This window comes from Bos javanicus, chromosome 18 (assembly GCF_032452875.1).
Source record: "Bos javanicus breed banteng chromosome 18, ARS-OSU_banteng_1.0, whole genome shotgun sequence".
NCBI classification, from domain to species: domain Eukaryota; kingdom Metazoa; phylum Chordata; class Mammalia; order Artiodactyla; family Bovidae; genus Bos; species Bos javanicus.
In genome coordinates, this window is record NC_083885.1 from 20,196,720 (window position 1) to 20,268,808 (window position 72,089).

General features: G+C 41.3%; 2 long non-coding RNA genes across 4 annotated transcripts; one reads left to right on the top strand and one right to left on the bottom strand.

Annotated features, from left to right (window-relative positions):
• Positions 1 to 17,223: 17,223 nt before the first annotated feature.
• Positions 17,224 to 39,077, bottom strand: LOC133230165 (uncharacterized). 3 transcript variants are annotated; one of them, XR_009730770.1, is made up of 6 exons: positions 38,951 to 39,077; positions 34,272 to 34,325; positions 23,543 to 23,708; positions 21,264 to 21,357; positions 20,812 to 20,884; positions 17,224 to 18,304 (listed from the first exon to the last, which is right to left on the bottom strand). It is a non-coding gene; the product is annotated as an uncharacterized LOC133230165 (long non-coding RNA). The 3 variants fall into 3 exon arrangements; XR_009730771.1 differs by lacking the exon at positions 17,224 to 18,304 and adding an exon at positions 19,836 to 20,341; XR_009730769.1 differs by lacking the exon at positions 17,224 to 18,304 and adding an exon at positions 19,836 to 20,642.
• Positions 39,078 to 39,103: 26 nt separating this feature from the next.
• LOC133230164 (uncharacterized) lies at positions 39,104 to 54,950 on the top strand. The gene is made up of 3 exons (XR_009730768.1): positions 39,104 to 39,276; positions 47,939 to 48,048; positions 54,685 to 54,950. It is a non-coding gene; the product is annotated as an uncharacterized LOC133230164 (long non-coding RNA).
• The last annotated feature ends 17,139 nt before the right edge of the window (positions 54,951 to 72,089 follow it).

A 72,089-nucleotide genomic window follows, 5' to 3' on the forward strand; every position in this document is an offset into this window, starting at 1 on the left:
GAGACTTTAGAAATCAGGTGAGTCTCCTAGTTCTACATGCCATTCATTAAAACTGCTCCCAAGGATCCCAGGCAGATCGCAGGCTTTGATGGGGAACTGAGCCACTGGGCACTTGCCCGCCGCTCATTTTAGTGGTGAAGACAGGGAGTCAGAGAGGAGAAGTGATTGGCTCCATATTTAACAGGGAGATAGTGGAGAACCCTTCCCGGAAGCCAGGCGACCCCACAGCCAGAGCCATGCTCTTTCCACTGTGTCATGTTGTCCCCTCCCTAGTCGCTTCTGGGGTGTGACTCATGGTGAGAGCGAATCCTTGGACTCTGCCCTCCCAGGGCTTCTTTCCAGCAAATGTCAGTTTCCGGTTTTGAGGAATGAAGGGAGAATTCCAAGAAATCAAATGTTTGTAAACTAGAGGACTTTGTGTTGTTTCTAGCTTAACCCCTCACTCACCAGTTCCATTTAAGCAAATAGCAGAGCTAGAACTAATGGAACATTTTGAAGTGAGTCAGCTAGAGTAAGCAAGACAAAAAATCCTTATAGTCATAATATTGGGGGTGGAGAAAGTTCTAAATAGGTCTGGCACATTGAGTTTTGCCTTCTTCTACCTGTGTGGCTGCTGTAACACCTTAGAGGGATTTAAGAAATGACATTCTGTCTTACCCAGCACATTCATGTTGAAAACTGCAGTACATCAAGACTCTTTGCTTACAAGGAATAACAATCAACTGAGACTAGCTCAAGCAGAATGGAGACAGTATTGAACAAATACAAAAGTCTCTTCCAGAACAAGAAATACAAAAGAATCAGGATGTAGCAAATTAGAGACAGAAGTGCTTCCATCTTTTCTTCCAGGGTGCCATGATGTCTTTCTTTTGATTCTCTTTATGACACTTTTTTATTCTTTCCTGTTTCTATCAGGTGGTACTCTCAGTCACAAAGAAGAGAAATTTTAGCTGTATCAGGAGGGCAATATGACCTTACACTTTTTCTTTCCTTTTTTCTTTTATCAAAATATAGTTGATTTACAATGTTGTGCTAGCTTCAGGTGTATGGCACTCTGATTCAGTTTTATGTACGTGTGTGTGTGTATACATATATATATACACACATACTCAGTCATGTTTGACACTTTGCGGCCCTTTGAACTGTAGCCTGCCAGGCTCCTCTGTCCATAGGATTTCCCAGGTGAGAATACTGGAGTGGATTGCCATTTCCTTCTCCAGGGTATCTTCCTGACCCAGGAATCAAACCCACGTCTCCTGCATCTCCCTCACTGCCGGGGGATTCTTTACCCTCTGAGCCATCTAGGAAGCTTACACATATATATGAATCCCTTTTCAGATTCTTTTCCCTTATAGGTTATTATAAAATATTGAGTAAAGTTCTTGGTGCTACACAAGTCGGTCCTTGTTGTTCACCTACTTTATATATAGGAGTGTGTATATGTTAACCCCAAACTCTTAATTTATCTCTCCCCGCTCCACCCACAAATAAGATCAATTTTAGCTGTACTGGGAGGGCACTCTGGTCTTACCATTTTCATCCAGTCCAGGCTATGATTATACTTTGGTCACTTTGGCTTTAAAGCAGTGCCGGTGAGGGGCTGTGGGGTGGGCGGGGGAAGGGGGCGGGGGAGGAAACCTGTAGCTTCTTCCTTTGTGTTCCCCAGGGTTTCATTCTGTACCTCCTCCTCCCATTCTTTCTGGATGCCCAGGAGAGCTGCCCTTGTAGAAGGGGGGAAACTGGGGTGATTGGAACTTTTTGTGTTTCATTTCAAAAGAAAAGTTAATTTTATTATGAGCAGATTATTTTGAAAGTGACAACTTTGCAGCTGGAAACTTCTTTTTTACTCCTTTAATCTTAATAACTACCACTCTTTGGATTGCTTATTATGTGGCAGGCTCTAAGCATTTCCCATATGTTGGCTCATTTAATCCTCATGAAAATCCAATATGGAAAGGCATCTATGGGTCTCCCTTTGCAATTCAGGAAACTGAGGCACAGGGAACTTTTGTCCAAGGTGGAGGTGGGATTTGAACCCTGGCAGCCTAGCTCCAGAGCCTGTGCATTCAACTACTATGCTAAGTAAGCATGCACTTTGCACATGTCGTCTATTAAATCACACAAAAGCCATGAGTGGTCTTCAGAACCATCCTGCAGATGAGGAGGCCAAGGATCGGCAAGGTTAAATGGTTGGTCTCAAGTCACAGTGCTAGCAGTCCAAGAGCTAGTGTTGGCTTTCAAGTCCAGCTGAACACAGAGTCTGAGTTCTTAGACCTTGGACTTCAGCTTCTCACTTAGCACTGACACATAGAAGCTGCAGTCTTAGCTGAAGATGTGTGAGAGAATGAAAAAGAAAAAGGGGAAAAAAAGCTGTTTTGAGGGCTTAAAAAAACCAGAGCAAAAATAATAACCTGAAGCAGTACTCTGGAAAGAGAAGAAGGATTTTTTTTTTTTTAAACCCCGAAAACCTCAAACTCCATTTTGACGTATCTGAAACGGATGCGTCAGAGAGAGAAAATCTGTTAGATATTGAGCCTGCTACAAGTTCCCAACAGCTGAAAAGAGTTGAGCTTCAAACCGATCATTGTCAGAAAAGCAAATACAAATTTGTCCTGGAGCAAAATAACTTTCAGAAAATCAGGAAGAGGTGAGATGGACAGTCAGTTATGAACATAAAACTCTTTGTACCCGACCCAATTAACCCTCACCCAAGGCAACCCTGTGCCTCTAAGCTATTCATTTAAGGGGTTTACGATTTATAGGCAGTCTTTCTCAGGGGAGGTCCCGCCTGGCTCTGATTTCACGTTTCACAGCAGCACATGTGTAATTCTGCTGCATCCAACTATGCTATTAAGCCAAGAACAGAAAAGGCATGTTTCGTAGGACGGAAAGAGACCGGGGAGTCCGAAGTCAACTCTGCTTCCCTGCAAGTGGCTGGGGAGAGCACTGTGAGACCTGCCTGTTTCTAATCCCAGGAGTGGGTCCGAGTGCTGGGGTGCTCCACCCTCTGCTCTCAAATTTTAGTCTTCATATTCAGCAGGTGGTATCTTATGACCTCCAGGTGCAGAAATAAACTCAGGAATGCTACCTTTGAGGAGTCGGGAAGACAAGAGCATCCAAGACTCTTCTTGGAGTTGTTTAGTCGCTCAGTCGTGTCTGACTCTTTTTGACTCCAGAGGGAAGACATTCCTAAGAGTTGGTGAGCAAAGGCCTGGAAGTAAAGCAGCCCGAGGAGCTCAGTCTACAGTAGACATACCTTCACCATGACTATAAGAAATAAATCTGTGAGGGGCACCCCAGCACCTTGAAGAGCTCTGTGGTCATTCTTCTCTGTAAGCCAGTCCTTTACAGTAGAGACTCTGGTCATTGAATTAAGAAGCCTAAGTGTACTGGGAGTAACTAGATTGTCCAGTGAAAGGGCCATGTGGTGACACTCAGTGGCCAAAGGCAAGGTGGGGATGGTTTCCATGATGGACAGTGGAGTCAAAGCCACAAGCAGTGTAGTCAGACTCCCACAGAACAATAGTGTTGGTTAGTTGATCATGGCATTTCTAGAAGTGAAATAGGAGGTCTGCTAAATTCTTTCTTGATCAGAAGACCAGCAGAAAAGTTCTAGGTCAAGTGAACAAATCTAATCTGAACAATAGAAACAGGGATTCATGGTCCTTCCTCGAGACTTGAGCCAGTTTATAGACCCAGAACCCCCTAAATAAAGGGGAGACTGAGCTCCTGGAGGGAGGACCCCAGTACACTGCACAAAATTATTCTGTTAATCGTTCTCCCACCCTTCTCCAAAGGGAGCTATGGTGTCTTACCAGGCTGAGTGTGTACTGGGGAAAAGAAAATAATCAGACCTTTTAGAGACTACTGGATACTGGCTCTGAACTAACGCTAATTCCCAGAGACCCAAAACTTCACTGTGGTCCCTTACTAGAGTAGGGGCTAATGGAAGTCAGGTGATTGATAAAGTTTCAGCTCAGGTCTGTCTCAAAGTGAGCCCATTGGGCTCCTGAATGTATCCTGTGGTCATTTCCCAGCTCCAGAATCCATAATTGAAAAAGATACACTCAGCAGGAAGCAAAATCCCCATACTGGTGCCCTGACCTATGGAGTGAGGTATATTCTGATGAAAAAGGCCAAGTGGAAAGCTAATATGTGTACCTATGGCTGATTCATGTTGATGTTCAACAGAAAACAACAAAATTCTGTAAAGCAATTATCTTTCAATTACAAAATAAATTTTAAAAAAGAACTGCTTCCACTTAGGAAAATAGGAAAGCAAAAGCCATAACATATTCCTGGAGGGACTGCAGAGTCTACTGACACCATCAGTCTTGCAAGATGGCCCTGTTGTGTGGTGATTCCTACCACATCCCCCTTCAACCTGTCTGTTCGGCCTGTGGAACAGACAAGAAGACCAATGGATCTTGGAGAATGACGGGATTAAGTTTAACCAGGGGGTGACTCCAATTGCCAGGGCTGTACCAGATGTAGTTTAATTGCTTGAGCAAGTTAACACGTAACTGGGTACCTGATAGGTCGCTATTAATCTGGCAAATGCCTTTTTCTCTATCCCTGGCTCAAAGACCCACCGAAGCACTTTACTTTCAGCTGGCAAGACCAGAAATACACTTTCACTGTCTTATCTTGAGGGTATATCAACTCTTCAGCCCTGTGTCATAATTCAGTTTGCAGAGATCCTGATAGCCCCTCCCATCACTCTTGTCCATCATATAGATGACATTATGCTGAATGGAGGGAATGCTTCCCTCATAGTTCAGTTGGTAAAGAATCTGCCTGCAATGCAGGAGATTCGAGTTCGATCCCTGGGTCAGTAGGATCCCCTGAAGAAGGAATTGTCAACCTACTCCAGTATTCTTGCCTGGAGTATCCCATGGACAGAGGAGCCTGGCAGGCTACAGTCCATGGGATTGCAAGATTCTGACACAACTTAGGGACTAAATCACAACCACCATGCTGAATGGATCTATGGAGCAAGAGGTAGCAACTACTACTCAAGACTTAGTGATAAGACATTTACATGCTAGTGGATGGGAAATATATCTGACTAAAATTCAGAGGCCTTTTACCTCAGTGTGATGAAATGCCTGCACATACACATATGAATATATATATATATATTTTTTTTTCCTTTTTCATATTCTTTTTCATTATGGTTTATCACAGGATATTGAATACCTTTCCCTGTGCTGTACAGTAGGACCTTGTTGTTTATCCATCTGATATATAATACTTTGCACTGAATGATGCTAGTTTTCAGTGGGGCCCAGAGCAAGACAAGGCTCTGCAAATGTCCAGGCTGATGTGCAGGCTGCTTTTTGGATCATATGATACAGTAGATCCAGTGGTACTTGGAGTGGTAGTAGTAGGTAAGGATGCTGTCTGGAGTGGCAAGCCCCTACAGGTGAATCACAGCACAGTTCCTTAGGATTTTTGGAGCAAAGCCCAGCCATCCTGGGTGGATAACTACTCCTCTTTTGAGAAAAAGCTCTAGGCCTATCACTGGGCCTTGGTAGAGAGTAAACCCACAACTCTGAGTTGCTAGATTGCCAAATGACCTGAGCTGCCACCATGAACTGACCATCTGACCCACAAGCCATAAAATTGGGTGTGCACAGCAGGCCTCCACTCTCAAATGGAAATGGTATATAAGATTGGACCTGAGCTGAAGGCACAAGTGAGTTAGATGAATGGGTGGCCCAAATACCATGGGCTCTGCTCCTGCTACGCTGTCTTCTCTCTCCCAGGCTCCATTGATGTTCTCATGGGGAGTCCCCACCATCAGTGATCAGCTGACAGAGGAAGAGAAACTTAGGTTTGGTTGACAGATGGTTCTGTGAAAGGAAACAGCTAAAGCATCACAGCCTGTTTCTCATACATGCCCGAAGGAAAATCCTCCCAGTGATCAGAACTTTGGGCAGCGTACCTGGTTATTCACTTTGCTTGGAAGAAGAACGGCCAGAGGTACAATTATATACTGAGGCATGGCCGTCATGTGGCCAATGGTTTGGCTGGATGGTCAGGGACTTAGAAGGAGAATGATTGGAAAATCGATGACAAGGAGATTTGGGGGAGAGGTATGTGAATAAATCTCTCTGAATGGGCAAAACCATGAAGACATTTGTGTCATATGTGAATGTTCACCAAAGGGTGACCTCGGCAGAGGAGGATTTTAATAATTGAGTGGATAGGAGGGTGACCTATCCAAGTGTTCGTGCTTGAAGAATCCCAGGGACAGGAGAGCCTGGTGGGCTGCCATCTATGGGGTCACACAGAGTCGGACACAACGGAAGTGACTCAGCAGCAGCAGGAGGGTCACCTATCCTGAAGATACCCGTTGTCAATTCCCCCAGCCACCCCTGTCATCACCCAATGGGCTCACGAACAAAGTGGATGTGGTGGTGGGGATGGAAGTTACCCACGGGCTCAGCGACAGGGGCTTCAGCTCACCAGGGCTGACCTGGCTACAGCCACTGCTGGGTGCAGTGGAGACCAACACTGAGCCCTGATATGAACCCATTCTCCAAGTTGACGAGCAGCTACCTGGTGCCAGGGTAGAAGTGCAGAAACCCAGCCCGTTTCCAGCCTGCTGCCTTGTGGCATCCAGACTTCTGACTTCAATGTCAACTCTTACCTGAGTTTCCAGCCTGCCAGCCTGCCATACATATTTCAGACTTGCCAGCCTCACAATTGCAGAAGTGAATCCCTGAAAATCATTCTCTCTCTCTCTCTCTAGATATATATATATATATATATACACACACACACACATACGTACATATATATGTATATATATAAAGACTTAGCATGCACACATATGTATGTATATACATATTTATATATACATATATCTGTATATGTATATATGTATTTATATGCTGCATGCTTGCTAAGTTGCTTTAGTTATGTCTGACTTTTTGTGACCCTATGGACCGTAGTCCACCAGGCTCCTCTGTCCATGGGATTCTCCAGGCAAGAACACTGGAGTGGGTAGCCATGCCCTCCTCCAGGGGATCTTCCCAACCCCAGGGATCAATCCTACATCTCTCATGTCTCCTGAATTGGCAGGGGGATTCTTTACCACTAGTGCCACATATGTGTGTGTGTGTGTGTGTATCCTTCACATGTATGCTTCGATAAATCTATCAGTTCTCTTTCTTTGGGGAACCCTGACTAAAACAGAGTCTGGAGTTTGGGAACTTGGGGAGAATGCCTTGTGAAAATTGAAGTTATGCTACCAAAGCCAGGGAAATACCAGAATCTGGCAGAAAGGCCTGGACCAAACTCTTATCTAGAAGATTCAGAGGGAGCCTGGTCCTACTGGCTGAGTGATTTTGGACCTCTGGCTTCCAAAACTGTGAGACATACATTTCTGTTGTTCTCAGCCACTCAACCTGTGGTGCTTTGTTAAGGTAGGACCAGGAAGCCATGCGGGTCTTGCTGCATTTCTTAGATGGTAGCTTGAACCAGAGGATTCACAGAGGATATGAAAAGCCATGGATGGATTTCAGGGTGTGTAACAAGTCAGAGCTGGAGGATTCTGGGAAGGCTTGGATGTGGGTAGAAGGAGGGGCATGAGTCTGGGAGAATTATCAGGATTCTGGCACCTCCTCATCTGCCATTTCTGAAACTCTGCCCCTTTCAACCCTATTGTATCCTAAGGATACTGTCTGTCTTCAGCAATATTCTTGATCTTTCTCTGCTCAAAGAACTAGAGTCGTATATGGACTGCATGCAGTTATTTTAAAATATAGGATATTTTGTCCTAATGTGGTGATGGCCAGGGGGGACCTGGGTGAGTGCCCTGGACTCTCTACCTGCTGATAGTCAGGTCCCCTTGAAAGCTCTTGGATATAGCTTCTCCAGCTACAACACCAGGCCTACTGCTCGCACTTGGCTGCTGAGCTGGCCAGAAAATTACTTTCCACATTCACTGTTAAGAACTACAATGAAACACTTGGACATTTCTTTGGATGTGATCATGAAAGTGAAAGTGAAAGTCGCTCAGTTGTGTCCAACTCTTTGTCACCCCATGGACTATACAGTGCATGGAATTCTCCAGGCCAGAATACTGGAGTGGGTAGCCTTTCCCTTCTCCAGGGGATCTTCCCAACCCAGGGATTGAACACAGGTCTCCTGCTTTTCAGGTGGATTTTTTTACCAACTGAGCCACAAGGGAAGCCCAAGAATACTGGAGTGGGTAGCCTATCCCTTCTCCAGTGGATCTTCCCAACCCAGGAATGGAATTAGGGTTTCCTGTATTGCAGGCAGATTCTTTACCAATTGAGCTATAAGGGCAGCCCTTATGTGATCATATAATAGTTTAAATATCAAATGTAAAACTATACAACTTCTTGAAGACAGCATAGGAGAAAGTAGTGTAATCTTGGGTTAAAGAGTTTCTTAATCTATGACACTGAACACATGAAAAATGAGAGAATAACCCATTGAGCTTCAACTATTGAATGGATAAGCAAAATGTTTGGTAAATCTACTTGATGGAACATTACTGAGCAATGAAAAAGGAACAAACTCTGGATGGACACAAAAACATAGTTGCAGCTTAAATGCATTTTGCTCAGAGAAAGGTGTTCAACCCCAGAGGCTACAATATGATTCCATTTAAGGACAGTCTGGCAAGAGCAAAACTTCTACAGAAACTCAAAACTGATCACTGATTGCCAGGAACAAGAAGATGGGTTGAATACAAAGGCTCAGCATGAAAGAATTTTAGAGTGATGGAATTATTCCGTAAGTGCTGGACACACAATTCCATGCATTTGTCAATGTCTGCAGAACTATATGCCACAAAGGGAACATTATTTGTTATAAATTTAAGAAAAAAACACAACGAGGTTGTGGAGAGAACCTGAGAGGGAACAGAGACAAATGAATTAAACTTGGTTGCCAATACATAATAACCACACTGAAGAGAGTGGGGAAGAAAGGAACTAACCTAAGTAACTTTGGAAAAAATAGTGTTCTGACTGGATGCCATAAGGCTAGTGGCAAAAAAACCCTGCATATTTGGACACTGTTCTCTAATTAGTACATTAGTTTTTCCCAGGGGCAGAGTTAGCAATTCTGAAACTACTTTCTATGTATAACAGGGATGGAGAAATAAGAAAATCCATGGTAGATAGTGAGACACGGGTTTCTCACTGTCAGACGAAGAAGTTACATATGAGGAAGTGAAGAAGGCTAGAATAAACCCCATGATGTTGGTTTAGAGTCAGCAGTATCAGTGAAAAAAAAAAAAAACAAAACCCTGGTTTTTAAAATTTGTATGCAGATAGACAGATACAGAAATTAATATAGATAAGTGTGCACAGGGGTTAGTGTACATATACAGATGCCCATATCTTAGCTCTATCTTTTGAGAAGGTATAAAAAACAGTAATATCCCATATCAGTGAGGATTCCTAGTATCTAAAAATCCTTCTCCAGGTAAATGGACAAAAGCTCTTTGGAAAAGAGGCTCGTGGCAGGGTTTGGGCAAGGAACATGTAAGATGAACCTGGAGCATACTGTGGTGCCAGAAACAGTGGATTCGGGAAAAAAAGGAAGAGGTGCGTGTTAAAAGGTCACAAGAGCCAGCTGGAAAAATTCCCAGTGATCAAGGCATTAGGAAAAATGTAAGCTACAAATAAATAATGATTTGATTGTTGTTCTTGTTGTTTAGTTGCTAAGTCGCGTCCAACTCTTTGCAAGCCCATGGACTGTAGCCCACCAGGCCCTTTTGTCCATGGGATTTTCCAGGCAAGAATACTGGAAGGGGCTGCCGTTTCCTGTTCCAGGGCACCTTCCCGACTCAAAGAATCAAACCCAAGTCTCCCACATTGGCAGGTGGATCCTTTACTGCTGAACTACCAGGAAAGCCCCAATGATATGATTGCTGTAACCTAAACAGTGGCCAAGAACCTCCTGCCAATGCGGGAGGCATAAGAGACACGGGTTTGATACCTGGATTGGGAAGATCCCCTGGAGGAGGGCACAGCTACCCACTCCAGTATTCTTGCCTGGGGAATTCCCATGGACAAAGGAGCCTGGTGGGTTACAGTCCATGGCCTTGCAAAGAGTTGGACACGACTGAGTGACTAACATGGACATAGAGCAAATAAAGATATGGGTATAAAGCACAACTCTTCTTTACAGAAGAATTCCAATTAATAAGTAGGAAGAAGAAAGAAAATAGACCATCAGCATCAGCATCACAGTGAAAACTGCTGTAGTTACAGTATTCTTCCCAATCAAGTATAACTCTAAGCTCATCATGGAAAATCATTATACATTCCCAAACTAGGAAGCATTATAGAAAGTAAGTGCCTGGGACTCTTCATAAAGGTTCCAGGTCATAAAAGACAAGGCCAGGCTAAGTAGCTGTCACAAATTGGAGGAGATTAAGAAGATGTAAAAACTAAATGTGATGTGGGATCCTGGACCGAATTGTGGAACAAAAAAGACATTAGTGGGAAAACTTGGAAAACCCAAAAGATGTCTGCAGATGAGTTGAATATTGTACCAATGTTAATTTCTTACATTGACAAATGTATTATGGTTACGTAAGATGTTAATAAAGCATGCTCAGTGAAGGGCATATGGGAACTCTGTACAATCCTTGCAATTCTGCTGTAAGTCTAAACTTAGCTCAAAAGAGAGAGTTTTATTTTCTGAAGCAACTGCTAGTCAATGTACGTTGCTCAAAAAATTGTTCTGAATTTCTACAAAGATTGAATTGCATGTGGTAGCGGCGACAAATATACCCAAATCACACTGTTGCAAATTAAGGGTACAATTAAGAAAAGGGAACTTTTGGGAAATCCTGTAGGTGCAATCAGCTAAAACTCCCCATAGTGAGAACTCAAATATTGTATTCAGAGTGAGAGAGTGAAATGGGTCTTTTGTATACTTTTTCCCATCTGTAAGGTTATATGAGTCATTTGTTGTAGTTTCAAGTAGAATTCACTTGTTTTGCAGCCAACACCTACCACTTTTTTTTTTTTTTTTAATGGATTGAAATCTATTCTAAGGCAGAGGGTGGGGGGCGAATGGTAAACAGTGGAATATAAAATGCAAACCAATTTATGGTTTCCAAAAGGCCTACAGAGGCTGCCAAAAATAAAGTTGGTGGAAAACAGTTTACTAAATCACTAAAGAATAAAAAAGGAGGTTATATTACAAATCCTATAAATATTCTGAGAGTGGTAGGTAAAGCATGTTTAATGCTGATGAACAAAGTTTTAGCATGTATTGGAAAAACAGTTTCTAATATAAAATTACCGACGACTGGAAGTTATCTGCAAAATTTTATACCTAAGTGCTTGCAGATGTAATTTATTTTTCTGACAGCACCGCCTGTGTAATGAAAGTTGCTTTTAATAAAACATGAATGCAGTTAGGTTTTGCCAATTAGGTTCAGAGGAGTTGTAATCAGTCTGATTCAAGTTGATATGTGGCTCCTTAAATTCAGTGCTGACCCATAGAATGGCTTCAGTATTTCTAACGTGTTTGTGAAAGATGAACTCCCAAAGAGCTCTGACTGCTGGGGCAGAAGGGAGGCGGCTCTGGCTAAGTTGGTACAAAACCCTCCCAATGTGACTGTGGAGCTGGTGGCTGTAGCAGATTATGTGCTCTGGGTTGAGTGTTAACACTTCAATTGACATGAACACAAGCTCATTCTCCATTTCATTTGTTTATGAAAACATGGGCAAACATTTAATGTAAGAAAACCTCTAACATCCATATATCAATGATCATTTATAAATCAGTCAGTCAAAAAAATTAATCCCAGTTATTGTGTTTACCTACGTCTTGATATTGCAGGGGATTCAAAGATACATAAAGAGGTATCAGGAGTTTGGGATTAACAGATGCAGCTATTGTAAATAGGATGGATATGCAAGGTCCTAGTGTATAACATAGGGATCTATATTCAATATCTTGTGGTGAAACATAATGGAAAAGAATATGAAAAACATACATATATATATACTTGTATAACTGAATCACTTTGCTGTACTCCAGAAATTAATACAGTTTAAAACATTGTTTTTTTAAAAAAAAAGATATATAAAGACAAATCCTTTCATCTTGAGCAACTTAATAACTTGTCATGAGAAAAAAACCTCAACACTGCACTTTTCTGGTGGAGGATGAGAACATCTGTATTTTGGACTTTTCATGTAGTTTACCGAAATTGTATAGTCAACAAACATGTATTGTGTTTGTATTATTTGCAGAAGAGAAAGTTCAGAGTGGTAGAAACTTGATTGGAGTAAAAGCCAGAAGACTTGTCTTCTACCAGTTGTTCTAATTTTTCCATTTAAAAATAGTGAGAATAATTCTTGCCTTGCCTAACTCCCTATAATGTTTGGAGGACACAATAGAATGGTTTTAAGGCAAAGTGCTTTGGAGTTTTAGATCTACTAGGGAAATGTAAATTAATTGCTAAAAGTCAGAAACAGAGAATCTCTGCCTTTGAAATTTTAGGGTTGGTTGGAAAGTTTGGTTGGGAAGGATGCTTGTTGCCCCCTCTTAGGTTATGGGTTCCATGCTAGGTCACATATTAAAGAATTTAATAGTTGTGATCTCAGGCCTTTTGGGTAGTGCTAGTCATAAAGAACCCACCTGCCAAAGCAGGAGACACAAGAGAGTTCTGGATTTGATCCCTGGGTTGGAAAGATCCCTGGAGGAGGAAGTGGCAACCCATTCCAATATTCTTGCCTGGGGAATCCTATAGACAGAGGAGCCTGGGGGGCTACAGTCCAGAGGATTGCAAATAGTCAAACACAACTGAAGCGAGTTAGCATGCATAGCACAATCTCATATTAATACCTGTCCTGCAAGGGTGAGGAAGTTGAGGCTTGGGATGGTGCAGACACTCAGATAAGATCACTAGTTAAATGCTAGTGCTAGCTTAGTAACAGCTGGGATACACTCTGGTACCATATCCAAAGCCCATCTGGTTCATCCTGCATCTCACCTACTTACTCATAAAGCCAGCTTAACTACGAAGAACCCAGAAGACACTCTGCATGAATGGCGCAGACACGAGTGCCATGGGAAAATTGACCAATTCCCTCCCCAGAGCTGTGGTTCAGGGTGCAATTGGTCAGTTTTTCCTCCCAAGTTCCAGCCTGCATAAGCTCTGTAAGAAAAGCTAGTATTTTCTTGCTATCTGCAGCTTCTACTCCCCAGACAGGAACTGAAACACGCCTAGCGGTCACTCATTCATTCCTACCTCAAGTTTCATCTTTTCTGGACCCCTGGGGCACTTCCAGGTTCTGGCCCTGAAACGGAAATCGACGTGTGAAATAGACACACAAAAGCAGCTTCACAGCTATTTTTGTTTCTGCCAGCTTGCCATAGTCCCATTGCCAGCCTATCTCCTCTTCTCAAGTTACTGGACTTCCAAAGCAGAAGAATAAAACAATGTTTTAATCCTTAATAAAGTGGCTCCAGCTCCCAGTTTGGCACTCAGATAATGCGGGCAAGAAATGGAGGCTAGCCGGCTCCTGGCTAAGCCAGAGAAAGTGTTACTTGCTTAGTTGTGTCCCACTCTTTGTGACCCCATGGACTGTGGCCCTGCCAGCCTCCTCTGTCCATAGAATTCTCCAGACAAGAATACTGGAGCCAGTATCCATTCCCTTCTCCAGGGCTCTTCCCAACCCAGGGACTGAACCCAAGTCTCCCACATTGCAGGCAGATTCTTTACCAACTGAGCCGCCTGGGAAGCCAGAGATGATACCCGTAAATACAGCCTGTTAGGCTGAAGCATCTTAGACTCTCTGGGAGTTAGAATGAAGCATTTTTCTAACTGGAACAGCATTTTGTATTAAATTTATTTTTATAGGTTGAAATTATATGTCTCATTCAGTGCCTTTTAAGAGACAAGTCTGAACAATGTGAAATAATAGGTTATAGAAATATTCAAAATGGCATAAACAGAAGTAGAGCTGGAATTATGTGTAGACAAGATGAAAATTATGATGTTTTTATTCAATGTGGAGTTTGGTATTAATTTTGATTTTTAAAAATATTTCATCAAGCACTATTTTATTAAGATTAATAACACAATGCAACAAATGATTCTTTTATTAATAAGTAATTAATATTACAATAATGCATGAAAGGACTTTTGTATTATTATTTCCATTGCAGAGTGTTTTGGTGTCCCTATTACATTTTGCACCTGAGGCAAGTGTCTCTGGCCTCCACCTAGTTTGTGAGCGAGACACACAAACCAACCCACAGGGAACATGTGGACCTTGGAAGACATCTCATGTCCTTCTTCTGGAGTCAACTCAAAGAGGACCCGGGTGCAGTGGGAGGCTGCCTCTCTTGTCTCCAAAAAACAACCCATGCTCTGCTCTGGTAACCAAAACATGTTCTTCCACAAGTCTACTCTGGATGCAGAAGGAGCATTTCTATTAATTTAGTCTCTACATCTGAGACTATGGAAGCCAGTGCTTTTTTCTTTTTAGGTATAGTTGATTTACAATATTGTGTTAATTTGTGCTATACTTTGTGACCCCATGGACTATAGCCCACCAGGCTGCTCTGTCCATGGATTTTCCAGGCAAGAATATGATAGTGGGTTTCCATTTCCTTCTCCAGCGTATCTTCCCAATCCAGGAATCAAACCTGCATCTCCTGCTCACCAGCCAGATCCTTTACCTCTGAGCCACCTGGGAAGCCAAGGACTCATTCCCTAAATGTATCTCTCCTGGAATGTGAAGTCAAGTGGGCCTTAGAAAGCATCACTACAAACAAAACTAGTGGAGGTGATAGAATTCCAGTTGAGCTATTCCAAATCCTGAAAAATGATGCTGTGAAAGTGCTGCACTCAATATGCCAGCAAATTTGGAAAACTCATCAGTGGCCACAGGACTGGAAAAGGTCAGTTTTCATTCCAATCCCAAAGAAAGGCAATGCCAAAGAATGCTCAAACTACCACACAATTGCACTCATCTCACACACGAGTAAAGTAATGCTCAAAATTCTCCAAGCCAAGCTTCAGCAATACGTGAACTGTGAACTTCCAGATATTCAAACTGGTTTTAGAAAGGCAAAGGAACCAGAGATCAAATTGCCAACATCCGCTGGATCATGGAAAAAGCAAGAGAGTTCCAGAAAAACATCTATTTCTGCTTTATTGACTATGCCAAAGCCTTTGACTGTGTGGATCACAATAAACTGTGGAAAATTCTGAAAGAGATGGGAATACCAGACCACCTGATCTGCCTCTTGAGTAATTTGTATGCAGGTCAGGAAGCAACAGTTAGAACTGGACACGGAACAACAATCTGGTTCCAAATAGGAAAAGGAGTACGTCAAGGCTGTATATTGTCATCCTGCTTATTTAACTTCTATGCAGAGTACCTCATGAGAAACACTGGACTGGAAGAAACACAAGCTGGAATAAAGATTGCCGGGAGAAATATCAATAACCTCAAATAGGCAGATGACACCACCCTTGTGGCAGAAAGTGAAGAGGAACTCAAAAGCCTCTTGATGAAGGTGAAAGTGGAGAGTGAAAAAGTTGGCTTAAAGCTCAACATTCAGAAAACAAAGATCATGGCATCTGGTCCCATCACTTCATGGGAAATAGATGGGGAAACAGTGGAAACAGTGTCAGACTTTATTTTTCTGGGCTCCAGAATCACTGCAGATGGTGACTGCAGCCATGAAATTAAAAGATGCTTACTCCTTGGAAGGAAAGTTATGACCAACCTAGATAGCGTATTCAAAAGCAGAGGCATTACCTTGCCAACAAAGGTTCGTCTAGTCAAGGCTATGGTTTTTCCAGTGGTCATGTATGGATGTGAGAGTTGGACTGTGAAGAAGGCTGAGCGCAGAAGAATTGGTGCTTTTGAACTGTGGTGTTGGAGAAGACTCTTGAGAGTCCCTTGGACTGCAAGGAGATCCAACCAGTCCATTCTGAAGGAGATCAGCCCTGGGATTTCTTTGGAAGGAATGATGCTAAAGCTGAAACTCCAGTACTTTGGCTACCTCATGGGAAGAGTTGACTCATTGGAAAAGACTCTGATGCTGGGAGGGATTGGGGGCAGGAGGAGAAGGGGACAACAGAGGATGAGATGGCTGGATGGCATCACTGACTCGATGGACATGAGTCTGAGTGAACTCCAGGAGTTGGTGATGGACAGGGAGGCCTGGCGTGCTGCGATTCATGGGGTCACAAAGAGTCGGACACGACTGAGCGACTGATCTGATCTGATCTGTTCCCTTATCTTCCCCCTCTGGCCATTACTCTATTTTTCATCTGGATCATTGCAAGAGCCTCTTAAACATTTTCTTGATTTTCAGTGTTATCCTTCTATAGGCAAACTTACACCTTCTTGTAGAAGTAAAAAGCAAAAATAGACTATTTCTCTCTTCTTAAACCTTCTCAGTGACTCCACCACCCATGAGACAAAATATAAAACCTTCAGGTGTCATGCAACGCTGTGCCCTCCCCATCAGACCACCAAGCTATCCACCTCCCAACCCACCCAACCCCCATGAGGCAGCTAAACCAAAATCCCTATAGTTCTAGGAATTTCCCACAAGGCCTCAAACTTCTTTGTTTTGTCCTTTCTGTTTCCCATGTATATTTGTCATCCCATCAAGGTGTTTACTTACATTCCTTATTATATATAGTGGGGTTCCATATTATGTGGACATTAGGTTCTAATATCAGAGTGTGGGGCATCAAGCATTTTTTGAAAGAATTATCCTGAAAAATTCTTCATATCACCCGTAATATAGATGATACATGGTTTGGGGTATGAACAAAGCTGGTAGCTCTCCATGTGGAACAAGGACCTGTTTCTTCTGTTGACCATTGGTCAAAGTAGTCAAGTTATATTTAAAAATTCTAGAGACATTTAATTTGTGAGGGGGCTTAGCTTCCCTAGCGATGAAAAGAGAAAAGTAAAAATGAAAGTGTTAGTCACTCGGTCATATCCAACTCTTTGCAACCCCATGGACTGCAGCCCACAAATCTTCTCATACCCTGGAATTCTCCAGGCAAGAATATTGGAGTGGGTAGTAGCCATTCCCTTCTCCAGGGGATCTTCCCAACCTCGAACAACAAGTGTCCTGCATTACAGGCAGATTCTTTACTGTCTGAGCCACCCGGGAAACTTTCACTTTCACGAAATGAGAGCATTAAATTAAATCGTCACCAGAAATTGCATTCAGTTTAATATTCTACACTAAGAATTAAATACAAATGCCTGGCAGAGAAAATACAGAGATGCTATGTCCAGGGTTCTAGGCAGTTTGGAAGGCTTATTAAAAAATATTTAAGTGTAACAGGATAGAGAGATTTTTACTCACTAGAACTTGATTGATCTGGGAATTCTAAGTAGGCCAGCTTGTAGAGTCTATTCCCCGCCCCCACAAAAAGCAGTTGAAGGAGGGGAACTCAAAGTTATTCTTCTTCGATGTATGCCAGGGAGAGACATGGGTTGGGAATATGGCCTTTTGAAAGGCGCTGAAGCCAGAAAGGAGTGGAGGGGTGGGGTGGGACAGCAAGATGGTGACAGACTTCTTGATACAACACGGAGCCCCTCCATACTTCCTTGGTCTCCAGGAAGATTACCAAACTTATTAGCTATCAGATGATTGGATTTTTAAGGAAAATGACACAGAAGCTACAGTGTGGCATAGGTCTAAACCAAGCTGGCAATTGGAATGAAGCAAAAATTCAGGAAAAACCCTCTTAAAACACCTATGCCTAGAAAATTGCAAGAAATTGAAGAGGGAATAGAAGCTTAGCTAAATTCTGGGTGATTCAGATCAGTCTCCAATACCCCCAGCCCTTTCTGAAACACGCCTCTGAAACAAAGTGGGGCCAGGAGAGTGGGAGCGAGGTCTCGGAAAGCTGTGACTTTCTCTCATCCTGTTGAATTGATTTTCCAGAGTAGTGAGTTTCAATTCCCTCCAGACTACGTCCAAAGGGCGCTTTCTGTTCATGAGAAACTGTAGTGCTGGAGGAAACACAGTTTTAACTCTTTTTTTCCCCCAGAACTGTTACGACATTTTCCATTTGTGAGTTGTGGCTATGTTTCTTTCACGCTGCGTGCAGCTCCTGCTATCTGTAATGTAGCTCTGTCTTCTTGCTTTCTGCTTTCTCCTTAGACAAAGTCTGTAGTCCGGGGTAGGTTCTCCTTGTGGACAGGGTCTCACTTGGAGCTCTGGAGTCCATCAGCCCATCAGTATGTGTATCATATTGATTGAAGGGAGTCTTTCAATCCATCAACATGTGTACCATGCTTATCTTCCATTTTACATTGTGAAAGATACAAAGAAATAGCAGACATAATCCGTGCCCTCATATGTCTATTACTCAGGCAAACTTAATCATATAGAACAATAAGCAGACAGATAATAGATTTTAGGATTTTACAACTGGACAGAACCTTTGAAATTATCTAATACATCACTTGTTTTACAGAAGAATTGGGAAGGTTCTGGGACTTGTCCATAGGACCACATCACAGCAGAAGCAGAATCAGATTCCTCCTCTTCCCTCACCCCCCTCTCCATGCACTCCAGATCTGAGGCTGATTCTGTTAGACCACGGACAACACCTGACTCGTAGTGTGATTCCCTGATCTTATTCATTAAACATTTTTTTAAATTGAGGTATAGTTGATTTACAATGTTGTGTTAATTTCTGCTGTACATCAAAGTGATAAAAATCTGTCTGCCAATGCAGGAGATGCGGGTTCGATCTCTAGGTTGGGAAGATCCCCTGGAGCAGGAAATGGCTACACAGTCCAGTGTAGCATGAAGAATTGCCCAGAGAATCCCATGGACAGAGGAGCCTGGTGGACTGCAGTCCATAGGACCACAAAGAATCAGGCATGACTGAGGACTGAGCACACATGCACACATAGGAATGTATATATTCATTCTTTTTTAAAATATTCTTTTTCCTTATGGTTTATCATATAATACTGAATATAGTTCTCTGTGCTATACAGTAGGATCTTGCTGTTTATCCATTCCATATATAATAGCTTTCATCTGCTAACCCCAACTTCCCACTCCATAATTTTCTCCATCCCCTTTCTCCTTGGCAACCAGTCTATGCTCTATGTCCACAATTCTGTTTCATGCATATGCTCATTTCTATCATATTTTAGATTCCACATATAAGTGATATTATATAGTGTTTGTTTTTCTCTTTCTCACTTACTTCACTTACTATAAAGTCCATCCAGGTTGCTGGAAATGGCATTATTTCATTCCTTCTTATGGCTGAGTAATATTCAATTGTGTATATGTACCATATATGGTACATGTCTTTCAGTATCCTTCATCTGTTGCTGGACATTTGGGTTGGTTGACTTGGCTATTGTAAAGAGTGCTGCTATTCAGCAGAGCCACGGACCAAACTTGAATTTCCACAGATGCTGGGAAGATCATGCATTGACCAACATAAGACATATAACTGTAACTCACCCATCCTGCTCACACATCATTGTTGTTGTTGTCCAGTCACTAAGTCGTGTCAGACTCTTTGCGACCCCATGGACTGTAGCATGCCAGGCTTCACTGTCTTTCACTATCTCCCAGAGTTTGCTCGGATTCATGTCCATTGAGTTGGTGATGAGCTTCCCGCTCATTCCCTTTCCCCTAAAGCTTTTTCCTATTCTTTTCTTTTAAATATATAATCTTCTAGGCCTATCTTTAATTTTCCTATTTTTTGGTTGAGCCACACAGAGAGATCTCTTTCTTCATTAAAAAAATAAAAATAGACTAGCAACTCGATTGATGGCATTGTCCCCAAACCCCGTGTCAGGGATTGCTTGGGGTGGTGCAAATAGCAACAAATTACAGTGTCCACAGGGGCCACCACGCCACCACCCAGCTGCAGGCACTGTGCTCATTTGACCAAGTAACCACACAGTACAGCCAGCTACTCTGGCTTTTCAAGAGAAGTTGGTAATCTGTATTTTGGGGTCAAATCTTCTAATCAAAAAAATACTGACCCATCATTTTAAAGGACAACACAGGACAAACAAAACACATCTATGTGCTGCATCTATGTGATTACTCATCCTCCCTGAGGCCACACTTCCCCACTTTCCTCTGGTGAAATGTAAGCATCTTAGTGCTTGGAGAGAGAGACTGAAAAAAAGACTGTCTGCCCCTCTGAGAAGGGAAAGACGGATGGTCTTTCGACGGAAACAGGAACAGCAGAGAGAAAGGAACACAGTCTTTGAAACAGAGTCATGTTGAAATCTCAGATCTTCCTCCTTGCTCCTGGTTTTGGGCACCAGCAGTCTTCCTCATTGAGTTGGGTTCCCTAGGAAATAGGCCCTGGAACTGTGATCTGTGTGCAGGAGGTGTGAGAGGGAGTGCTCTGAGGAGCACTATGAGGGGGCAGCAGGCAGGCTGGGCAGAGGATGCGGTGACGCCAGTGGCCTGAGTTGACCCCACAGGGAGCTCTGGACAGGGGATGGTCCTAGAGAAATGTCCCCAATTAAGTTAAGGGGTCCAGGCCTTTATACTCTTACACTAAGAAGTCATAGGTGGGGGGCTGCCCCTGGAGAAAGGAAAAGCAGTCCCCTTCCAATTGCTGCAAGGGATAAAAACTCTGTGAGAACCTGCAGAAATGGGATGGGGACGGATGTCAGGGGAGATTCAAGAGGGAAGGGACATATATATATCTAATGCTGGTTTGTGCTGATAAATGGCAAAAACCCATCACAATATTGTAAAGTAATTATCCAAGGTGAGCAGTCAGCACCCTTGGCAGCAAGGAGAATGAATTACCTTCATCTTGAAAAGAGAAGCAGTTCTTGGAGAGACATCTCAGCATCTGCTTCGACCTCCAAGCCTCAGTTTCCTGTTTGATGTGACAGGAATAAATATCCATATTGTCCTTGGACATTATACAGGTAAGATAATGTACTGTAGGCAAAGTGACCAGCACAGGACTGGGCACATAGCCAGCACTTTATAAAATATTAGCAATACCTATGAACACAAAGTCATTTAAATTCAAGGATCAGGAACAGTACAAACAAAGGCTTGGAGAAGAGACAAGAATGACAAGTTTAGGATATTAAGAGAAGCAGAGAGTTAGAGGTGGTGGGTCTAACATGATTGACCAGTGGGAATACAGTGTGGATTAAATGGTTTGAGGCAAGGTGATAGAGATTTCAAATTTAACCAAAAGAACCAGGACTTGTGCAGTACGCATCGAGGGTCAGATATGACTATACCTGTGTGCTCAGCTTGAGACCGTCTTCCTCACGTGGCAGAAGATGACCAATGGGCAGCCGGCTGTCCTGTCTCTATACCTAATGAGGCAAGTGGCTTGGGGTGGACAGAAAGAAAGACTTATTTCAAATGGAAAATAGAAAGATGGTGGTGCTGCTTCCTAGGATGAGACATTGGTTACCCTAGACCTATGGATTGACTTGGAATCTGCTTTTTTATTCAGCGAGGTGGAAAAGTAACTTGAAACTTTGACAATTTGGTTGGGATTCGGACTTCCCTGGTGGCTAAGATGGTATATTGTCTGTCTACAATGCGAGAGACCTGGGTTTGATTCCTGGGTTGGGAAGATTCCCTGGAGAAGGAAATGGCAACCCACTTCAGTCCTCTTGCCTTGAGAATCTCATGGATGGAGGAGCTTGGTGCAGGTTACTGTCCATGGGGTCGCAAAGAGTCGGGCACAACTGAGGGACTTCACTTTCACTTTCTTGGAGGAGATTGCTCTGTTCTATCATGTCTCCAGAAGGGCGTGCATGTCCAGGACACAGAGTTGTTGTCTGCAGCAGAATATATGGAGTTCTAGGGAGAAGCTCAGAGCAGCCTGTTCTATGAAAAGTTCTGGGAGCATCACATATTGGGAAGAAGTCAGTTCAGAGTGAGACTGGGCGTCCACATCCATCTTGTAGCCAGCAAATAAAGGTGTATTTTACTGTTCCCACCCTAGGCTGTTCAGAGCCAACGAGATGGACCATATCCCATTTAACAGTGGCCACAGGTATTTCCTGGCAGAGAGCTCAGGTCCTAGTTATACACGAGCAGGAGATTACACACAGAACTCATTTATATACAGTTGATGAGACCTTGGAATCGCTCAACTGCAGCAATTTCTTCTTTTTCTTAATGCACCTCTTTTAAAATGTCACTTTTGATCTTGGATTGGAAAATGATTGGCTTGGAAGAGCTGATCTGCTTGATTCCCAAAGTACATTTTTAAAATATTAAGGGTATATAACTGTTGAAAACGTTCCTTCTGCAAAACCCAAGTAGCACTCTTTCTGCCAATCTCCACTCCCTTAGAGCAGCCCCTTCCTCTCATAATGAAGAAACCATTTTTTTTACAATGTTCATTATGAAATAAGGAATGGCTTGAATTATCTCACTCTGCAGGGACTTCCATTTCTCTGGAATATTCCACCTAATTAGCTGCCTCTACTGGTCAAGACTCAAGAAGATCGCCAGGGGCAATCTTAATACATTTAAAAAGTGCTTATAGCTCTTCTAACGATATCCTGAGTGAATATTTGGAATATGTCATATGTTTGCTGTTTAGTTGCTCAGTTGTGTCCGATTCTTTGCGACCCATGGCCTGTATGCTGCCAGGCTCCTCTGTCCACGAGATATCCCAGGCAAGAATATGGAATGGGTTGCCATTTCCTTCTCCAAGAGATCTTCCTGACCCAGGGATCAAACCCACATCTCCTGCATTGGCAGGCGGATTCTTTACCACTGAGCCAGCACTTCATGGGGCTTCCTACATGGCAATTTACAGAACCTGCCTGCCAATGCAGGAAATGTAAGAGATGTGAGATTGATCCCTGTGTCAGGAAGATCCCCTGGAGTAGGAAATGACAACTCATTCCAGTATACTTGCCTGGGAGAATCCCATGGACAGAGGAGCGTGTCAGGCTACAGTCCATGGGATCGCAAAGAGTCAGACATGACTGAAGAAACTTAGAACAGCATACTGCACACCACTTTGTATATTTGCTTCAGTAAATAAAATGTGGATGAATAGATTTACTTGATCAAATAAAGAAAATGTTGAAGAGGAACTTTCCAAATTTATTACCTGCAAATTTCTAGGAATGATATTTCAAATTAATACAGATGCACCTGGAAATTTAACCAAGGTGTTTCAGTGTGAAATATTTCCTGTTACCTGTCTGATTTGTATGCGTGTGTGTGTGTCTGAAGTGGACACACTGATGTTTGTGCTGTCTTATAGTCCAGTAAACACAATCGTGAGTATTCTCTGGTTATCCCAAGTGTGCAGATTCAAATGAGGGACAGGAAATTGAGCTTCAGGGAACAGAGCTGTTGCTTTGACAAGCATTAGCCGGCTTGCCAGGGACACAGGAGCAAACGTTCCCACCCCCTTCCCCGGATAGCCTGGAAAGATAACGGGCACATCAGGTAGTTACTTAAGTGGAACAGTTGGTGTAGGGTTACTGGCGTCTTTTCCTTTTAGTGCCCAAGGGCAAAGAGCATTGTTAATGATGCTTACACCGGAAAACAGGTTAAGAGGGTTGACACCAAACTCTTGGCGGTATTACAGTTTAACACTCAGTGTCCTCTGACTCAATGCGGAGATGCCACTTCACACTTTGTAGCTTCTCAGAAAACTGAAATTTAGACGTCTGTAGGCGGGAGGAGTGGAATTGATGAATCATCTGTAGGGAAAAAAAAAAAAAGATGAAATACATCTTTGTTTCTTTGAACTCAGTAATACCCAGTGCCTGAAATGAGAATGTCTTAATTACAGAGATTTCAAAGCAAAACCATAGCCTGCAGAAGGCAAGTGTGTTTTTACTGAGCATATTAACAATACCTTGAGAGTAGGTGCTACCATATTCTGAACACAAAGGATGTTTGTGGAATTCAGTGACAGCAATTCTTGAAAACCCGAATTGTAACGGGCTGTAAAAAGTCTCACAGGACGTGACTCCTATGATCACATGTAACAGATCATTCTTTGCTTATCCATCCTTTATCAAGAAAATGCTATTTCCCCATGGGAGCCAAAACACAGCCTCCAAAAAATACAAAACACATTTACTGAAATGCATGTTTAATTTTAGACAGAAATAAGGAGAACCTTGAGTCTTGTTCTTTTCTACAATGAAGCTCATGCATGCATGCACCTCCAGGCAAGAACACTGGAGTGAGTTGCCATTTCTTCTTCTGGGGGATCTTCCCAACCCAGGGACTGAACCCATGTCTCTGACATCTCCTGCATTGGCAGGCGGGTTCTTTACCACTAATGCCATCTTGGAAGCCCGATTGAGCTCATATGTTGTTTTAAATGTGGTGCGATGGGTAAGACAATGGGTTTTGGAATAAAAGTTCTCTCCTTTCATTTATGTGATCCTGGCATAGTCATGATGTCTCCTTGGCAAAATGGGAGTGATATTGTTTCATTATCTTAAGGAATAAATAATACACAAAAAGCTGTTCACAGTCTAGTGCCTGGCATATAGTAAGTTCTCAGAAAATGTTGACATTCCAAATATTATTATTTTTCAGGTCTACAGGGCATCTTCTAAAAGAAGGAGGGTAAATTTTTTTTTTTTCCATTTGCCTACATTCCTCTGCAGAAGAATCTGAAAGCAGTCTGGAACCTTTAAGAGCATCTGGGCCAATTCATCTTTTTACACCACACACAAAAGACCCCAAAAAACTAAGGGCCAGAGAATTAGGTTCCAAGTCCTGATATCCAAGGCAATAATCTTTCCCCACATTCCTGACAGGTTTAAGTATGGGATACATAAATGTTGTCAGAAAGTGGGGAAGTTAAGCCTTGGTCATTTCAGCTGATAACAGGGGTGAGTGTCAATACTGACTGTTTTACTAAAGTCGTTAGATGGGTCATTGCTTTAAAAGTTGTTTGTTTAGTTTTCTCTGGTGATCCAGTGGTTAAGAATCTGCCGATCCCTGGTCCAGAAAGATCCCACGTGGCACAGGGCGACTAAGCCTGTGCAGCATGACTACTGAGCCCTCCCTCTAGAGGCCTCGGACCTCAACTACTGAAGCCCCTGCACCGGGAGCCTGTGCTCCACAGGAGAAGCCACCAAATGAGAAGCCCACGCGCCACAGCTAGAGAGTTGCCCTCGTGCGCAGCACCGAAGACCTGGCGCAGCCAAAAAAAAAGAAAAGAAAAAAAAGTTGTTTATGCACTGAGTTCAGATTATATATGAGTTTTTAGGTATGTGTGTCTGACTACCTCAGTGGGTGTAATTCATGCAGGATATAAACACTGACAGAGCGGCAGTCTTTGTCTGGATATCACAGTTTTCTTGTTTAAAAAGTAGTAGTAGTAGTGTTAGTTGCTCAGTCGTGCCCAACTCTTAGTGACCATACGGACTCTAGCCCGCTAGGCTCCTCTGTCCATGGGATTCTCCAGACAAGAATACTGCAGTGGGTTGCCATGTCCTCCTCCAGAGGATCTTCCTGACCCAGGGATCAAACCCAGGTCTCCTGAATTGGAGGGACATTCTTTTACCATCTGAGCCTGGCCCCAGATTCTTTTACACTGACGCTTATGGGTGAAGATAGACTCTCACTAAAAAGCTCATGACAAGATAGCAAGAGATATATTTTAAATAAGAGTATATTTTCCATGGAGTTTGTCAAATCTGCTAGCTCTGATCATACAAACCAAGGAATTAAAAATATATATTTGTAAGCAATGTGGGTAGATGTTTCTAAATATGACATTTCTCCCAAAGAGTAGATCGAGAGAACAGAACTGAAACATTGGACACCAGACAAGTTAACTAAAGCTAGTAAACACCAAGACAAGAGGAATAATAAGGTCTGACGCATTCTTGAATTTGAAAGATTTAACTGATGCAGGGCTGATCTAACTGTTGGCATGAACTCGTTCACCTCTGTTAGTTTGCAAGAACACAAAGCATGTTTGTTTTTGTTTTAGTCACTAAATTGTGTCTAATCTTTTGTGACCCCTTCGACTATAGCCCATCAGGATCCTTTGTCCACGGAATTTTCCAGGCAGGTATACAGTGGTTGCCATTTTCTTCTTCAGGGGATCTTTCCGACCCAAGGATCAAACCCAGATCTCCTCTGTTTCCTGCAGTGGCAGGAGGACTCTTTACCACCGAGTCATCTGGGGAAGCCCCAGACATGTTTAGACAGCCTCATTAAAGTTGTCACAAATAGCCACATCCCATATTTGGGTATCCAGAAACAACATCATGAGCAAATCAAGCCACCTCTAAAGTCTCATTATATCTATTTAAGATACATAATCCAAAAGTTCACATGTATCCCAGTGTTTATTGCAGCACTGTTTACAATAGCTGGGATATGGAAACAACTCAAGTGTCCATTGACAGATGAATGGATAATGAAGATGTGGTACATATATACAATGGAATATTACTCACTCATAAAAAGGAATGAAATTGGGTCATTTGTAGAGATGTAGATAGACTTAGAGTCTGTCTTATAGAGTGAAGTAAGTCAGAAAAAGAAAATCAAATATTGTACATTAATGCATGTATATGGAATCTAGAAAAATGGTACAGAGGAAAAATGGTCCGGTTTCAGAACAGGAATAGAGATGCAGATGTAGAGAATGAACGTGTGGACATGGCCCAGGGGAGTGAGGGGGTTGTGGTGGGATGATTGGAAGATTAGATCTGACATAAATACACTGTGCATTCTCAGTTACTTCCACCATGTCTGACTCTTTGCGATCTCATGGACCGTAGCCCGTCAGACTCCTCTGTCCGTGGGATTCTCCAGGCAAGAATGCTGGAGTGGGTTGCCGTGCCTTCTTTCAGGGTATCTTCTTGGCCCAGGGATCAAATTTGAGTCTCTTGCATTGCCTGTATTGCAGGCAGAGTCTGCCCACTGAGTCACCTGGGAAGCCCCATAAATACACTACCATGTGTAAAATAGATAGCTAGTGGGAAGTAGTGGTATAGCACAGGGAGCTCAGCTTGGTGCTCTGTGATGACCTAGATGGGTGGAATGGGGTGGGGGGGATGTCCAAGAGGGAGGTGATACATGTATACATATAGCTGACTCACTTTGTTGTACGAGAAACTAATACAACATTGTAAAGTAATTATACTACAAAAAAGAGAAGCAATTAGCTGCAAGTAAAAATCCCTAGCCATCAAACACTTAATGTCTCAAGAAATTTGTAGATAAACTCTCCAGAGCTGGTTCAGCAGCCAAACCATGTCAGAGCATTGGGTAGGCCTCTATGGAATTCTCTTGAACTGTCTCTTATGGTCTTAAAGATGGCTACCGTGACTCAGTCATCATGGTTGAGTAAGGCAGACTCTAAAGACTGTTTCCTTATAAGCCCCTGTCTTTTTATCTTAGCAGAAATATTTCCCCCTGAAAAGCTAGACTTCTCCTTATGTGGGTCCACTTCCAGCTTCAAGGAAGGCTGTGAAAAAGAGTGATTTGCCAAGCCGAAATGGGATGGCTGTAAGGAGATGGAGCAGTCATGTTTCATTCCATAGAACTGGACTCTAGACAAAATCAGGGTGATGTCAAGAAAGTGAAGATGGGCTCTTGGGTAGAAGCCACCATATTTGTCTTCTTAGTTTTTTCTTGCAGCCTCGGGTCAAGGTGTCAGAGAAGCTTAAAGGCAGAGGCAGGAAAAAGATATTTTTGCAAGTTAACTGCCCATGATGATGGGTGATTCCCAACTAACTAAAATGACAGATTTTCTCCTGTAAGACAAACACTATCCAGCTACTTTTTCAGTTCTCCTTCACCTATAGAGTTTCAGAGGGTGTGTTGAGTTTCAGGACCTCCTTACTGTAAATCACACCAGTGAGCAGTCCTAGTAATGACCACCTTGGAAGTTAATCTATGACTTACAATCCAATATGCTTTCCTCTACACAGCACTGCATAATGGACATGGTTTGGGGGAGAGAACTGAGCTACTATTGAATCTTGGGCAAAAGCTGAATTTCTCCCAAAGGCTTGAGGATTGGCTTCAGAGCAGGATAACTTCCAGTGACTGTACTTAATTACTTTTCTATTTATTTTACTGACATCGATTTTAATCATTACATTAATTATTATTTAATATTAATTATTTAAAATTGGATAATGGTGGGAAAGAAAACTAAAATAAAAATCACTCAGAGATAACTACTCTTACTATGTTAACATTTTTATCCATTTTCACATTGTTGTCATCTAAGTCACTTCAGTCATGTTTGATTCTTTGCCATCCTATGAACTGTAGCCCACCAAACTCCTCTGTCCATGGAATTCTCCCAGCAAGAATACTGGAGTGGGCTGCAAGCTCTCCTCCAGGGGATCTTCCTGGCTCAGGGATCAAACATGTGTCTCATGTCTCCTGCATTGGCAGGCAGGTTCTTTATCACTAGCGCCACCTGGGAAGCTTTCACATTTAAGCACTTAGGTTTCCATATGAATTTATTTAAAATGGGGACCAAGTTGGTAGCTCAGCTGGTAAAGAATCCACCTGCAATGCAAGAGACCCTGGTTTGATTCCTGGGTCAGGAAGATCCCCTAGAGAAGGGATTGCCTACCCACTCCAGTATTCTTACCTGGAGAATTCTCATGGACAGAGGAGCCTGGCAGGCTGCAGTCCGGGGAATCGCAAAGAGTCAGGCAAGACTGAGCACACCACATACATCTTATATTTTTATTTCTGAATTACTGTTGGATATCCTATTATGATAATTATCTCAGTTTAACAAAATGTTCCTAGACAGCTTGATATTTAATGGGTGCTTAAAATTCTCTTTTAAAAATATGACTGAATTAAACATTTTCCTTTCTTATTTTGCAGTGTGTTGGTGCTTTTCTAAGTTTCACTTTTATAATAAGTTACACTGTAAGAATATCTTTACACACAAATTTTTAATTGTAAATTTTATTATTTCTTTAGGATAATCCATTGCAGTAGAATTACTAGGTTAACAGATGTAATATTTTTTATTTGAAGCAGAATATAAATATCACAAATTTCCTTCTTTTAAATTGACATTATGACTTATATATATGATTATATATATATATATATATATATATCAGATATAGAACACTGTCATAAACACTTTAGCATCTCAGTATTGATTACATATTACAAATCACTTTCCAGGAAGTTTGCTCCACTTCACACTTTTTCCATCAGAATATGCCATCATCATTCTCATTAAATGCTTGCCATCACTGACTCCTGAGGTAATAGCTTAAGATTACCTGTCAATTTAGTGAGCAAAAGATTATTTTACGTTGCTTGCCATTGTCTTTCTTAGCTATTTGTATGTCTAGTGTGAATTGTCTTTTCTTACCCTTTGCCATTAAAACTTGGCATGTTGGTGGCATCACAATTTTGTAAGAGTTCTTTAAATTGAGATTGTTAACTCTTTGCCTCGTGTTTATTTAAATACCCATTTTCAGTTTGTCGTTTGACTTTTAATTTTGTTTGTGTTGCCTACTGACAAAAAGTGTAATAATATATTTTCAGATGGATTTAGTCTTTTCTTTCATGTCTTTCGTTTCTTCTATTGCTTTTATGCTCAGGAAGTCCTTGCTCATCTTGAAATAATTTAAGTAATCACCTACAGTTTTCTTTCAGAGGAGAAAATTATTTAAATGATCTCAAGATCGTTTTTTTGAAATAAGTGCTTTGTTTCCCGTTCAACCCTTTTGTCCATGTGTAAATTATTTTAGTAATGGTGTAAAAAGTGGTACTAATGCCCTATGTGGCTGCCTTTGTATAAACTGAACTGTTTCAGGGTTTTCTCTTTTGTTCTTCTGAAACTGGCCATTGTAATTATTTTAGGTTTGTAATATATTTCAATATTTGGTAGGGCAAGTTTTTCTCATTGGTGTTGTTTTCCATAGTTTCCTCCACAGGTCTTGCCTGTTTATTCTTCTAGATGGAAAGATGAAAACCATTATCATTTTTCTCCCCAAAACCCTGGTTGGCAATGAGCCTATGCAAATATTATCTTCTTAGTGAGAAGCAGCATTCATCTAGTTTCATATGCCAAAACCCAGTTTGGCCAAGACAGCACTCACAAAATGCTCCGTGGTGTCCTCTGTTCCAGCCTCTTATGCAATAGGTTGAGCACTAGGTGACTGTTTCTAGCCAATGGACTGTAAGCAAAAATGACCGAAGGTATTTCTAAGACAAGAAAGTTGTAACTTGGAGCCCCTCTCTCTTTCCATTTTGCTGAGTCTTGGAAGCCATATGTTGACATGGCAGCATGATGCCTTAGAGAAACCCTGAATCCTAGGGTCAGTCTTAACCCACAGCAGGCCTTTCCTGAATAAGAAATACACAAAGTTTATTGTTGTGTATCTTTTTTTTTTCCTGTAATTTTATTCTCTTCTTATAAATATCAGACCCTCTCATTTCCATCTCTCTTCCTATTACATTGAAGTATCATCTTGGATTCCCTCTCTCATTCAGACCCTATTTCTACTCCATCATCAAGTCCTGAGCATCAACCTTTGATATTTACTTTAACTCCAGTAATTCTCACCACTTTCATTGCCAAAACCAAGATGAGTGGGCTTGAAAGCAAAGAGTTTTTCACTGCGGGATTACATGAAAGTTTTCCCAGGTGTACATAAAAGAGAGTCCAAAGCAACTGATTTCCCTGTTTTCTTTCTCTGAATGGATCTGCTTGACAAGGATGCTGAGATTATTTAGTCTTGGTACCCCTCCTCTCACATCTTTCCTTCCACAACAAAAAGTTTACTCAGCATCCATTTCTGAGCTTACTGTAACACCTCCCCTGGGGCATGGAAAATCCCTGAGGTTCTTTGGTGAAAGGAACGAAAGGAATGCATCCAAGGACTGGGAACCATCTTTGATGAAGTCAGATTGTCTCCAATTCTCCGTGCTCAACAAAGTAAAGAAAGAACTAACTGAACTGATAGATCCTTGAAGCATGTTTTGAAGATCGATCAGCTTGTCATATTTTGGTATGTAACTCAGAGGTAGTTCAAACCAATGACAGATTTGCTACAATAAAACTCTTTTCATTTCTATTTACATATTTTTGTGAATACTTTTCTTAGCACTCATATCAATAAAAATAAGAATTGAGATAGAATTGATGTTGAACTCTGTCTCGTTCTAGCAGCAAGTAAAAACCATTCAAGGGGGAAAAAAAAACCCATTAACCACCCGAAGAGATGCTTTTTTAATAAAGTTTAGTTTTTTATATCTAATCATTATTCAATAGCATTTGAAATGTGTTTATATTGTTGTAATCAATTGTGTGTTAGTAATTAATAGTTGATGGTATTATAATCAATTGTGTAATACGTTTGTGTTATTGTAATCAGTTGTGTATTATTATAATTAATTGTGCATTAGAATTTCTAATAATTCAATCAGAAAAATCACTAGTTAGAGGTTTTATGACCATAGGAATTGAAAAAATAAATCCCAATATTCACATGCATTTTTGATGTAGAGAATATGCTAGAATAATCAATAGAAGAATTTCAAATATTAAAATATATTACATCAGGATAAAAATTGCAGGGAAATGTAATGGAAATCAAAATAAAAATATGAGTTAAAAGATAAAGATAGAATAAAATATTTGTCATAGAAAAGCTTGTTAATGTGCTTTTAAAATGAATGCACACAGTAAATGGTGTTTAAGCTTTGGAATTTAGTTTCAACTGAATATCTTGAAAAGAGTAATATATTTAAAGTTTTATTTTAAATGGTCAATATTTATAATGAGCAGAAATTACCTTTTTGGTAACTATTTAATACTTAGGTTGAAAAATTTCAGATGTCAACTTAAAAATGTGGGGCTGTATTCATAATTTTTCAAAATCTTATTAGAGTGAACCAGAGAAAAATGTTTGAAGACTATCGCCCTATAAGAAACAGATGAACCTATTTCCATGGCAGGAATAGAGACACAGAGGTACAGAACAGACTTGTGGACACAGTCAGGGAAGGAGAGGTTGGGGCTAATTGAAAAAGTAGCCTTGATGTACATCCCCCACCATGTGTAAAACAGAGAGCTAGTGGGAAGCTGCTATACAGCACAGGGAGCTCAGCTCAGTGCTCGGTGATGACCCAGAGGGGTGGGATGGGAGGTGGAGGAGAGCGGGGCTCAAGAGGGAGGAATACATGTACACGTGATTCACTTCATTGTGCAGCAGAAACGAGCACATTATAAAGCAATCATACCCCAATGGGAAAAAAAAGAAACAACTCTTGTCTGTTACATGTGCTTCTACAGTTGCCCCTCGTGGTTCCCTCTGCTTCTGTGCTCACCCTTCCCATGCCCAGTTTTTCAACTTTCAATTCTCTGCTCAGCTCCCAGAGTGTGTTTTTTTTTTTCCTTAAAGCTGAATCAGATGATGTTACTCTTCCACTCACAAACTCTCCAATGTCTTCCCATCAAATACAAACTTCTCACGGTCTACAAAGCCCTTGGTAGGTTGGCATCTCTTATCTTTGACTCCCTTCTCCTTATTCACTGGGCTCCAGTCATTTTGGACTATCTGGTCCTGGTACAGGCCAAGCTCTTTTTGCTCTCTGCCTATGAACTTGCTCTCCCATCAGCTTTAAGTCCTGTTTCTTTCCATCACTTAGCTGACACTCAGAAAGATTGTCTCTAATAATTTTATTACTTCTAATACAGTCATAACTGTAGCAACCTGCTTTGCAGGAGTGAAATCTGACAGCATCTGCCCCAGAGCCCTGGGCCCAGGCCACACTGTGTATCTTTCACTTTCTGCTTCAGGCCTGACAGCAGGAACCCACTTTGCACGGACATGAGTGCAACACTTATTCCTCAGCGTGATCTTTGACCTGTGGGGGTTAGGAGCACAGATCCCCTCCTCAGTCCCTCACCAGATAAGGCTGAGGAAGATTCTAGAAGCTCCTCAGAGGCTCCTAGGGGATCCAGTCCACAGCCTCATATCAGCATTCCTTCTTTTTCTGTGTTGTTCTTTCCAATCCCTTGCCGAGGTTCTCTGAACTCAAGACCCACAATAAATTAGCTGTGCACAAGACCTGTCTCAGGCTCCTTGGATGAGCCTAAGGCACTCAACAAATGTTGACTAATTGATAGATCTGTATATGAAAGTGAGGGCTTGCCATTTGCTGCAACAGAGTCATTCACAGTCGCCCCCTAATTCTGGCGTGTGATGGTGTCATGATTAAACACTATTAAAATAGTTCCAAATTACAAACGAAAAAAACAGGCCTTCTGGAATTGTTCCACAGGTTGGATTCTCAGCTTTTTCAGCAGAATGCCCTTCTCCTGCCATTTAGCTCCATCAATTCCAGGCATTGATTTCTCACTTTCCTAACCAACTAAATCCTCCCATTCATCCAAAACATCCCTTACTGGTGGAAAATCCACCAGGCCAGCAATAGAAACTAAGTATCACCTCCAGCATCAGTTTCAATAGGTTGCTCTTGGCAGCCTGGAGACCTGGATGGAGGGACGTGGGGCTGTGTGTGGACTCGGAAAAGCTGTCTGACTGCTTAGCCATGTCAGGTCAACGAGGACCTGGGAGAGGGGGTGGTGACAGTCCTGCCCCGTGATTGCCCTCCATACACAAGGCTGTCTGCTGAATTCCTTAACTGTCTTTCATGCTTCTTATAAACACTCTCCTTGAAAGCAGAGTTTAAGATTATTTTTATCAAATCATATATTTTGAGTTCACTAAGGACAACTTTAGACCTACTCTGTCCTAGCATTTTGCCTTTTACCACTATCATTTCAACATCTGCCTGCCCCCCAGCTCTCTCTTGCCATCTCAACCAGGGTTTTTTTTTTTTTTTTTGTCATCCTCCAAAACAGCCTGCTGAGCTTAAAGAATTACAGTATTTGGTCCAAATAACCCAGGAAGACGCCACATGCATTTATGTGTTGTAAAAACAGAGGCTCCTAGAATAGCATGTTTAGAAATTAGAGATGGCAGACATCTACAGGTCACTGGTGGTCCTGTACAGGTTGGTTCAACGCCTGGTACTTTTACAGAATTTCTTTCAATATTTCCTATTTTACTAGATAACTATTTTACTAGAAAACTCCATTCACATCTTCTATGCAAACATATTTGGAAGGTCCTGGCCTCATTTGAGCTTATGTCAGTTCCTTGTCTTGACTTTAGTTCTCAGAACATTTTCAAGAGCATTGCCAAGTTACTCCTTTTGAACAACAACGAAAATAACACTTTAATGTGTTATTTAAAGTATTTAATGTGAATACTTACCCAGAAGGTGGTTCACCAAGGCAGTTTACAACACACCGAAAAGTTGGAAACCATCTGAATGTTTAAAAACAAAGGAGTGATTAAATAAGCTTTTGTACATCCATGACATACAATACTAAGCTGCCATTACGAATGAAGTAGATGCAAATTTATCAATTGTAAGTAATGACAATAAAGACTCAAAAGTGACAAAAGGATATTACAAAATAGTATGTCTTCTCAGCCCTGAATTTTGTAAGAAATGGTTGCTGAATGCTGAGATTATGAATGTCCTTGGCTTTTCTTTTTCTCTTATCTACACTTTCTAATTTGTCTATACTGAACACGTAGTGTCTTGTTATAAACAGAAAAAAAAATCATTTTAACAAGAAAAAAAAAAGACCTTAGTCATTTTTTTTCTTTAATTTTAATGCCTGGTTAAGAGTGGTCAAACTCCTTGAGTTCATTCAAAGACAGCCACTGAGATAGGAACTTTACAAATCAATATTTACCTTCCTGCTCACCACAGCGTGTGCTAATTGATAACTCCACTGAAGAATTTTCTGGAGTTGAATTGCCAAAGCCCCAGTAGGAGTCTTGCCTGTTTCAGTAAAAATGTCTTCCAGTTTTGTTAATTCTAGTTACATATTCTGTGTTCTGACTCTTTCAAGCTCTGGCAGGTTTGTGCCCCATTTAAGCGTCTGATATCCAGGTGCAGACCAGGTAAATACCTGTCCCCAAAGCTCTGCAAAGGCAGGGCTGTAGTCCTCAGGCTGCTGGCAAACCCAATCCCTCACTTCGTGGACAGAGGAGAAAGCTTCCCCTCTGAGGTTACCCCCATGGGGTTGAAGGATCTCTCCTGTGTTCCCCTGAGCTTTTGTTTATATCCCTTCAAACAAAGGCTCAGAAAGCCACCCTGGCAAAAAGGTGTGTCCAGCCGTGAGCATTTCTCCAAGGACTGCTGTGCTGTGTGTAATGTAATTCTTTCCCCTGGCCCTCACACCCTCTTTCTAAAAACCCGACTGATTACAAGTGTTGTTAAAAGTTACTGAACTAGAAAACAAACCACACTGGTTGTTTGTCACTAATTACAGATGGTACTGTGTTGGGAACAATTGTTCTGGTACCTCCATGTTTCTCTGACCCTCCATCAAAAAGTGGGCTGTTTCTCTTTGGCCATTCATAAGAAAAGATTACTGACAATCTAGAAACTTCTATCTGCTTTCTTTTCCATCCCGAACTAATATGAAACCATTTCTCAAGTATCAGCTTTTCAACAAAAGTCTTCAGCGGATGACCTTGCGTCATGAAAAGCAATGCAGCAAGTTGGATCCTGAGATGTGCGCTCTCTCCTGATCATATTCCAGGGAAGGATATTGTCTAGGGATGATTTGAGGGGAGGATAGAAGAGGTCAGTGTTGTTCAGAATGCTCCCGTTTGGAGCAGGAGCCCATAAGTTAACACCATTGATTTCCTCCTTGTCATTTTCCTGTGTGTGTTTCATGGTTAAGCAGCTTAGCAGGCTCTACCCTCTGGGTCTGCTGCCATCTTCAGAAAATCAGAATGAATTGTCTGGAGAAAACAAGCTGGATAGACATAATTCATGGTACGACTCTCCTGAGATGAGTCAGAAGGTATTTTTATTTTGTAACCACTCGAAAGAACCTGCATTATCAACAGCACAAAAATGCCGCTCACGTGCTCCATGTAGACCAACCTTATTTGACATGTTCATCAACCTCCAAGCCTTTAAGATGCCAGGCCACCCTTTCCGTGGCAGTCATCAACCTCAGGTGATCGCTAAAAGAAGCAGAGAGAGAGGAAGGAAAAGTCCTGTAATCCTCCCACTAAGGCTGGAAGAGACGTGGAAAATGGGAGAACACCTGGTCTCGTGCTTGCTCTGTGTTTGTTGTGGAAACAATCTGTTCATATTTAATGAGAAATGACATAAGAAAGCGTTTGTGGTTATCACTCTAGCTACTTGATCTCAAGAGTTGGACTTTCTCAGGTCTGAATGTAACTTCAGGATTTTAGAAGCAAGTGTACTGTGTAAAAGAAAATCGAGCTTACTGAGATAAAGATTGCCCACAGAACTGGGCCTGTGACCATCGTACCAGGGACATCTTGTCGTTGTGCCAAACCTCCATCTTTTCAGAACACTCCATTCTTGCCAAAGGGCCAACATCTTATAAAATGCTTTAAAAACATTGTATTTTAACAACGCCGAGCAGCAAAATGGTTTGCTTTTAATGGCCATCTGTACAAAGTCTCTTTTTATTTAGGAAAATCTATTTTAAATTAAATATCATAAGCCCACGAGCCATAGCAAACAATATTTTTGACCATATGCTCCGAATTAATATGCCAAACATTGCAACCTCTATTTTCTTCATAGAAAGGGGCCCCACCCTGATGTGGGGATGGGGAGCCTGGAGGGTAGGAATTTTCAATAAGGGCCCGAGGATAGGATGATGGCAAGGAACCAGCACCAGCCTTCCCAGCTTTATCCTTCTTCTGAATTATCTCAACACAGACCCACTTCCCTTTTAAGAAAGAAATTCCCTTCGGTCCATTTTTCTCCCTTGTCTGGAAACCTCATACCCAGGAATCCTAGCAATGCTGGCCACAGTTTAGATGACTTGGTAAAGTTGCTATAATTCCTTTCATCTGTTGCTTGCTTCATTCCTGGGTGATAGGGTTTGAAAACCAGTTCCTTTCATCAGGTGTTGGGCAGAAATGGAAACTCGGGGCTGAGGTCCTAGTGTGGGCTACTTCGCCCACTGCCCCCAGGGGGACCTCCCAACTTGCCCTCCTCCAAATTCCTTCTGTAACTCTTCTATGCATGACGGTCAAAGAGTAACAAGGCTTCCTTGGGAGCCTGAGCCCCATGGCCACCAAGAACGCGACGAGTTGTTTGGTCCTTGACAAGGTAGGGAAATTAAGAGGATTCATGTAGAAGGGGGCTAGCTGCCTTTTGTCTTTGCAAAGGGAGCATCTGATTGTTTGGGGACTGGTTTCCTGGGAGCTATGGTGCCCTAAACCCAAGCATGAAAATCTGATCCTTTATAAGATCCTAGGGCTGGGCTGCACGTGGCTGGCACCTCTTCTGCAGGGGTGGTCACACCAGGAGTTACTTCAGGCACTGGAATCGTTTTTTGTGTGGAGACTTAAAAATCCTCCAGCATGAGATTTGACTTTTTTGTTCCTGCTGCCCATGTTCCCTCCTTCCAGTAACTCCTTCCCCCTGTGTCCCTTTCTCCCATCTTACCCTGTTTCCTCTGTTTTTTACCTGCTTTTCTTTCCCCTCACTTTTTTGAGTCTCTATCTATACAACTTTGGGTGTTACTATAATTATTCTCAATATCAAGAATTATTGGTGACATTTTGATACCCACCAGGCACCATCAAATTTATAAGCGTCATTGCCAAACCTTACCAGGGGGACTTGGGGGTCCTCACCCCCTTGTTAGAGAAAATGGATTCTGAGTGAGGTCAGGTGAAATGCCTGAGATTACACATACCATAGTAGGAGGTTCTGTGGAGTTCCAAAGTCCGTATTCTTTCTTCCACCCTTTAATGATAGTCACATTCCATGTTTGATCTCTTTCTTTGTAAAATGAGTTTTATGGCTCCATAACATTATTGGGTCTTTCTAACTGGGCTGTGTATTCATCCATGCATATCCCCCTTAGCGCTCTCCCTGTACTCTGTCTTCTAAGTTATAAATCATCTCCTGAGCCACACAGCAGATGTGTTAGGAGGACAAGCTTTGGAGGAAGACAGAGCCGGGTCAAGTTCCAGGTCAGCAGTAAATAGAGGTTGCTGAGTTTTGATTTCATTTTCCCTTAAATGGGGTATTGTGTGTGTGGAGGTGGGGAGTTGCTTAAAAATAGGACTTCCGTCTTACTGTTGATATGCAGATGACTGAGACATTAGGAGTTACATAACTTGCCCAGGCGTGGTACAAGATTAGTACTAATTTACTCCCTCTCAACCTCATCTTGAGACCTGCACCCCTTCACACTCCAGCCTCACCAACTGTTCTCCTTCCTTTCAAGGGCCCGGGCTCTTCCTTGAACACGTGTTTAGGCCATTGTTAGCGCTCACTTGACGTTTGCCTTTCTATCATTTTCCACGGTTATATGCAAGTAGTTACAAGCAAAAGGAACAAAGTTTGGTTAATTTAGGTAAGAATAAATTCCTCAAAAGGATATTCCTCAAAAGTCTGCAAAATTAAAAAGAACCCAACATCCAGGCCATGGGAAAAAGGAAAATCAGGACGGCTGTTTCAGTCTTTGTTGTTGTTGAGTCACCAAGTCGTGTCCGACTCTTTTGCAACCCCTTGGACTATAGCCCACCAGGCTCCTCTTCCATGGGATTCTCCAGGCAAGGATCCTGGAGTGGGTTGCCATTTCCTTCTCTAGGGGATCTTTACAACCCAAGGATCGAACCTACGGCTCCCACATTGGCAGGAGGATTTTTACCACTGAGCCACCAGGGAAGCTTCATTGCCAGGTAATAAAGTGTCCCCAAACTCAATGGCATGAAACAAGAACAGTCCTTTATTTCACTTATGAATCTTCAGCTTGGACAGGTAAACCCCTCCATCCTGTGGGGTATCACCTGGCATGGCCCAGATGGGAGCTGGAGGTCCCACTTTCAATATGGCTCAGTCACATGGCTGGTAGCTGAGAGCATACCTGAACAGGGGAGCTGGGAGCCTTGGTTTCTTCTCACAGGCTTTTGAGGTTCTTTACAGTATGCCTAGGATTTTGTTACTAGCTTCATTGTGATGAGCCTGGAACACAGAGGGTTCTGGAAGGCAAGTAGCTAGGTTCCATGGTAGCTAGGTTCCAAGGATCCCAAGAAAGCCAGCTGAATGTTATATTGCCTTTTGGGATGTAGCATCAGAAATCTCAGAGCATGATTTCCACTCATCATAAGGCCACTCACTCAGGTTAAGGGAGGGAGAATGGCCCTACATCTCAAATGGAGCAGGATCAAATTCGCATTGTAAGAAGAGCAGGTAGGAGTGGAGATACTACTGCAGTAATCTCTGGAAAACAAAATGTGTCTCAGCTTCTCTGGGGAAGTTTCACAGTTCTGTGTACTGTCATCAGTGAGCTCAGCATCTATTGCTAGTGTTCTTTTGTGTCTGATTTAAACTCAGCTTCTAAGAGGGAGAGTCTGATTGGCCTGAACTGTGTCATGTGGCTTCCCATGGTCTTTAGATCGGAAGGTGTGATGGGGATGCCCTCTGGGATCACAGGACATGAGAGAGGTCAGTTCTGCAAAGGAAGAAGTACTGAGTAGGTCAGAACAACTTATGTCCACTCCCCCTACTTAATGCTCAGTTTAAAGGTCACTTCTGAAGGAGGCTGTCCCTGAATCTCTTCTTATTCAAGAATGCATCTCTGCCTTGAGCTATCTCATATAAAATCTTCATTAGTTTGCTAGAGCTACTGTAACAAAGTACCACAGACGAGTGGCTTCAGCTACAAACATGGATTGTCCCACAGTTCTGGGGACTAGAAATCTAAGATCAAGGTCACTCAGGTTGGTTTCTACTGAGAAAGAATCTGTACCGTGCCTCTCCTCTAGCTTCTGGACGTTGGGTGGCAAACTTTGAAGTTTTAGATGCATCATCTAAACTGTGAAGCTTGTAGATGCATCATCCTGATCTCCAACTTCATGTTCACCTGGCATTACCCCTAATCTCGTGTCTGTTAAAATTCCTCTTAAAATAAGAACACCCGCCATATTGGATAAGAGGGACATTTTACTTCAGTATGATCGCATCCTAATTATAACTTCAGAGCTTCAGTGACTTTAAAAGGTCACATTCTCGGGGCTTCAGAATGAAGCTAGGACTTCAACATGTGAATTTCGGAGGGATGTAATCCAACCAATAGCAAATTTATATCGAGAGAAGCAAAGCAAATAATTTTTCAAACACACATAAACATGTATTTATCCATGGCAAATAGATGGGGAAACAGTGGAAACAGTGTCGGACTTTATTTTTCTGGGCTCCAAAATCACTGCAGATGGTGACTGCAGCCATGAAATTAAAAGACGCTTACTCCTTGGAAGAAAAGTTATGACCAACCTAGATAGCATATTGAAAAGCAGAGACATTACTTTGCCAACAAAGGTCCATCTAGTCAAGGCTATGGTTTTTCCAGTGGTCATGTATGGATGTGAGAGTTGGACTGTGAAGAAAGCTGAGCACTGAAGAATTGATGCTTTTGACTTGTGGTGTTGGAGAAGACTCTTGAGAGTCCTTTGGACTGCAAGGAGATCCAACCAGTCCATTCTAAAGGAGATCAGCCCCGGGATTTCTTTGGAGGGAATTATGCTGAAGCTGAAACTCCAGTACTTTGGCCACCTCATGCGAAGAGTTGACTCATTGGAAAAGACTCTGATGCTGGGAGGGATTGGGGGCAGGAGGAGAAGGGGACGACAGAGGATGAGATGGCTGGATGGCATCACTGACTCGATGGACATGAGTCTGGGTGAACTCCGGGAGTTGGTGATGGACAGGGAGGCCTGGCGTGCTGCGATTCATGGGGTCGCAAAGAGTCAGACACGACTGAGCAACTGAACTGAACTGAACAGAACCTAGTCAGGTTTAAACCTTTTCCCATATTTGTTTCATATTTTTTGTGAGGAAACAAAACGTTATGGAGTTGAAGTCGCTGAGTATCCCTCCCCAGTTCCATCCCCCTCTCTCCCTCCCCAGAAGTCAACATCATGAGGAATTTGTATGCATCATTTCTATGGATGTTTTAACATCTGAAAAGGACCTAATATGAGAGAATCCAATATGCAATATTTTGAAATTTTTAAAAACTTTAAATGATTTCAGTCTCTTTGTGCCCTGTTAAGATTTATTGATGTGAATACATATAGCCTTCATTCATTTTTATCTACTGTATAACATTCTATTCTATGAATGTAAAATAATATATTCATACATAAAGGCCATTTAGGTTGTTTCCACAAATTACACTGAAACAAACCCTCTTGGACTGGTCTCCATGAGCATCCAAGTAGGAGTTTCTCTAGAGTGCCTGTACATCTTCAACTTTTCTAAATTTTGCCAAGTTGCACTTCAAAATGGTGATCCCATTTTATACCCCTACTGATGATATCTGAGAGTTGCCAGGCTCTCTCTCTCCACTGACACTTGATATCATCAGAGATTAGAACATTTGTCAAATGTATAATGGTTTTAATTTGATTTGTCTTTCCCTGATAATTCTGGAGGTTGAACAGCTTTTCATGTATTTTCTGACCATCTATATTTCAACCTGTTTATCATTAATCTTATCCAGTCAACATTCTTTGCTCTTTAGACTTTCTGGATAGGAAAGGTGCATTGACAATATCATCTCATTCTCTCTTATGCCCATTCTCTCCTCTAGTGTCCACAGTTCTTCCCCCTTTTTTCCTCAGATCTCACCTCAGAGTCTTACCTAGTATTTCCCAAAGTATATTTCTCAGGATTTAAATCCTTGAAATAGCTCACAACAAAAGGGATCTGTGATCAATTAAGTTTGGGGGAAAATTGCATGCTATACACTGTACATTTGGCATGTTAAAGGCCCTGAAAGGTCCTGCTGAGAGAAACCTGTTAAACTTTCTCACACCCAATGCTTCTCGTTTAAGTACGGGGTCTTCTTTTGAGTAAAACTTATGATCATCTTGTAAAACTAGTATTTTCTTGAATAAACACCCTTGGATTATTGCAAAATTTTGATTAATTTCCAGAGCTCTAAAAAAGCTGGTTTAGTCAATTTTCTCTATGTTACTTTTTTGCCCCATTGCTTTTATAGAAGAGCAGATTTCTGGATTCCTACCTTTTTGGAAGTCTCGCCTTTGAGAAAAAATATGTTCAGACACACTTGGACTAATGCTCACTTCTCCTTTCTGTGATACCATCCATCAAAACTACATTTCTTTATTCTTCTCTTCTCAAATCTCTTTCCATTCAGGGTCTCTCTTCAATCATTTTGGGCCTCCAGGTAGCTTCCTAGTGTCCACACAAAATGACTGTAATTATGCAGAAAAGTAATACATGGTTTTCTCTTTTCTAATTGTATTATAAAGTTCAATATTTAAAATTTTTTTATTAAGTTTATTTACTTTTTTTAAAGTTCAATACTTTTTAACACACTGGTTGTATATTCCCAGTGTTTGTTAATAAGTGAGCTATTGGACTTCAGGAAACATTTTCCTGTAGAAACAACTTTTTACAACAGAGTTGATCAAACTTTTATGTGCACGTAGAATCACCTGGGGGCCTGGTTAAATAGCAGATTCTGATTCAGTAAGCCTGGGAGGGAGGGGGCCTGTGGGTCTGCATTTCTAAGTGGAATACCCATGGATCACAATTTGGGTAGCCAAATTCTATAAGGCTGTTCACCATGCAAGTATTTCCTCTATGGGAAAATGCACTAGGTTCTTCTTCTTTTTTTAATTTATATATTTGGCTATGCTCGGTCTTCGTTGCTGCAAGAGATTTCTCTAGTTGTGGTGAGTGGGGGCTACTTTCTGGTAGCGGTTCATGGGCTTCTCACTGCAGTGGCTTCTCTTCTTGTGGCGCACTGGCTCTAGGGCACACGGGCACAGTGGGTGGCACAGGTGCTTCGTTAACCCGCAGCAGGTGGGACCTTCCCAGACCAGGAATCAAACCCATGTTTCCTACACTGGTAGGTGGATTCTTTACCTCTGAGCCACCAGGGAAGCCCTGCACTAAGTTCTAATGTGGGGACAATGTGTTCCTGAAATACCAGTTACAGGGACAATACATGGGGGAAAAAAGCTTCAGATTGCCATCAAAACTACAGGTCATCCATGACAGAGGTTAAGAAGACTTGTATGGGTTGCTGTGTGAACCAATATTTGGGTGGTCTTAATGCAAGAATTGCAGTATTTGTAGCTGATTTTCACATTCACGTGAATGTGCTTCTTGGGAATCATTCCATCCAGCAAGGCCCAGCTCTGTGGTGAAATAAGCAGTATCTTGTGCACACCAATGTTCTCAGACCCTCTGGCATGGTGCTAAGAGGAGCTGAAAGTGGGCTGAAGGTTTGATTTCCCAGATTGGGATATCTGATGCCCTGGTGGTCCAGTGGCTAAGATTTCACCTGCTAGTGTAGGACACACGGGTTTGATCCCTGGTCCAGGGGGATCCCACGTGCCGCAGAGCAACCAAGCCCGTGCGGTGCAACTACCGAGACAGCGCGCTGCAGCCACTGCAATTCCAATCCTCTAGAGCCCGTGCTCCACAAGAGAAGCCACCACAATGAGAAGCCCTCGCACTGCAACTAGAGAGGGCCCCACTCGCCACAACTAGCAGTTAAGACCTAGCACAGTCAAAAAAGTGAAATAGGGTAGTAGGCTCTCCACTGACCTTAGAATAAACCCCCAAGCCCTGTTCATGGGCTGCCACATCCTCTCTGACCCCTGCCTGTCTCTTTGACCTTCTCCTCTACCAGCCCCTCCTTTGTTTGTGGCATTTGGACCCCCTGGGCTTTCTCTGTGCTCCTCAAATATCTTAAACTTTCACCTTTAAAAAGATCCCACTGGTTATTTGTCCTTGCTGTTTCAAGTCCCTAGGGAGATAATGTCCCAGATCTTCACCATGTTGGCTCTCAGCTCAGATGTCCTCTCTCCAGGGAAGCATTTCATGACCTGTCCATCTGCCATTGATTGACTATCCTCATTCTGTTCATTGCACTACTACTAACATAAAATATCATACATATGCATAGAGTGGAAGCTATGTCCTCTTACCAGATTCCTATGCCTGGCTGGGGTGCCTACTCCCTAACTGCTGTGAGTTTTGACTGCTATTGGCCCACTCTGCACCCTTCTCTCAAGGCTCACTCTTTGTCAACAGGAGTCACCCAGCCCAAGGATGTAGAGGACACTATGACAGTAGACACTGACCCTACATGACAGCTTGCAATCAGTGACCAACTCGTTGTTGTTCAGTTGCTAAGTCGTGTCTGATTGTTTGCGACCCCGTGGACTGTAGATTGCCAGGCTCCTCTGTCAAAGGGATTTCCCAGGCAAGAATATTGGAATGGGTTGCCATTTCCTTTCCCAAGGCATCTTCTCAACTCAGGGATCAAATCTGTGTCTCTTGTGTTAGCAGGCTGATTCTTTACCACTGAGCCACCTGGGAAGCCCACACCCAAAACCCCAGGCCTGGTGCAGTGCCTCAGAGGGTGGTCACTCTTGGGGCTATGCAAGCTCTAAGCTTTCCCAGGACCATGTTGAGGCTGGACTCAGCTTTGCTCACCTTCATCTCCTTGCCTCTTCTGGCCTCTATACCTCCTTATTAACTTCCTGTAAGTCTCTTCTATGGTGTCTTAAATAAATCTTCATAAAAAGATGTCCTTTTCTTTATAGGGGACTGGAATGCAAGAGTAGGAAGTCAAGAAACACCTTGGGTAACAGGCAAATTAGGCCTTGGAATATGGAATGAAGCAGGGCAAAGGCTAATAGAGTGTTGCCAAGAGAATGCACTGAGCAAACACCCTCTTCCACCAACACAAGAGAGGACTCTACACATGGGCATCACCAGATGGTCAACACTGAAATCAGATTGATTATATACTTTGCAGCTAAAGATGGAGAAGCTCTATACAGTCAGCAAAAACAAGACCAGGAGCTGACTGTGGCTCAGATCATGAACTCCTTATTGCCAAATTCAGACTTAAATTGAAGAAAGTAGGGAAAACCACTAGACCATTCAGGTATGACCTAAATCAAATCCTTATGATTATACAGTGGAAGTGAGAAATAGATTTAAGGGACTAGATCTGATAGACAGAGTGCCTGATGAACTATGGACGGAGCTTCATGACATTGTACAGGAGATAGGGATCAAACCATCCCCATGGAAAAGAAATGCAAAAAAGCAAAATGGCTGTCTGGGGAGGCCTTACAAATAGCTGTGAAAAGAAGAGAAGCGAAAAGCAAAGGAGAAAAGGAAAGATAAAAACATCTGAATGCAGAGTTCCAAAGAATAGCAAGGAGAGATAAGAAAGCCTTCCTCAGCCATCAGTGCAAAGAAATAGAGGAAAACAACAGAATGGGAAAGACTAGAGATCTCTTCAAGAAAATTAGAGATACCAAGGGGACATTTCATGCAAAGATGGGCTCAATAAAGGATAGAAATGGTATGGACCTAACAGAAACAGAAGATATTAAGAGAAGTGGCAAGAATACACAGAAGAACTGTACAAAAAAGATCTTCATGACCAAGATAATCACAATGGTGTGTTCATTCACCTAGAGCCAGCCATCCTGGAATGTGAAGTCAAGTGGGCCTTAGAGAGCATCACTACGAACAAAGCTAGTGGAGGTGATGGGATTCCAGTGGAGCTATTTGAAATTCTAAAAGATGATGCTGTGAAAGTGCTGCACTCAATATGCCAGCAAATTTGGAAAACTCAGCAGTGGCCACAGGACTGGAAAAGGTCAGTTTTTATTCCAATCCCAAAGAAAGGCAATGCCAAAGAATGTTCAAACTACCGCTCAATTGCACTCATCTCACATGCTAGTAAAGTAATGCTCAAAATTCTCCAAGCCAGGCTTCAGCAATACGTGAACCGTGAACTTCCATATGTTCAAGCTGGTTTTAGAAAAGGCAGAGGAATCAGAGATCAAATTGCCAACATCCGCTGGATCATGGAAAAAGCAAGATAGTTCCAGAAAAACATCTATTTCTGCTTTATTGACTATGCCAAAGCCTTTGACTGTGTGGATCACAATAAACTGTGGAAAATTCTGAAAGAGATGGGAATACCAGACCACCTGATCTGCCTCTTGAGAAACCTGTATGCAGGTCAGGAAGCAACAGTTAAAACTGGACATGGAACAACAGACTGGTTCCAAATAGGAAAAGGAGTATGTCAAGGCTGTATATTGTCACCCCTGCTTATTTAATTTATATGATTTAATTTATATGCAGAGTACATCATGAGAAACCCTGGGCTGGAAGAAGCATAAGCTGGAATCAAGACTGTCGAGAGAAATATCACTAACCTCAGATATGCAGAAGACACCACCCTTGTGGCAGAAAGTGAAGAGGAACTAAAAAGCCTCTTGATGAAAGTGAAAGAGGAGAGTGAAAAAGTTGGCTTAAAGCTCAACATTCAGAAAACGAAGATCATGGTATCCGGTCCCATCACTTCATGGGAAATAGATGGGGAAACAGTGGAAACAGTGTCAGACTTTATTTTTTGGGGGTCCCAAATCACTGCAGATGGTGATTGCAGCCATGAAATTAAAAGATGCTTACTCCTTGGAAGGAAAGTTATGACCAACCTAGACAGCATATTCAAAAGCAGATATACTACTTTGCCAACAAAGGTCCGTCTAGTCAAGGCTATGGTTTTTCCAGTGGTCATGTATGGATGTGAGAGTTGGACTGTGAAGAAGGCTGAATGCCGAAGAATTGATGCTTTTGAACTGTGGTGTTGGAGAAGACTCTTGAGAATCCCTTGGACTGCAAGGAGATCCAACCAGTCCATTCTGAAGGAGATCAGTCCTGGGTGTTCATTGGAAGGACTGATGCTAAAGCTGAAACTCCAATACTTCGGCCACCTCATGCGAAGAGTTGACTCATTGGAAAAGACTCTGATACTGGGAGGGATTGGGGGCAGGAGGAGAAGGGGACGACAGAGGATGAGATGGCTGGATGGCATCACGGACTTAATGGACATGAGTTTGAGTGAACTCTGGGAGTTGGTGTTGGACAGGGAGGCCTGGCGTGCTGCAATTCTTGGGCTTGCAAAGAGTCGGATACAACTCAGTGACTGGATTGAATTGAACTGAAGAATCCTCGTCTCAGACCTTATTGCTAGAGAACTCAACTTGGACAATCTGTTTTCCCCACTAGAGTCTAAACTCTAACCCTCCTCCCTCCATAGGAGGAGAAACTCAGTTTATTTTATTCACCCACATTCTCAGCACAATGCCTATTTCCTAATAGATGCTCAATAAAGAATCACTGAATAAATGCTGAATGAGTAAATCTGGTTTTCCATAATCAGCTTCAGAGTAACCCTAACATTAGGGTTACAATCCACCCATCCACCCAACTCCACAAAAGGATATACTGGGCCGTATTAGAAACACGTGAATATGCCTTCCCGTGAAGTGCACTGCAAATTTGCTTCTCTTATTTTTATCCTTATGAAATGTGAACCCATAAAAAGCTGGGGGTGGGGTGGAGATGTCAAATCCCACCCCACAATACGCCTCCTTCAAGTATCTGATTACACAAAGTCCTCAAAGAATATGATTAATGTAACTAAGCCATATTCACACTCTGACATTCTTCCCAGCCAAACACATATTTTAACCTCACCCAGTCCCTTTCAACAAATAAGCTGTTTTGAAAATGATTTCCAGGGCGATGTCTGTTGCCATAGGAATGACATTAAATGAAAAGGACAGAAAATATAGAGGGTGATAAACTGCTTGCTTGGATGACACACTTGACTTGGAAGCCTGTGTTCAAATGAGGCATACATGCCAAGATTTTTATGAAAGACAAAATTAAAATGTATCACTATCAAGCTGTAACTGACAAGGTATTGTGTGGTGGGCTGTTAACATACTGCTCCATATATTCATTGTTTGTCATTTTACTGGCCCTGACAAAGGTCTCTCGGTGCTGTAAATCACACCATTAAATCTGCCACGAGCAACAGAGGCTGTTGGAAAGAAGAGAAAGAAAACGTGGTGATGAATCTCGGTTTCTGATACACGCCGGGTGAGCGATCCTGTCTTCCAAGGAGACTTCTCCCTTTGGGCTGACACTTTTATAAGTGTCAGATTGTTGGCTTTTGACCCCTTGAAAAGAGAAAAAAAAAGAAAAAGAACAGAGAAAGCTTGGTCCCTCCCCCTACTCTGTTTCCAATTGCATCTAATTCTGCTGTTTAAGAAACATGCCCAGAAACTACTCCCCACCCCAGCCCAATGTATGCTTTTTGGGGGTGCAAGATCTCAGAGACTCTGGGGTGCCCTGTGGCTGGCGCTCTGCTAGAGCTGGCTTTTGTTGGTTACATGGGGGTGTGCTTGGCTTGTTGCTGTTTAGTCGGTTAAGTCATGTCCGACTCTTTTGCGACCCCATGGACTGTAGCCCACCAGGTTTCTCTGTCCATGGGATTTCCCAGGCAAGAAAACTGGAGTGGATTGCCATTTCCTTTTCAGGGCAATCTTCCTGAACCAGGGATTGAATCTGTATCTCCTGCATTGGCAGGCGGATTCTTTACCACCGAAGACCATGCATGGGTTACCACGAGACTTTTCTCTACACTGGTTAAGACGTGTTTGTCCTGGAACTGGTAAATTTATAGTTTCTTCACACCTGCAGCTGCAGACCAAATGTGATGTGTGACACCAGTGACTGCAGAACAAGATATCAAGCAACTTGGTACTGTCTCTTGGCTTCGCTGAGCCTCAGAAGTCTTGACTTCTTGACCTGCCCCTTTCTCTTCTTTCCAGATGCTGATGACACAGAAACATTGCCTAGAAGCTGGCCAGTCTGAGTGCTAGGGTCTGGGGAAAGTTGAAAAGTAAATCAAGATCTAAGTTGGAATCATAACTTCAAGGCAATGAGATGTGTGATTGGGCAAGTTACTAAATCTCTGTGGACCATAGTTTTCCTCATCTGTTTAGAAAAAGGGGGTGTTGGATTTCAATTACTTCTAAATTGTCTTCCAGGTCCAGTTTAGGGACCTGGAAGACAATTAAGGGACCAAGAGAGGCTGTCTGGGCCATTTGACTGCCTCTGGCAAAGGCTTGTCTGTATTATCCAGAATACATCTCAATCAGGGGAGAGTCTAAATGAAGGACAATCAGGCAATGTGGTATTCTCGAAGGGGAAAAAAGGATAAGAAAAAATACTACCTCCAGCATCTAAACTTGGGAGTGGGAAGATGAGAATTCAATCACGGGTTTGGAGTGGGAACAGTGTTTTCAAGATTCATTAACTATGACAGAGCTCCCTGCCAGTACTTCTCTGTAATATCTGCATTTATTTTTATAACACAAATGGATATTTTAGAGTTTAAAAGATCAGACAGCTTTCATCTACACACTTTGGTGCAGAATATTTTTTCCCAAAATCTTCTCTGCTAAGAACCACCTTTATGCTGTTTGAGGATCACCTTGTACAAAAATTAAGAGGGTTTTTAACATTTTTGAAACATATAATTTTTGTTTTGTTCAGAATTCTGTACATACAGGCTTCAGATTGAGCAACCTATATATTGAGTTTGTAATAATCCTATAATTATAGATTTGAGAGAATGTTAAAATTGCTTATAATTGGGAAAAGTCTGACCGGTGAACCGTGCCATCCTTTCATCGACTCCCTGTTATAAGCAAGCCCCACCCTAGCCTTCAAACTGCTTGGAGAAGCTCTTTTAAGATGCTCTTGTGATAAGAATAGACAAATAGCAAAGTGTGAAGTTTATATTTGGAGTTTATCCCTAGGCCTTGGTTCTGTTTCTGTAGTTAATACTGATTTGCCACTTTTCCAACGGAGTTAATCAGTGCTGGCTACTTAAGAGACCAGGTTCTAGAATCTGCCGTAGTTGAAGTCACAGCTCTATCGTTTCCTTGCTGTGTGACTTTGGGGGAGTCATTTCACCTTTCTGAGGTTTATTTTTCTCATCTCTAAGATATGGTTATTATGATTCAATGAGATAAAGCATGCTATACTTGATTTACTACGTAACAGGGGCATGATGAATTTAAATACCATTAGTTACTATTATTATTCACTGTAATTCTAGAAAATTCATGCAATGTTTCAAAACTTTGATCTGTTCCACCTATAAAAAAATAATGATACATATGCTGTCAGTTTTACAAGACTGATATTAAGTCAGCTGTAAAAACAGGACTCAAAGCAATTTGACATTTATGAAGTATAGATTAAAATAAAGAAGTAATGATTATTTTGATTTTATTTGGTCTTGTGTTCCAGACCAAGAAATCTTCAAGTGAGATAGAATGACAGCTTTAGTTATCACCAGATTCCTTGAAATTTTTTGAACATCATCAGATCAGATCAGTTCAGTCGCTCAGTCGTGTCTGACTCTTTGTGACCCCATGAATCACAGCACGCCAGGCCTCCCTGTCCATCACCAACTCCCGGAGTTCACTCAGACTCACGTCATAAAGTACTAAGAGAAAAAAAATAAGTTACATCTAATATCCACAGCATTGGTCAATTAACAAAAGCTTGAATCTATGGTCTTTTTCCTTGTCAATTGTGGACAATTTTGTACTGAAAAGTTAAAAGAGATCTTGTATGTTAGTAGGAAAAGACCCAGATGTGTGACGTTTCTAATCCTTATGCAAATTAAAACTATTAATATTTTCCCACGCTTAAGAAAGCTCCATCAAGAAAGATTATCTAAACCTATTTCACAGCATTGAAATATTCAAATATATTTAGAAAAATAGAGGATTCAAATTTATTTTCTATTTTAAAAAGTCAAATTCATATCTATTTAGACCTTTTTAAAAAACCAATAAGAGATGAACATGTCAAAAGAAAAAAAAGTGTGCAAAAGGATATATATTGGGTTGGCAAAAAGTTTTGAATGAACTCTTTAGCCAACTCAATAATAAGCCAAAGGAAATACACGTAACGGATATACTCACAGATAGTCAAAGAAATAAAAGTGAACATGGGGATGCAATTTTTTTCTCTTACCATTTTGGCAGAGTAGAGTGAGTGATGAGGCTGTCCAGGTCCGTGAGAGTTGACGGGAATAAGAATCTCATATGGTCTATCACTAGTGCAGTTACCTCTGGGTGGTGACATTAAAGATGATCTTGATATCATTCTTTGAACTCGGATATTCTCCAAAGATTTTTAAAAGATTCTCTGTGATAACCTAGAGGGGTGGGGTGAAGGGAGTGGGAGACAGTTCCAAGAGGAAGGGGATATATGTGCACTTATGGCTGATTCACATTGTTGTATGGCAAAACCAACACAATGTTGTTAAGCAATTATCCTCCAATTAAAAATGCAACTTAAAAAAAAATAACTACTAACCAGCAAAAAAAAAAATGTTATGGTATTTTTCATTCATATATAAAATACAATTAACATATAACAAAATAAAGAGAAATATATATGCTTGTAAAAAAAAAGATGCATTTATTTTATGGTGAGGAAAAAAATCATAAAATTATTTTAATTTTCAAAAAGCATCCTAAAATGTATTTGATAATATTATATAAGTAGAATATTGATTCATAATTTTGTTTTCTAGCTTTTCAATGGCCTACTTCCTGTGCGGAGTTTTAGTTGAGTTAGAGATGTTTGGATGAATGTAGAGTCCTCATTCATCTCATACTGTCCCATTTCTCACTGTGGTTGGTTCTTTAATATCCTAAAATTTATAAGCCTCCATAGAGTTACTTTCATGTTAATTTACTTAGAATTTCCTTGAAGATGAAGTTATGTCCATCAACAGAATTAATTAAGTACCAAGAACAATTTTGCCTTATTTATATTTTAAGGAAAAATAGAGTCAAAATGTAAAAAGTTCCTATTGGGAAAAGGCTGGGTCACATACTTAATTTCAGGGGCAGAAAAGACTAGGGGAAAATTCAGTTATGAATTGGAGGCTGATTCAGTTATGATAATCTCTCCATTTGGTGGTTTAACTTCATGCACATTAATTTTCTATTCACATATAGCCCAGTTGACATAGATGCAGGAGTAAAACAGGAGGGGGCTGTTCCATGTGGTCATTCAAGGGCCCAGGCTGATGGAGGCTATACCATCTTTATCACGAGGAATCCAAGGATGTCCACAACCAGGCATGAGGAGAGGGCAGAAGACCTCTCAGGCAGTTTCATGGGCCAAGCTTAGCAATGGCCATTCTGCCTGCACTCCCCAGTTATTGGAGTATTTGTCTCCTGACCACACCCCACTACAAGAGAGGGGTACTGATCATTGTAGTTTGTCCATGTGCCAGGAAGAAAGGGAATTAAGTGTGATGAACAGCAAACCACTCTGCCCCATCTCTAATATCTGGTATGTTTCATCAGGCTATTCAAGGCATTTGTGACGGTCCGAGGACTCAAATCAGTTTTCCTTCCCACTAGGGGTTTCAGACGTTTTCTCCCAGTTTTTGATCATTCCCTCTCTCCTCTTCCCTGATTGGCCCTGATCTGGTGTCACTGTTCACAGACATTTATTTCGTGAATGCATGCCCTAAACCTTTTCTCCCAACTTGCCCTGTCATTTTGGATACCTTCTATCTGAGTAGCAATGTCACAACAGTAGCTCCTCTTTGTAAAATACTTTCACGTGCTGCCTTTAGACACATGATGTGCTGTTCCAGGAGGACATCAGGACAAACCTAAAAAACAAGTAATAATACCTTCATGAATGAGGACCTAGGCATAGAGGTATATGATACATCAGTGACTGATCCCATAAAATTCACAAAGGGCAGAACTAGTAAATGAACTTCAACCTTTCTAATTCCAAATAACTTCTACTCTGCAACACTGCCTCCCAGCCCCTACTCTCAATTCTAGTTTCTGGAGATTACCTCTTTTCTCCACGATTTTCCTTGTTCTGCTTAGCTGTCTTTACACCTGCATTGACTCTAATACCTACCTGTAACTTTTCAGCTGAAAGATCTCTGAAGGCCAAATGCCTTAGTGCTTCACAAGGTGCCTTGTTCAGTCATTTTTGTAACCTCTGGCTTCTCTCCTGTCAGTGTGCGTGACTCAATTCTACAAAGGTTTATAGTGATCCTGCTGTAATGGTTAACAGCGTTGACTGAGTGCGTACGGTGTGCCAGGACTCTGCTTCATGTTTCACATGAATCGTCTAAAATGATCCTTCAAATCACCTGGTGAGGGTGGGGGGTTGAGGAGGTGTGTAGGTAGCCACTATTCTCAACTCCATTTTACAGGTGGAAAAACTGAGATTCATGGGAGTTTCTTGCCCAAGTTTGTCCATCACAAGCCAATTTTAGAATCCAGGCCTTTCATCTTCAAAGCCACTGATCCTGGCGGTTTTCCATCTTCTGTGGGGTGTGGCTAATGTTAGGGTAGGAGAATTATCCACCTGGATCAGAAGTGCACACTGGTCTTAGCAATTCATAAAACACACATTTATACTTGTACAGAAATACTTGTCCCCCCCTACCCCACCCAGGACATCAAGCAAACCCTGCTTAGGAGGGATTCAGATATAGCATCACATGGCCTCTTGTTTTCATATGTAGTCAGATACTCAAATCAGTTCAAACTTCTTTTCGTGGAAAACTATTTTCTGTATAGTATAATTTTCCATAGTTCTCAATGCAGTGGTGAAATTGGATCTGCCCATCACCTGCATTTATTTTCTTTTCCCAGGCAATTTTGAAAGAGGAGTAAAAGATCTTTTTTTTTTCTTTTAATGTTAATCTTCAAAATTCTTCTGGGGCATATAATCCTGAAGTCAGCTTAACTGCAACCAATACTGAGTTTTCATTTTTTCACAAGCAAACAAAAACAACCAGCAGAAAGATAATTGACCAGTGTAAATTCCTTTCTGCTGATCCCTTTTATATAAAAACATATTTTTTTGATCTTTTGTTTTTAGTCGTATGAAGTATTGAGAGCTACATTTTGAAGAGAAGTAGGTTTTCTATACAACATAAGGAAATTACATAGAATGGGGTTTGGGAGTGCCATTCTATTTTTACTCATCTGTAATACATTTGCTGTATTTTTTTGGCCTGTGCTTAAAGAAGGCAGCACACAAGGCTATTCTAAGGAAGTACATCTAAATATAAGAGCAAACTTAATTGCTTAATTTCTTTAAAAAAGGAAGCTGTCAAATGAGCACATTACTAAAGCAACTTCCGAATTATCACATTTTAAAGGTGTCTCGATAGCTTGGGTAACTTCTGGCATAAATATTACATAGATATTTCTCATCAATTTAAATCAGCCAGTTTGATAGGATGCAAAATCCCATGAGCTTTCATTTTTGTCTTCGTATTGACTGAAAAAGTGAAATATAATTAGAAGCTCTGAAATCAGGCAGCTCTCTTACCTATATTCTGTATAAAATTTCATTTAAAAGCACAAAAGCTTTGAAAGCATCTTCTTACAATCATCAATGGCCATTTGTTGCAAGACTTAAGCAGAATCTTGACCCAAATGTCAAGATTTTTATCCCTTTATTTTTTAGTGTTCTTGTTGAACAGAGATCAGTGGAGAGTTGTTAGGAAACACGCTAAAGGAAACAAATGCTAAGCAGGCATTTTTGCTAGAAAAATCTCTCCTATTAGAAAAGTCCCTCCAGTCAGAGGAACTTCACGTGAAACATCCCTCTGCTCACGGAGTCTAACAGCAGAATCCTTCTTTCTCACAGGTGATTTCTCTCCCAGCTCCAAATGAGAGACCTTTCTGTGCTCTGCCAAGACCTGTCATCTGGGAACTCTGCTACCTAGATCTACAAGAAAATCAGAGCGTCTTGATTTGATCAACAAACGTGTTATATTTCTTACCTGGTAGATAGGCTTTGGGGCTTAAACATTCTGTAGGTAAGGTTTCAAGGAATAGACCCAAACATAGCAGTGAATCCAAAAAGCCAGGAGGATCAAGATGGTACTGAAAATAAAAATGTAAGAAAGTAAACCTCCTGAGTGTGTAGTTGTTAATCCTACATGGTTGCTGATGATCACTTGCGACAAACCTATTCTTTCCTACTCTAGACACTCCTCAAGGGTCTCTCTTAACAGTGGGGACTTGCCAAAGGAAATCTGAATGGGCTGACACTTGCTCTGTAGAAGTCACCAGATAGAAATTAGAATCAGGGAAAAAGGCGAGATGGTTGATGGTCTGGCAACACGTTTCCTGGTGACAATGTATCCTGAAACTAGTAATTTTAGTATGTGAAAGGAATTCAGCCAAGCTCCAACCTGAAAGACAGCCGTGAATGTTCTCAGCGAGAATCTCAGCAGGGCTACAGTTCCTTGTATTTTAGACCTGGGAATGATCCCCCTGAAATCTTGCCTTCTTTGTCGTCTAATTGGCTGCATCGGTAAATTGCTGGTGGTGAACTTTAAAGGTTATAGAGCAGGAATAGGCTGCAGCTTTACAGGAAGGCAGGTGTGAGGCCATTAAACATGCACTGAATCCCAGTGCTTTTAATCCCACTGACCAATTACTTGAACTTTAACTTGGAGCAAGTAACAGAAAACTGGGTTCCTAGTGTGTCCATGTGTATGTTTTAAATACATATGTGTTGCATATACTATAATTGATCATGAAACATTATTCATATATTTTCTTTCCTCTTTTTCACTTTTTCCTTTGACTTGCTTAAAATTGCTGATATGATTCTACCTTAAAATACTGGAAAATGCTTTTAAAATAACTTCTTAGAGAAGGTTAGTAAGAACTCAAGATTGGATGGAGATTTATACCAGATGAGGCATTTTCACTTCTAGAAATTCAATGTTTTTATATCAAGGATTCATGTGATCCTTTTACTTGAATTAGTTGCTCTAGAAGTATCTGCTTTTCTTTCTACCTCCCTTTAGTTTTAATGCTTCCATGAAAATATATAGAATTTATAAAAACATTCACAACAGAAATCCAATAATCAGTGTTCATTATCTAGTACATATTTAGCATTGTTTAGAAGATAAGGATTCCCTGTAAATAACAGAAGGAACTTTGCTCTCAGTTTGGAGGAGATATATATATATATATATATGTTGAAAATTAATTAGAAATAAGTACAATACAGTATATTATCAATTACCAAGATGAATAAAACACACGTTCAGTACTCTGTGATGTGCAGACTAGATAATTCTGGTAAGCTTTTTAGAGGAGAAGAAATTCAAAAGAAACCTAGCATGATGATGTTTGAACAGAAAGTATGAGATAAGCAGGAATGCCCTTCCTGAAAGGGTAAATAACTCAAGAAATGGAATCCCCTGAAATTTCCTTTTTGTCAGCAAAGGGAGAAGTTTACTTTTTAAAGTCAATTTTAGGAACAAACGAGGCACTGTGGCTTTTTCACCATGGAAAGAAAAAATAAAGGTAGTTGGTTCATTTCTCTCATCAGTAGGGCTGTCTTGTGTTGTAAATCTTGGTTAAAATTTTAGGGTAGGGAAGTATGTGATTTGGAGACCTGTGAATTTCCTGTAAAATAACTATTGAAAAGATAGAGAAGGAAGTCTATAGAAACCTGAAGTTGGCTGGAATTCCCTAAAGGATGTCTTGTTTGCCCCTCAGGTCTAAACTGGAGGCCAAAATAAGACTGGATAGTATGCCCAGTAGAAATCAAGGGGACCCAGCTGAACCCATACCAGTAGATAAAAATATGTCTCTTATAAGAAGGACTGAGGTGTCTAATTAATGCACCATTTCTTCCTCAGCAGTTCAGTTAAAAGAAAGGCCAACAAGAGAGGAAATGCTAGTAGAATATTATAAGCCTTCCTGGCCTTTTAAAGGAAACCAGAGGTAGCTGGATTGTAACAGCAAGCCTGGAAATTGTGGGAAAGCTTGGTTGGTGACTTTAGTCACTAAGTTGTACCCAACTCTTGGGACCCATGGATGGCAGCCCACCAGGCTTCTCTGTCCATGGGATTTCCCCAGGCAAGAATACTGGAGTGGAACATGAGTCAGTTGGTCCTGAGATATGAGTGAGCACCATTCCAAGGGATGGGCGATGGCCTCCGTTGCCCTCAGCTGATCAAAAGGGAGTTGGGTTCAGATCCCTGAATCCAGAGTGGCAGAGATGGGAGCCCCAAGGCATCCAGTGCAGTAATGCAACCAATCCCAGAGAAGCTGGTGGGAGCCCTGGAGAGAGTTCTCTTTTCTTTGTGAAGGGCAGGGCACCCTGGAACAAAATACTTAGGAATAAATCTACCTAAAGAAACAGAAGACCTGTATATAGAAAACTATAAAACATTGATGAAAGAAATCAAAGATGACACAAGTAGATGGAGAAATATACCATGTTCATGGATTGGAAGAATCAATATAGTGAAAAGGAGTATACTACCCAAAGCAATCTATAGATTCAATGCAATTCCTATCAAGCTACCAATGGTATTTTTCACAGAACTAGAACGAATAATGTCACAATTTGTATGGAAATACAAAAAAACCTTCAAATACCCAAGCAATTTTGAGAAAGAAGAATGGAACTGGAGGAATCAACCTGCCTGACTTCAGACTATACTACAAAGCTGCAGTCATCAAGACAGTATGGTACTGGCACAAAGACAGAAATATAGATCAATGGAACAAAATAGAAAGCCCATACATAAATCCACGCACCTATGGACACCTTATCTTTGACAAAGGAGGAAAGAATATACAATGGAGAAAAGACAATCTCTTCAACAAGTGGTGCTGGGGAAACTGGTCAGCCACTTGTAAAAGAATGAAACTAGAACACTTTGTTTTATAACACCATACACAAACATAAACTCAAAATGGATTAAAAATCTAAATGAAAGACCAGAAACTATAAAATTCCTAGAGGAAAACATAGGCAAAAGACTTTCTGACATAAAACAAAGCAGGATCCTCTGTGACCCACCTCCCAGAGTAATGGAAATAAAAGCAAAACTAAACAAGTGGGACCTAATTAAACTTAAAATCTTTTGCACAATGAAGGAAACTATAAGCAAGGTGAAAAGACAGCCTTCAGAATGGGAGAAAATAACAGCAAACAAAGCAACTGACAAAGAATTAATCTCAAAAATATACAAACAACTCACGCAGCTCAATACCAGAAAAATAAATGACCCAATCAAAAAAATGGGCCCAAGAACTAAACAAACATTTCTCCAAATAAGACATACAGATGGCTAACAAACGCATGCTTAACATGCTTAACAGAGAAATGCAAATCAAAACCTCTATGAGGTACCATCTCATGCTAGTCAGAATGGCTGCTATCAAAGTCTACAAACAATAAATGCTGGAGAGAGTGCAAAGAAAAGGGAACCCTCTTACACTGTTGGTGGGAATGCAAACTAGTACATCCACTATGGAGAACAGTGTGGAGATTCCTTAAAAAACTGGAAATAGAACTGCCACACGACCCAGCAATTCCACTGCTGGGCACACAATCTGAGAAAACCAGAATCGAAAGAGACATGTGTATCCCAATGTTCATCGCAGCACTGTTTACAATGGTTACGACATGGAAGCAACCTAGATGTCCATCAGCAGATGAATGGATAAGAAAGCTGTGGTACATATACACAATGGAGTATTACTCAGATATTAAAAAGAATGCATGTGAATCAGTTCTAATGAGGTGGATGAAACTGGAGCCTATTATACAGAGTGAAGTAATTCAGAAAGAAAAACACCAATACAGTATATTAATGCATATATATGGAATTTAGAAAGATGGTAATGATGACCCTATATGCGAGACAGCAAAAGAGAAACAGGTACAAAGAACAGAATTTTGGACTCTGTGGGAGAAGGTGAGGGTTGGATGATTTGAGAGAATAGCATTGAAACATGTATATTATCATATGTGAAATAGATTGCCAGGGCTGGTGCACTGGGATGACCCTTAGGGATGGGATAGGGAGGGAGGTGGGAGGGGGGTTCAGGATGGGAAACACATGTACACCCATGGCTGATTCATGTCAATGTATGGCAAAAATCACTACAATATTGTAAAGTAATTAGCCTCCAATTAAAATAAATTCCCTGGAGAAGGAAATGGCAACCCACTCCAGTATTTTTGCCTGGAGAATCTCATGGACGGAGGAGCCTGGTAGGCTGCAGTCCACGGGGTTGCAAAGAGTCAGACATGACTAAATGATTTCACTTTCACTTCACTTCACTTAAAATAAATTAGTTAATTAAAAAAAATAAAAAGAATACTGGAATGGGTTGCCATTTCCTTCTCCAGGGAATTTTCCTGACCCAGGGTTTGAATCCACATCTCTGAAAGCTTACAACCAATTTTATGATGATCTTTTCTCTAAAAAAATAAACCTCCATCTACAAATAGAGTGTTTGGCGATAAGAGCTTCTGTTTTGCCCTGGAATAACATCCAAGGTTTGGGCTTCCCTGCAGCCCTCCCCAACCCCGACCCCATCTTCTAGAGTTTCTGTGTGGCTGGATCATTAAAGGGCAACAATGTTTCATCAATCACTGGGTCAGAAGGCATGGATTTTGGACTTTTTGAACATGACTCTGAATGGAAGACATTTATTGAATTTTTTGGTTTAGTTTGTTTGCGTGGTGGGTTATTGAATCTGATATCAAAAGGACAAGAGTAGGAGGAATCAATCTAAAAAAAAAATAATAACAAACAGGAACTGGGAGTTACCTAGCCAATGCTCACTAAACTTTGAACCAAAATTACTTAGAGCAAATTCAATTAAGATAGGAACTCCCCTACCTAGGAGAGAAGAAAGCTCTATTGTAGGATTCCATCATGAAACAACTGTGTGATAACCAACAAATTATTTTCAGTCAAAAATAAAGATCACCATTTAAACACCACTTTAATTTCATCTACCCTACAAAATCTTGTCATGAGAAGAACCCCAGAGGTGACCTAAAATTTAAGATGATTTTAAGTTTTTTAAAAAATAGATGTTTATTTGTCTGTGTCTGGTCTTAGTTGCAGCATGTGGGCTCTTAGTTATGTCATGCAGAATCTTTTGTTGCAGTGCACAGGCTCACTAGTAGAGGTGCATAGGCTTAGTTGCTCTGTGGCATGTGGGATCTTAGTTCCTCAACCAGAGATCAAACTTGTGTTCCCTGTATTGCAAGGTGGACACTTAACCTCTGGACCACCAGGGAAGTCCCTTAAGGTAAGTTTAGAAGCTAATATTTTAACCAGAGGCTTAAAGCCTGGCTTTATTTCTATCTCAAAGTACAACAATCAAAAATTTTTTTAAATATAATCCCTATACAACCTTGACAGATATATTTTGTTTTTAGTTCAGTAATTATTGTTTTAAATTCTTAAGTGTTTACTATATGCCATTATAAGACCTGAAGGCAGCATTATATAATTTCCTACTCATTTCCTCCTACCTTGGGGAAAAAACTTTAATCCTTTTTATAGAGGGATGCTGAGAAAGAACAGGTAAACCAGGTAGCCAGATCTCAGCAAATAACCCTAGAGAAGGAGGACAACCCAGGTCCACTTGATTCTTGAATGAGTACTGTTAATCATGACCATATCCTGCCCAGATTTTTGATTTAGAATTTTTTCTGGTTTAGAATTGAAAAAAATAAAATACTCCTTCTAAAGTCAAGGAATAAGGAAGATGCATAAAAATTTCAGAGAATGTGTACTCAGATAATATGAAGTTTGTGATAAAATGAAACAAAAAGAAACTTTCAAGAAATATTTGATTTTTCCAAATGATAGTGAAATGCTGATAACATCTGCACATCTAAATAGTTGGAGTGATCAATTTGTCATCAGTTTCATTGCAAGATTTGTTTGAATGGAAATGTGTTCATAATCAAAGGTAATGATTCCCCATGATTGGGAATGAGCTGGTCTAGAAAAATAAATTTTCTACATGGTTGACACTGACCCATCTAAGTATTAAACCTAATCACTTATGAAAGAAATACCTCTAAAACATACTCTATATTATCCTTGACTCCTGAATAATGTTATACTAAGTATTACTTTAGTTTTCTGATGATCTGTGGTCTTAATTAAGAACATCAGTTCTTATCCTGGCTGTAACTTAACTGAGGTGCACTCTGAGGCAATTGAGGTGCATCAGATCACTGCCCCTGTAGAACCTGGCCCTTTATCACTATGGTATTTATTTCTTATGTTTGCTTCTTCGTAATTTCCTTGTTTTCCTTTCTACCTTTCCCTTTTGTTCATCTTCCGATTCTACTCTTGCTTTTTCTACTTTTCTTTCTTTCTCCTTCCCATTCTTTGTTTGTTTGTTTGTTTTAATCTATTAAAAAAACATGTACTAGGAATATAAATTGGTGTATCCACTGTGGGTGAGTTTCCCTGATAACTCATTGGTAAAGAACCTACCTGCCAATTCAGGGGATGTGGGTTCAATCCCTGATTCAGGAAGATCCTCTGGAATAGGAAATGGCAACCCACTCCAGTATTCTTGCCTGGGAAATCCCATGAACAGAAGGGCCTGGGGGGCTACAGTCCATTGGGTTGCATGCAGTCGTGAAATGCTGGGCTGGATGAACCACAGCTTAGAATCAAGATTGCCAGGAGAAATAACAACCTTGGGTATGTAGACGATACCATTCTAATGGCAGATTGTAAACAGGAACTAAAGAACATCTTGATAAGGTTAAAAGAGGAGAGTGAAAAAGCTGGGTTGAAATTCAGCATTCAAAAAATTAAGTTCATGGCATACCATCTCATCACTTCCTGGCAAATAGAAGGGATAAAAATGGAAGTAGAAACAGATTTTATTTACTTGGACTCTGAAATCACTTCAGCCATGAAATTAAGAGTCTTGCACCTTGGAAGGAAAACTGTGACAAACCTAGACAGCATATCAAAAAGCAGAGACGTCACGTTGCTGACAAAAGTCCATATAGTCAAAGCTATGGTTTTTCCAGTAGTCATGTACAGTTGTGAGAGTTGGATCATAAAGAAAGCTGAGTGCTGAAGATGTGATGCTTTTGAATTGTGGTGCTGTCGAAGACTCTTGAAAGACCCTTGGATGGATTGCAAGGAGATCAAACCAGTCAATCCTAAAGGAAATCAACTGTGAATACTCCTTGGAAGGATTGATGCTGAAGATGAAGCTCCAGTACTTTGGCCACCTGATGTGAAGAGCTGACTCAATGGAAAAGACCGTGATGCTGGGAAAGACTGAAGGCAAAAGGAGAAGGGGTGGCAGGGATGAGATGGTTGGATGGCATCATTGACTCAATGGAAATGAGTCTGAACAAACTCTTGGAGATAATGAAGGACAAGGAAGCCAGGAATGATGTAATCCATAGGGTCACAAAGAGTAGGACACAGCTGAGCGACTAAACAAAAGTCTTCAGCTGTCAATTGTCACTTGTTATAGCTGCCCATGTGCCTCCAGAGTTAGTGCCTTCACGTTCTGATGTACTGTTTTCACCATGCTTCATATGTAATATTGCCTAAAATGAGAATAAATAGCCTCTAAGTGAAAGCCTGAGAGACCAAGGGATCTATGAATTTTATGAGGCTTTATAGGATTTTATGAGACTCAGTAATTTAAGATGACTTTTAGCATTGGGCACAATACTGAAACCAGCACCACAGGGTGAAAAGAATGTAAAATTTTTCTCTCTTGTTTATCACCCATATGACCTTGGCTAAATCACTTTGCTTCCCCAGACTTTGATATTATCATCTGCAAACTGGGAATGTGGGGAGGATTCAATGATGAACATCAATTTCCTAGTCTAATGCCTGGAATTTTAAGTATTAAGTAATTTTACTATTTTGAGAGGGAAGAATTTTTTGTTTTCTTTTTATACAATTAGATTTTCAAAACTTACCTTGTTTTAATTTTTGGAATGATGAGACACAAGACATGGCTCATTGTGGAAAATCTGAAAACTACAGGCTGGTATAAAGAGAATGTGAGAAATTTTCTTGCAATATTTTTCTACACACATATACTTTTGTCACATATACAAAATATATTGTTCGTTCAACCTCATTTTATAGATTTTTTTTCAAAAGCAAATTTTAAATATATCTGAGGTGAAATGCATAAATATTTCCAATTGTTAATGGTGTGCTGGTAAACTAGGTCTCAAAAAATAAATTAAAAGCTCTGGTTTGTAGCATTTGCCAATTAATATGGTTTAACTACTCTTATTATAGATATTAAGATGCCACCAGTTTAATGACTAGGTATTAAATTTCTGAATATTTACCAAATTCCATATGAGCATAATGCTACTGATTATCTCTATATATTTAAAGTAAGGTCTTAGAGTCTTTTCCTTGTAGCTATTTATTATTTTAGTACCTTGCATGGAAAATCCTTTAATAATGACTTTATATGCCTTTGATATGGATTACCACTTTTAGAGTCTATTACATGCTTATACTTAACTAGAATCTGTTTCTAGATTTTCTGTTCTGATTTTTTCATTTATCTGTTTCTCTTGCAATTCTAGACCATTTAAATTATTTTGGCCTTAGAATCTACTGAGCTCTTTGAAGATAATGATTATATGTTTTTATCACCATAACCACTGGCTCAAGAGAGATTTCTTATATATGGTAGTTTCTCAGAAAATATGTGTTCTTGTTGGTATATTTTACTTCCTGGAAAGATAAGTCCTTCAAGGAGGCCCTAATTTTCTAAGGTATGAATTAAGAGCTTACTGGATCCAGATGCTTAGTAACAGTTCTCTAGAATTTTGTATTAAAAAGAAGTCTTTGGACACATGTATGGCAATGCCAAAGAATGCTCAAACTACCGCACAATTGCACTCATCTCACACGCTAGTAAAGTAATGCTCAAAATTCTCCAAGCCAGGCTTCAGCAATACATGAACCGTGAACTTCCTGATGTTCAAGCTGGTTTTAGAAAAGGCAGAGGAACCAGAGATCAAATTGCCAACATTTGCTGGATCATGGAAAAAGCAAGAGAGTTCCAGAAAAACATCTATTTCTGCTTTATTGACTATGCCAAAGCCTTTGACTGTGTGGATCACAATAAACTGTGGAAAATTCTGAAAGAGATGGGAATACCAGACCACCTGATCTGCCTCTTGAGAAATCTGTATGCAGGTCAGGAAGCAACAGTTAGAACTGGACATGGAACAATAGACTGGTTCCAAATAGGAAAAGGAGTACGTCAAGGCTGTATATTGTCACCCTGTTTATTTAACTTATATGCAGAGTACATCATGAGAAACGCTGGACTGGAAGAAACACAAGCTGGAATCAAGATTCCCGGGAGAAATATCAATAACCTCAGATATGCAGATGACACCACCCTTATGGCAGAAAGTGAAGAGGAACTAAAAAGCCTCTTGATGAAAGTGAAAGTGGAGAGTGAAAAAGTTGGCTTAAAGCTCAACATTCAGAAAACGAAGATCATGGCATCCAGTCCCATCACTTCATGGGAAATAGATGGGGAAACAGTGGAAACAGTGTCAGACTTTATTTTTGGGGCTCCAAAATCACTGCAGATGGTGACTGCAGCCATGAAATTAAAAGACGCTTACTCCTTGGAAGGAAAGTTATGACCAACCTAGATAGCATATTGAAAAGCAGAGACATTACTTTGCCAACAAAGGTTCGCCTAGTCAAGGCTATGGTTTTTCCAGTGGTCATGTATGGATGTGAGAGTCGGACTGTGAAGAAGGCTGGGCGCCGAAGAATTGATGCCTTTGAACTGTGGTGTTGGAGAAGACTCTTGAGAGTCCCTTGGACTGCAAGGAGATCCAACCAGTCCATTCTGAAGGAGATGAGCCCTGGGATTTCTTTGGAAGGAATGATGCTGAAGCTGAAACTCCAGTACTTTGGCCACCTCATGGGAAGAGTTGACTCACTGGAAAAGACTCTGATGCTGGGAGGGATTGGGGGCAGGAGGAGAAGGGGACAACAGAGGATGAGGTGGCTGGATGGCATCACTGACTCGATGGACGTGAGTCTGGGTGAACTCCGGGAGTTGGTGATGGACAGGGAGGCCTGGCGTGCTGCGATTCATGGGGTGCAAAGAGTCGGACATGACTGAGTGACTGATCTGATCTGATCTGATCTGATTGTATATATTGCTGTGCAATAAGCTACTGTAAAATATGGAGGCTTGATCTATTAATTCCCATGATTCCATGGATGATTCCTCTCCTTGTTGCCTGGACTCACTCATGAGGCTGCATGAAGCTGAAAGATCAGTGTGGGGCTAGGCTCAAATAAGAAAGATATGAGAGTTGAACCACTCTCTCCATGTGTTTTTTTATCTTCAGTAAAGCTGGACCAGACTGTCTCACATGGTGGGAACAACATTTCAAGAGGGTAAGCCTTGATTGCAATACCTGTGATTGCTTATCAATCCTCTGCTTGCAACATTTTTGCTGATGTCCAATGGGCCAGAAGGAGAAGGAAATGGCAACCCACTCCAGTATTCTTGTCTGGAGAATCCCAGGGACAGAGGAGCCTGGTGGGCTGCTGTCTATGGGGTTACACAGTTGGACACGACTGAAGCGACTTAGCAGCAGCAGCAGCAGCATTGGCCAAAGCAGGTCACCGGCCAAAATCAGTGTTCATGTGAGAGGAAGCTATGTGAGGATGTGGGTACTGGGAGATGTAAACCATTGATTGCTTCACGCATGGGGGCATTAGACTATCAATCTACGACAACGTTTCTCCTTTTCCCATCTAGTCTGGTCATATGGTTGGCCTCCATGTAGTATAAATGGAATAAGTATCCAAAGAGCTGATTATAGATATTATTTTTTTAGATGAATCAATACTTATTATATTCTTGGCATATATTATGTTATGTACATGTGCTATTTACATACCATTTCCCAAAGGACTAAAGGATGGTTGCAATAAAAAACAGATACAATTTTAAGCATTAGAAATGTTCGAAATCCTTGAAAGCTAAGTTTGTTGTTTTAATTAAATATTCAATTTAACATGGAGCTTCCTAGGAATCAAGGCAAAAGTGTAGAAACACAGTAGGTCAATTGTTCTTCATTACTTACTAAAAGAAAGCACATTGTCTTTATGAGTGATCATTTTTTCTTGTCTCTAAATACACAGAGTATCATAGAGAATGGGGTATTCCACAGAGCATAGCTGAGTTTGAAGAAGCATTATTTTGGTAATAAACACCAATGGACTTTTTAAAAAATAATTTATATTGGAGTATAATTGATAACAATGTTGTGTTAGTTTCACGTGTACAGCAGAGTGATTCACCTATACCAAAAAATGCATAAAAGTTTCCAGTTATAAAAAGAACAAAACAAAGCAACAAAGGTCTATCATTAAAGTGAGCTTCAGTGAAGATGTTTCTGACATGGGATTAAACTTTAGGAGAAAGGAAGGTTTCTGGTATGTTTACATAGGACAGATTTAGAGCTCTGAACACTCAAAGTTATCAATGTAACCTTTGACCATGGGGGACACCATCAGAGACACCTGGGCTGTATGCATCCACTGTGGGACCCCAATCCTTCCTGTCCACTCATTCTAGAATGTTCTGCCAAAACCTTTCATAGTTTTCTATTCTTCCCTCATTCGGGTCTCTACTCAAATGCCCCCTCATCAGAATTCTTCCCTGACCACACAGTTGACCACTCAATGTCTCCTCTAGCCTGCTCCCTGCAGATATCACCGGCCATTCCTTCACCCTGCTTTGTTTTTCTGCATCTTTGGTTGTTTCCTCGATAGCCAGCCCTGCAAGTGGGTACTGCAGTATTGCAAAGACTACAGCACATGGGCCCACAGGGATGTTTCTCTGGATGGAGACTTAACAGGAGTTGTGCTGGACTCTGGTTGATGACATTTATGAAGACTGGATGCATGAAATTCACAACAAGAAGAAACTGAGTCCACATCTCTCTTGCACAGAGTAGCTATTGCCTGTATTGACTGGGTCTGTTTGAGCCGAGGCACAAGGAGTGAGGTTGGTAAAACAGGGGCTATGTTTCCAGGAGCTATGGATCCCTTCCAAACTCTGTCACTCACCAACTGTGTGCTTTTGGCTTACTTCAGCCCCACATTTTCTCAGAGGGGAAACAGGGATAATGACCTCGCTCTTTCACATGGTTGTGATGCTTCAGTAATGTAACTTCCAAAGTGCTTAGCACAAGGACTGGCCCACATTGTGGATTTTCTCTTTCTCGCTGCATATAATATGAAAGAGGCTGGAGCTGACAAAGGAGAGACCTAGCTGTTTTTCTTTCTGAAGGTAATTTATTGGACTATCCCAGGGATGTTTATTTTCTTAATTAGAGGTCACGAGACTCGAAGACCACTAATGAAGGACTTGGTGGCTGGGGAGCCAAGGGCTTTCCCCACTTCTTCCGAGTTTCTTCTTAGACTTAAAAAAAAAAAAAAGGTCCCCTGTAAATTTTATGACTGCAGTGTCAAAAGTCTTCTATCCAAAACGCAGTAAATATTCTAATGAAGTCTGGAAAGAAAGCCATTTGTAATGGCTTGAGGCAGAGTATTAAGATAGCCTGTTTCTCGTTAGTCAGTCATTAGAGAGATCTAACATGCATGGGAAATGGTTTCCTGTTGTAAGTGCTTTAAAACCAAGTTTTAGGAAACCCCGTTTCCTGCCGGCTCATTTGGAGACAGCAATGTGCCAACTGGTCAGACTTTTCAGATGGCCAAATGGTTGCCTCCTCAGCTGCAATTGAGTTCAGCTGAAGCAGCCTCTGCGAGTGGGCTTCTTGTCTTGGGGGTCCTAGCAAGAAGTAGGAAGGTTCACAGGGGGAAGACATCTGGACCAGGCACCACTGGGGGCATTTTTCCTCCAGTTTTAAGTGCTTTAGACCTGAGTGATTCCCAGCATGAATCAAAAACAGGAGGAGAATCTTCCAGCCTAGAGCCTTGGTTGCATGGGTCTAGATCTGACAGATGGAGCTCATGGGGAAATGGTGGATAAACTCCCCTGTTTGGGAGGGGTAGGATGGCTGATGGGAGAGGGAATTCTTTTGACTACCTGATGTGTTGTGCATTAAAATGGGATTTTCTTAAACAAGGAAGTTCCAGAGACTTCAATTAGGATGTAGATGAAAGTATTTGCTAATCAAATCCATTTGCTTCTTTTGTGTGTAAGATGAGGGTCAATACTGTAAGTGGAAGCAGGAAATGGATGGATTGAGGAAGACCACACATTTCCTCACCTCCAGGAGACAACCTCTGTAACAACTGTCCAAATCTCAAATCAAAAAGGGAAATCCTTAGCCTCTAACCATTGCTGCTTTACCCAGGAGAGGACTCCAAATATACATCTAGGCACACCCTGCCATTCTCTGAGAGGGCACAGCCAGACCTAAGCCTAATATATATACTTTCTTAACTAATTGTCAGAACCATGCAGTGAGAAAGTACTTTTGTGAAAAAGTTGGCTTAAAGCTCAACATTTAGAAAATGAAGATCATGGCATCCGGTCCCATCACTTCATGTGAAATAGTTGGGGAAACAGTGGAAACAGTGTCAGACTTTATTTTACTGGGCTCCAAAATCACTACAGATGGTGACTGCAGCCATGAAATTAAAAGACGCTTACTCCTTGGAAGGAAAGTTATGACCAACCTAGATAGCATATTGAAAAGCAGAGACATTACTTTGCCAACAAAGGTCCGTCTAGTCAAGGCTATGGTTTTTCCAGCAGTCATGTATGGATGTGAGAGTTGGACTGTGAAGAACGCTGAATGCCGAAGAATTGATGCTTTTGAACTGTGGTGCTGGAGAAGACTCTTGAGAATCCCTTGGACTGCAAGGAGATCCAACTAGTCCATTCTGAAGGAGATCAGCCCTGGGATTTCTTTGGAAGGAATGATGCTAAAGCTGAAACTCCAGTACTTTGGCCACCTCATGCGAAGAGTTGACTCATTGGAAAAGACTCTGATGCTGGGAGGGATTAGGGGCAAGAGGAGAAGGGGACGACAGAGGATGAGATGGCTGGATGGCATCACCGACTCGATGGACGTGAGTCTGAGTGAACTCCGGGAGTTAGTGATGGACAGGGAGGCCTGGCGTGCTGCAGTTCATGGGGTCGCAAAGAGTCAGACACGACTGAGGGACTGAACTGAACTGATGGGCCTCCCTGGTGGCTCAGTGTTAAAGAGTCCGCCTGCCAATGCAGCACACATGAGTTCTATCCCTGGGTCAGGAAGACCCTCTGGAGAAGGAAGTGGCAACTCACTCCAGTATTCTTGCCTGGGAAATCCCATGAACAGAGGGGCCTGGTGAGCTACAGTCTATGGAGGTTGCAAAGAGTCAGACACAACTGAGGAATGTACTATGATAATTTACTATGTAAATTTACTAATTTACTATGATAATTATGTACTATAATTCACAAAATTTACTATGATAAATTTTGCGGGGGGGGGGAGTGGATTTTTCACTCCTTGCTTCCTCCATACTCTTGCCATAGCTTCATTTGGGGTAGAATTTATCCCTTGACTTTGGGCTTGGCCACATCCTTCTGCAGTGGTAAAGAATCCACCTGTCAATGCAGGAGACACAAGAGTTTGATCCTTGGTTCAGAAAGATCCCCTGGAGAAGGAAATGACAACCACTCCAGTGTTCTTGCTTGGGAAATCCCATAGACAGAGGAGCCTGGCAGGCTACAGTCCACAGGGTCACAAAGAGTTGGACATGACTGAGCGACTTAGAACACACACATCCTTGCTTTGGTGAAGTATAGACAAATGGAAGTACCAGCCTGAGCCTAGGTCTTTAGAGGTCATCCGGGTTTCCTCCTGCCCTCTTGCATTTCTGCCATCACCTTCAGAAGAATCACCTAGTCTGCTGGTCCCAGAAAGATGTTGAAAGACACATACAAAGAGCAGAACCACCCATACTAACCCACAGACCACAGTGAGACACAGTCACTACAGTTGACCCTCAGACACATGAAAATAAATAATTGCTGTTTTAAGTCCTGTATTTGGGGCTGTTTGTTACAGCACAAGAGCTAACTGATACTTCTCCATTTTACAAATAAAATATGACTCAGAGATCTTAGTGGTAATTTTTCCAAGGCACAGATCTTACAGCTGGTTGAGTCAAGAATCAAACCTAGAGACAGTCAATTCTTAACCATTAGGCTAAACTTCCCAGAGACCCTCCTGCCCCCCCTCAGCCTATGGATAGGTTAGCAATTTCCAGTGTCTCATGGTTTGTTTTATGACTGGAACAACTGAGGGCTGGAATTGATTTGCCAACCAGGTTCTTACAGGCAGGGAGAGGCAGAGACACATAGAGAATCCATCTTATCCACTGTCTTGAGACCTAATGACCTAAGGCTCCCCTTATCAGCCTCTTTCTCCTAGACCCTGGCCTTTTTTCCACCTTTCCACATAAGCTGATTCTCAAGTGATGAGTACTTTCATTTTAACAAGGGAAACATGATTTTTATCTGTATTCATAATCCAAAGTAACCAAATTTTAATAGTTGAATCTCAGGTTAGTTGTTTAAGCAGTTGGGATGAAAGGTTCGGTCTGCCTAGAAACACCTTACACCAAAATCTCCAAGTAGCCACTGGGGAGGCAGGCCCTTGGCAGGAAGATGACTTCAAGAGAGCATCACAGATGGAGGGAGCCTTGGCCAGGGATCAGGAGATGTTTGCTGAGGTATGTGCTGCTCATTCACTCTGTGAACTTGAAAGGCTCACACTCTCTCTGAACTTGAACTTCCCAAAAGTCAGAGGAGAGGTTGTCAGGAAGGCACAAACTTGTCAACCCCATTTAGCTTTCTCATGCTCCGATACTCCATCACAAACCACGATGCCCTAGAGGATTAAGGCAGAGCGGTATATACAGAGCTCAAATTTCCCTGCTTTCAGAACATCAGATCTGAACCTGTTATTTTCCTGATGGGCTCTGAACAACCCAAGATTTCATGTCACTAGGTAGAGCATAGATATAATTTGGAAAAGAGATTTATAGGAAGTACAATAACAGTCCCCATTATTTATTTTAAAAATCTTATTTAAATAAAGATGGGGCATTTCAAGTTGTATTTGATTGAACAACTGTCCCTTTTAAAAAAATTTTCCCTGACAAAAGCTATGAATTATTAATTTCTGTCATTGTATTCACCGAACAAACGTAATTGCAAGTAAATGTCTGAAGTTAATGAAAAAATTAAGAAAAAAAGATTTCTTTATAAGAATTAATGCAACATTTCCACAAACCTTTTTGAAATCATGATTATAAAGCCTTGCAACATCTCCTCGGAGCTGCATATCCAGAGCAAAGGGGGTTGAGCTCCTCTTTCTTTGGCAGGAAGGATGAAAACATTTTATTAGTATTGTACTGGCTGTGGAAATTAACACACACCAGGATTCTAACCTTAACCCTCTCAAATATTTCTGCACTCATTTAAGTGTGTTTTTTGTCCATTCTGCATCATTGCAGGAGGTCATAACAGCTTTCCACCTGCTGTCCTGGCCAATGTCATCACCACTTGTTATATTTAAAAAAAGAAAAAAATATATATATTTGACTGCACCAGGTCTTAGTTGCAGCATCATGTGAGATCTGGTTCCCTGACCAGGGATCAAATCTCAGGTCTCCTGCATTGGGAGTATGGAGTCTTAGCCACTGAACCACCAGGGAAGTCCCAGCAGTCATGTTAATATGACACAATGAAAAGTTCTGCTTTAATTTCTTAAAGAGAAAAAAACAATAGACTAGGGTGAACAGGGACTGGATTTCTGAATTAGGCTGGCATTTAGCCTCAAAGCAGAGACTGAAATAATTTCACTCTCTACTCCTCAAATACCCCATAAGTAAGTCATTACCAACACTTAGATGGAATTAGAAATTGTCTCTCAATTCCATTTAATTTCCAGCTTTCTTGAGATAAACCCCACCTCCTACCCTCTAGTACCATTTATATTTACAATTTCCGTGCAGTAGCAACAACAGCGAATTCAACACTGGGATATCTGGGTCCTGATTCAGAATGGGTCCTTTATTACTTTTATGACCTGGGACACAGGCAAGTCCCTACCTCACTTAGAACCACCATATCTATCTATCCATCTATCTATCTAGGACTTCTTTTGTGGCTCAGTGGTAAAGAATTAGCCTGCCAATGCAGGAGATGCAGTTTCGATCCCTG